Below are 72,089 nucleotides of genomic sequence, written 5' to 3'. Positions count from 1 at the left end.
TTCACGCCCCACCCGCTCAGCCCCGCCCTCGGTTTGTCCCCTCTATCTCCGGGCTCTGACCAGGGGTTTAGTTACCCTTTAAACTGCCGTCCAGTGACAGTCTTTCATTTTTTTTCCTGTCTATAAACCACTCTACATATCATTTATTTGGTTGGCGTGACAGCCTGGTGGTGGTAAACAGAGCAAATTTTGCAACAGACAACAGTTCCATATGAAAAAGTAAAAAAGGTCATGTTAAATGGAAACTAGCAAGATCTTGAAGTGGGGGCAGGGAGCAATGATTATCTTGAATAATTTTTCTTCTTCTTGTGGTCTAACATGTTAGCCAGCACTTTCATTCTTTATAAAAGTATCTATCAGGCTGGATGTTGAAGTGATGGAGAGACTGCGGCGAGTATGTCTGGACAGGAATGCCAATAGCCTCATTACTTGGCACGGCACATTGTAACTGGAAATTGCTTCTTTCAGGTTTTGTTTGCTCTGCCAATTACAATAAACTCTCTGCTTGACACGTTGTTTGCACAGATGTAGAGCATTAATAAACATGAGCGCTAATCTGAATTATTGAACTGCTCCCCATAATTCCGACAATGGATTTCTTGACTCCGTTGGACGTAGGAATGAGCGAAGGGAGATGGCTGACTCTCTGGGATGAACTGAGGTACAGGGCCTTATCACATGTGAAATCTTTTTATGGGATGTGCAGTCGTGGAACACAGCCCCCCTCAGGTATTTCCCAAGTTTCAGAGCCTTCGCTGCACTCTTTTCACTACCACACACATACACATTGCCAGACTCACTCAAGACAGTGACATTTGTTCTCCAGTTGCCTGTCAAAATAAGATAGCATTGTCTCTAAGATAACAAGGTAAAGGTTACAGAGCAGGTGAATTTAAGAAAGCATGGATTTCACTTCCAGAGGACATTTTATGAAGAACACCCAACATGTTCTTCACAGCCAGAAGTGACAGTTCTGGATTTGATTACTGATGTTGTGACCAGCGGTGAGAATCACCAAACAGGCTGGCTTCTAATCTCATTAAAACTGGTAACCCAAAGCACTTCTTAGATTTTAATCTGACACTCTATTTGTTCCAGACAGTTCATACTCAGTTGATTTCATTAACGTTTGATGTTAGCATTTTGCTAAGCTAATTCTCTGCTCTATTTCTGCTGAACTTTAAGTTAAATTAGCAAGGATGAGTGGAAAGTTTCAATACTCTTGATACTGATGTTATATAAAGATGACTGATTATTTTAATAATATTAAAGATGAATTTTATGCATTGACCATTAAAAGTAATGCATAAAATAAATTCTGAACTGGAAAACAATGAACAATGAAAAGTCATTTAAACAGAGTAATGCTGCTATATATATATATAATTATGGGTTTATGCAATAATTATTTTAATAATATTACAATTATTTTAATAATATTGATCCTGTTCGCTAAAGCCCCTTTTACACTGCGATTCTGGCAAATACACGGGTAATGTGTTCCGGCAATTGTTCCCGGGTCACTAGATTTTGCGCTTTTACACTGCCAATGATTACCCGGAATATGTGCGTGCATTCACTCTCAACTGAGCAGCAACCTCCTGCTCTCTCTCGTGAAGCCAACACAGAAGTGACTAAAACTGTAATTCATCGACTGGCCGCTTGAGGCTGGCTGCAAAAGGGAGTCAATTCCATAGACTCCCCATGTAAAAATGACCAACTTTGCAGTAGAAAAAAACATGTTTTCAACCTGGTGCAAAAAATGATTTTTGTCTATGTAGCTAATTTTACCCTTCGTGACAACTGTGCCCCCTCACAGTTGTCACGAAGGGTAAAATTAGCTACATAGACAAAAATCATTTTTTGCACCAGGTTGAAAACATGTTTTCATGTGCATTTTTTTATAACTCATCCGTTTTGTCTATAAATCCTTATTGACAATGTTCAGTGAGTCTATGTGAACACAAATAAACCGCTGCAGACGTGACTGAATATGAATCAGTGGTGAATTTCTATTCAAAATGTGGCATAATATGGATTTATTATTTTGCACTCCTGACATAAATTAATAAATACCTGTTACTGCAACAATGTTTTATCAAAATATTGGTCAAATATCGAAGCTAGAGTCTTTAAACTCTCAATGGATGCACAGTTTGTCCAGATCAAGTAAGAGAGTAATGTTTAACATGCTGTAAAAGTGAGACAATAATAAACTGGGGCCGTCGGCGATGCTTGCACGTAAAGAAGTTAAATTAAATTAAGCCTTAATGTTCTGCATAATTAAGGGCGTGGCCACTTGAGTGACAGGTGGATTGCCACTGCTGTCACCGCGCTAGGTGGGTGTGGTTTCAGCAACCAGCTTCCGCCCTTTTGCCTATTTTTGATTACCCCACAGTGACGCGTGGTGACACTCTCTTCGGAAACCTATGGGTGACGTCACGAACACTATGTCCATGTTTTATGCACACAACCCGTAAAGGTCCCATAAAGACACGTGACATCAGGGTGTGACGTGTAATGTACGAGTCGAAAACGCTGGGCACGTTAACTTTCACTGAAGCTAGCAAAAAATCTCATCTTCAGCGCGGAAAGAGAGGAACTAACTGATCTTGGCTTCATTACAGTTTGCACATATTTTTTCGCCGCGAATGTGGATCTGCCTTCAAAACACCTGGTAAAAGAGTCGCTTGATAACGTGCCTCATCACTGCGATATGGCTTTTGTTCACATAGCGCTCGTTACAGGACTGAACCAGGCAAAGTTACTAGGTCCCCGAATCCCGGAATCAATCCTGGGTCGTGTTTGCTTTCACATAGAAGGCGACCCGGCAATGTTCCGGCAATTTTCCGGGTCCGACGTGCAGTGTGAAAGGGGCTTAATTGTAGTTGAAGAGTGATAAACAAAAACAGCAGTCTTATTTTTTCTTTTTAAAAGTAAAAAATTATGACTTTCAATATCAGTACGGTACCTGACCTCTGAGATCATGTTTATATATACACCATGTTCTACTTTCAATTTATCTTTTCATTATTTTACAATATATTTTAAATTTTCCTTATATTTCCTTTTCATTTTATGTAATAATGCTGTGGGTTCCCTTTCAGTCAGTCACTCTCGATGTCACATAGGTGACCGCGAACTGGGACGTGATGTCTCCATTTCCTCCTTCAGGAAACGAGGGTTACCATACGTAACCAAGATGTTCCTTTTAGTGCATGACAGTGATAGAACAAATATCAATTGGAATGAAGAATTTTCTGCCAACTTTTGGATATTATTTGATTCTGTATTTCAGGATTTCTGACCTGGCATATTCTTTCAGACAAAGCGTTCTGTTCAGCTGTCATGTGACCCACATAGTGACACTAATCTGGAACACACTAAATAATATCCTTTCTAACTAGCCAGAATAGCCACAATATTGCATGTCTAATGACATGAGTTCAGCACAGCAGTCTTGCTCTCTCACTCTTTTTTTCACCATCTCACTATTCCTGTCTCTTTTTCCTGTTCTTCTGTTGTAGTCACAATGCCTAACAGTAATCAAAGTTCTGACAAAAGGCTTCTTTCATTCTTTGCCTGGTTTTGTGTATATTATTATATGTTTCCATTTCACCAGCATGTCTTAAAGTCGAGATGCGCCGTGCAGTAATTTCGCATTGAATAAGATACCACTGATCAAAGTCACCAGGAGTCTGTTTGATACCTTAGAATAGCCAGCCCTCCCTCTGTTATGCCTTTTGAACATCTTAGGCCTCTTAAGAAGAGAGAATGAAAGACAGACAGAGAAAGAGAAAGAGAAAGAGAAAGAGAAAGAGAAAGAGAACAGTCTTCTCCTGCATTTCTCTTATAGATATTCCCTTTGCTACTCATAGAGTAAGCTCAGTCCTCAGTCTTCCGTATATTTTGATGATCTTTAATTACATGAAATTATGGCTGTAAAATATGTAACTGAATGTATCTCCTAACAAAACCATATATGTCAGAACTTCCTGAGAAATGAACACAATCCAAAGGCAATAATTATAAAATAATTAGATTCTATTGAACTGGGCCCGGTTCCCCAAAACGTTCTTATGGCTAAGTAGTTCTTAACCTATTCCTTAACATCTCTCTTAACCATATGGCACGATTCCCGACACGTTCGTACGCTAAGTATATCTTCTGTAAGTCACACTTTCATAAGGTTGGTCTGGACCATTCATAAGCTCTTTCTTAGCATTGCTTGAGCTCAAGACGCTAGTCGCCACTACTGTGCAGCAGTCTTTAGAAATCAATGCAGCGCACACAAGTCAAACTGTGGTATGACAACAATGATTTTATGTTATGGACATTTAAAGACTACCGTATTTTCCAGACTATAAGTCACACTTTTTTTCATAGTTTGGCTGGTCCTGCGACTTATAGTCAGGTGTGACTTATTTATCAAAATGAATTTGACATGAACCTAGAGAAATGAACCAAGAGAAATTAACCAATAGAAAACATTACCGTCTACAGCTGCGAGAGGGTGCTCTATGCTGCTCAATGCTCCTGTAGTCTACACTGAAGGCATAGAGTGCCCTCTCGCGGCTGTAGACGGTAATGTTTTCTCTTGGTTCTAAATAAATGCGACTTATAGTCCAGTGCGACTTATATATGTTTTTTTCCTTATCATGATGTATTTTTGGACTGATGCGACTCATACTCAGGTGTGACTTATAGTCCGAAAAATACTGTAGTAATAAAATATGTTCACCATGGATACAGGCCTATTTATGAAGTTGACTTTATGTGGTATCAGAACTAATATGGTGGTAATTAGCCTAGGCTATTTCGTAATGTCATTAAAGTGTTTAAATTGGCTAAGATCTAAAAATGGGTAAGCATGGTGTCCTTGTATTGAATCAAAGATGGCACCGGCCGCAGAGACATTTAGTCCATGTCAGTTTTTTTATTAGCCAAAACTTAATCCCTTTTGACATTCTGCCTGACGTGGCTATATATAAAAAATAAAATAAAAATCGCCTCCCAAGACAACTCATTATGGAGCTGCTGGACCTTCTCAGACCTGAAGTCCAGCTGCTTGCAGCGCTACGTTTTTTTGCTACAGAGAGCTTCAACGAGGTCATGGGAGAGGGCTACGGACTAAGCAAGACCTCGGTGTGGATGTGCGTCCACACTGTCACCAACGCTCTTCTGCGCCATGCCGGGGATTACATCCGGCTGCCGGCAACACGTCAGGAGGTCCAGCAGGTGCACCAGGGCTGTCATGCCATTGCTGGTCTTGGGCCTGGGGGATGGCACACTCATCAGTATCGCCAGTCCATCAGGGATTGATCAGGCGTTCATATCGCGAAAGGGATACGTGGCCATAAACGTGCAGGTTATAGTGGACCATAGGTGTGATCTCCGACCTGGTGAAGTGGAAAATCGATTCCTGAGCAATCGATGCCAATTAATTCAGCACCCTCACTTTGTACAGTGCCTATGTGACGTAGGACGTAAGAGGCAGCGTGTTAAGAAGCTTCCTAAGGGACACTTCGGGGAACGCACTTAGGAACATATACAACTATGGTAAAATATATATTTTGAGTCTTCTTATCACACTAAGAGTGAGCGTTATCGGGGACCCGGGCCAAGATTCTAAAGATTATATAATAGCTCTTTTTTATTTTTCAAATATTTATTTATTCATATTTTATTGTTGGTTACCTATACAAGTGTGAGATTGACATCTTTGACCAATATGCTGTGTGTGTGTGTGTGTATGTGTGTGTGTATGTGTGTGACATCTGAAGTTCATTTTTTGTTGAAAAAAGTTAATTCATTGTTTTAGTTATCCCACACTGTCCTTTAACCACTTTCCGTCTGCTGGTACAACCTTTTGTAATCACAAAACAAGACAGTCCCCACATGCTCTTTCCATGACTATCATATTATGTTATTATTTAGTACCATTCATTTAAAGAAACAATTTTTAACTTGTAAACATGCATAATTGTGTGACATACATTATTAGGCTAAATGGGTATGTGGGTAGTGGTACTGGTCTAAACTTCAATTATAATTTCATTGTTACAGAGCACACGGAATGTGTATAACAATATAGCCCTACAAAATAAACCATAATTAATCAAAACTGGACAAAGAAATTGCATCTTGAGTCCTCTTTTGTATTTGCTAATGTTAAGTAATATTGATAAGACTGCAATCAAGCCATTAGTCTGGATTAGCCTCAACAGTCCTGTCTGACCTCTTTTAGAGTATACTGTCAGTGTGATCATGGGTACAGAGCATTATTATGGCTCTCTTTATTGAAGCAGACACTGGATTCAGTTTGTCAACAGTACCGGTGTTTACTCTGGTGCAGGCAGTACTGGCTCATTACTCTCATATGGATTTTTCTTCCTTTTTTGTTTACTGTGTAACTTAATACGTGCATTAGAAGTTAGTTGTATGCACCTGGCTCAGTCATTGCTTCACCATGTGACTCTGAAAGATTCTCATTACAGTAATGATAGACTTTCTGCTGATGTGCAAAACATGTCAAAATAGGCAAACAGAAGATTAAACAACTTGAGCAACAGTAAACAGAATGTCCATAGTTAAAAAGCAAATAATGGTTTCACCTGTTTCTAGAACAATTATATCGCAATTACTCAGTAATTGACACAGATGCAGTGTATAGTAAAAAAAAAATGTTTTATTATGATTGTTGTTATTTTGTTTCAGTTATGTAGGTAATCTATTTTTTATCTGTAGTTAATCTTGGTATAGTGAAAGATTAATGGCAGGATTGATTGCAGCAGGTGACACCATGCATTTCTCTGCACAATGACAAACTATTGTACCTTATTTCCATATGCATATCAGCTTAGGGGAAGTCGTGGCCTAATGGTTAGAGAGTCGGACTCCTAATCAAAAAGTTGTGAGTTCGAGTCCTGGGCCGGCAGGAATTGTGGGTGGGGGGAGTGCATGTACAGTTCTCTCTCCACCTTCAATACCACGACTTAGGTTCCCTTGAGCAAGGCATCGAATCCCCCAAGTGCTCCCCGGGCGCCGCAGCATAAATGGCTGCCCACTGCTCCGGGTGTGTGTTCACAGTGTGTGTTTGTGTGTGTTCACTGCTCTGTGTGTGTGCACTTCGGATGGGTTAAATGCAGAGCACAAATTCTGAGAATGGGTCACCATACTTGGCTGAATGTCACGTCACTTTATCTCTTAAAGACCAAGAGATGATTTGCAGACTCATTCAACACTCCAATGTCATATCAAAGCATTAGAATCACAGACACTCGACGGCCAAGTAGCACTTCCATTCTGAATTTTTTCTCATGCATTGGTTCGCCAGCTGAAGAGCCAATCAGAATGATCAGATAGCACATTTTCCAACAAGCTCCATCATGTTGAATCAGCCAAAAATAAGCAGACAAGGAGCAATTTCAGCCAACGGAAAACAGAGAAAAACTTAGTCGGTCGACGAACAAAAACTGCCTGACGGCCGACCGTCAGCTTGGTGTGTTCCAGGCTCAGAAATTATTATAAGATATAAATTCAGATTTGTGAGATGTTAACTCACAATTGCAAAATATAATCTCAGAACAGAACTCAGACTACAAGCCAACATTTGGTCACAGACTATGTTGCTTCTATCTTAAATTTGAAAGCCTGCCACATACAACCCTTTTATCCTTTCTAGCGTACTAGTTTTATTATTTATTTAAAGTAATGTAAAAAAAAAAAAGACATAAAAAAAGACCAACTCACACAAATTGTGGTTTAAACTCTTTTTAATCTCACATTTTTATAACAGGGTTGCAAAAATAGAAGAAAATAGAAAATAGAAAAGAGAATAGAAAAAAAAATGTATATAATATTTATGTAATACTCCTGGTTTTCTCAAGGTCAAGCTCCCCCCTTTCGCTGACAAATTATTCAATAAAGAAAAGCCCTGTTTGGAACCTTGTTCGTGTAACTGTTCCAAGTTAACTGCTGATAAAATAAATAAATAAATAAATAAATCACAGTTCAACCACTTCCAAAAAAAGGGAGATTTCCCCAATGAGCAGTTCAGTCTGAAGACACAGCACATAAGTCATCAGGGAGGAGGTAATTTATTTTCCCTGCGTTTAATATGTCACAGCCCAATGCGTGTGTGTCTGTAGTGTGCGAGCTGCTTGGCACAGGCCGCTATCGTAGCCGGCTGCCTCCTCCACCAATACCTGTGGTGTTCTTCATGGTTCAGGGGCTCCTAATTTAAATAGGAACTTGCACATATTTCACAGAAACACTGGGAGCTGAGGAGCGTGTTGAGGTAGGGGGTGCTTTAACACAGGATGGGGCAGATGATGTACTACTGCATGACGTTTGGAAGATTCCTCACGAATGTGCCACAGAGGGTCACGGATCAGAGCGGGCCGAGGTGTAGTGTGGCTACAAATGGCAAAACATGCTGGTAGCCGGCAGGAGCGTGCTGATGGTCCACAGCCTGCTCGGAGTGCTCATCGAAGCATTGGGAGACATGATGGTAATTCACTCACCATGCACCCAAACGAGTTCTTCGTCTAGTTATACTGGATTCACATCGTTCCACCGCAACCATCTATTAATATGCAAGATTTCACCATGATGCAACTTTCAAAATAAAGAAAATAATAATCAGCAATGAATGAATGTTTTTTCATCTATTTTTTATCACAGTGTTCTAGCAAAATATAAACATCCTTGTCACACAATAGAGTACATTTGTAAATTATTATTCTTTTTTTTTTTGGGGGGGGGGGGGGGGGGGGTAATCTTATCGACAATTTTCAATGTTAATACATTTCATAAATAATTACTAATGGAAAGTAACACATTGAACTGAATGTTACAAGGACTGAAATATTATTTTCTTGTAAATTTTACTTCAATCATTTTTATTTTTATTTATTTTTTTTTTACTTTAGAGTGAAGGCTTAATTTTAATTTTACAATTCTGTCATTTTACAATTATCTTGTTACACACACAACAGGCATAGTTTGTTTTTATTATCAGACAGGAACAATTATCTAAACAATAAAAGGGAAATAATACCATGTAAAACATATTCCCCAAAAAGTGTTTCTCAAATATCTTTGCAGGAATGTAGGCTACACGCTTCAAATTTTCTACACAAAGAGAGGATGCCGATGTGAATGTGCAAATGGATGATGACAGACAGCAGGTTCGAGCTTGAGAAGGGAAATATTCAGTGTTACAACTGTACTCTGTCTACACATGGTCAAAACAGGTTCAAAGTCTCCCTATCATTATACAGATATCATATAAAAACATTAAACTAAACTGTAATTTCATTATTAGCCCCCTCTTTTCTGAGATAATATTGCACTTTCAAGTTTAGCCATTTCATTTGAAGCAACTACACCTAAAATCATTTAAAGGTCCTTTACTCTAGGCTAAAATAGCACAGTAACCCAATCAATAGATTGCACCTTGCCTCATGTGGCACAGATAATCCATTCAGAGCTGTATCTCACTGGGCTCTCTTCTCAGACCAATATTTATCTGAGCTCAGAATCAGCATCATCTCTTGTACTGAACACACACACACACACACACACACACACACACACGCAAACATACAAGTACACCAACTAGGCTGGACCAAGCAATGACCTATGACACTTGACCTCTGACATTGTGACCTGCTGTCTGATGGCCTATCGATTATGTCTGGGCTTTACTTTGTAATTGCTGGATTGTAATTACATTACATTTTATTTAGCCTAAAATATGGGCATTTTTATAAGATGCTTTTAACTGGCATATTTTCTTTCTGTGATTTTTTTTTTTTTTTTTTTTTTTTTTTTACTGATTCAAAATCAGGCATGTCTCAGTCTTACCCTCAAGGACCCCTTTGGTGGGACTTAGAATTTTCCGTTAGGGACAGAGGGTTTGCTTCACGTTGCTATGTTTCCAGGCTCATTGGCTGCATAACCATGGGGAAATGAGAGACAAAGCGTCTTCTGAGGGGGTGGGGGAGGTTGAGGTTGTCATGAGACGCTCGGGGCTCAGGTCAATGATCAGCAGATTTGAAATGAAATTTGTAAACTGGAAATTGCATTAAGGAACCTGTGAAGCATGCTACACTTATTCATTATTAAGTTATTATTTTGAAGCAGTTTCAGAATGATTCAAATAGATTGCCTTTATGTTTTTGAATGCTGGGTGCATTCTGTGTATATTTCAGACACTTTTGGTGCATAAAGAGAGATTTGTATAATCTTTTATCTCTCTGGTATCACTGGAACATGAAATAACATAAAAATTAAAAACTAGCAGAAAACAGTTCCATTCCAATGGTAATAAGAATGAAAACAGAACTTCCAGAAGGAGCATTAGAAAAAATTACCTTCTGCTGAATCTCTCAACTTGACATGAAGATGCGAAACCTTTTTGCTGAAGTATTAAAACTGAAACAGCGGTTCTTTGATGTTGGCCACCGATGCTGCTGTGAAAGACTTCAAAACCTTAGCATAAATTGAGTTTGTTGTGTATACAAGCACCTGCCAGATTTAATATTGAACGGATGATGCAAAATTGATTTTGATCCCTGTAAAATGAGGAAAGATGTCTGAAACAACAAAAAAGGGAGGGGGGAATCCTATAGCCCACCAAAGCTGAGATTTCTGCTTCCAGGTGAAGAATGTATCTCTTCTCATCCTTCAGTGTTTCCTTTTGATGGGAGGGTTTCCATGTAAAGAAAAACCTATAGGTCTGATCTTCTTACTACGTTGCCTGTGGCTATTCACAGATTGCATGTTTTGTGTGTGTGTGTGTGTTTCATCCTTAGGGGGTAATCTGAATCAAACCGCCATAAATATTTCAGTGCAATTTTCCTGCTCCTCTGGACCTCTTGTTAATACACTTGCTGTGTGTGACAAGCAAAATTCTGTTTGTTTACATTAGCTTTTAAATTGTCCCTTTTATACTAAAATGTATAAATAATATTAGTATTAGTATAATGGTAGTATACTGAACTGTACTCAATAGTCAAAACCGATCTACATTTTTAAAAGTATATTTCTAATCCAAACACTTTTTTTTTCACAAATTATTATAAGGTTCTATGTGTTACTGAATATACAAAACCACATATTTTAATTACCTTCATCAGTTAATAAATATATGGTATCCACTGCTTGTTAAATATATATATATATATATATATATATATATATATATATATATATATATATATATATATATATATATATATATTAGCAGTGTTTATTTACATATAAATATTTTTTTTTAGTGTGAGGCAGAGATAAAATTTCATCCAAATGAAATAAAATATAGAAAGACTTTGGAGATGTGTCTGGACATCTGGTAACCATCTCAGAGTAACTGGAGCTATGCCAAGGTTACTCAAAAATGAAAATGATTTCATTATGAAAGTGTAATAAAAGTGAATATTACTCTTGAGTCTTACACGGCAAAGTTTAACCCTCCCCTGAATGTAACGGCAGTTTGTATTCCTTGAAATTCCAGAAATCAAAAGTTACTCACAGGAAACCGAAGACACCTCGAGCTAAATCCAGACACTTTGAATGGTAAAAAAATACATTTATCCTATGGTTGTCTTGTGTGTGTATTTATAGAAACGACACATTATTGGACATTAATTAAATCGCCACTTAGCGGAGATGAAACAGTACTCAAAAACTCTCTCCAGTGTGTCAAAATGGACAGTCCATTAGATAAACAGTATGAAACGACTGAAGAGCTACATGTGTTGATGAGAGGCCTGACAAAGAGATCATTTAGCACCGTTGGATCTGGACAAACACATTATGGGAACAAACTCTTGGACTGGATCCATTTTGTCAGTTCGACTGTTGAAACCGCTCACACAAACAAATGTTCAAGAGTAAAGGGAGGTCACGCAGGTGTCAGGTCAACTAGTTACTAGATAGGCAAAATCTCTAATTTTCGACAATTGTATTGGATTTAAAAAAGTCAGGACGCAGTGTATTATCATAATCATCCACTCTCCACTAGTCTCACAATTAAAATGCTGCTGTAGCTATGGTTATCTGCATACAAAATTATTGTTTTTATAAGACTTCAGATTATCTTCTGATGTGTTACATTCAAAGCATAGTCACTTATATTATATTATATTATATTATATTATATTATATTATATTATATTATATTATGTTACTTTTGGAAATACTAAACACAAAACAGATATAATACACCATGGCTGCATGTGGAAAAACATGTAATTATGTATACATACCATGAGGCAGAAGATGTTGTTTCAAGAAGTTGTTTATCTTTTGTTATTGTTGCTGTTCCAAGTACAAATTGCCAATTTAAAACAATGTCTTTTACTTAAGTACAGTGACTGAAATAGCAAACCTGACTGAGATACTGTATTGACAGGAAAACAGGCTGCTGGGATTAAATGGACCTGTGAGTTGATTTTCAGCGATTGTAAACAGGGTTACCATCGGCAGCTTACAAAGGAAAGAAGATACAGACACTGCCATGAACAGGCGGCACAAAGATTGAAATCTCCTTTAATGAACTGCTGTAGTTGAAATTGTCAGCTACAGCTGGGCTAAAGCAGGCATGAGCTGGACAAATAAAGAAGCTCAATGAAAGCAGAGTGTCTGTCAGTACACATTGCCACAATTCTGGTTGGATTTACATAATTATCAAGCTTAGTCGAGATATAAGACAAAGTATAGGAAGATTTACTCTTAAAGTTACAGCTAATAAAGAATATCCCTCCTGACGGCTGAAAGTAAACTCGACTGTCATGTCCAAACCCTGTAATTTTTCTCACACATCAACACCTTTGAACGCGGTGTAATTTTTCATGAGCTAGAATTGAGCTTCCTGATGACCTACAGCTGCAATCAGTTCAATCAAACACTTTGCCTTTATTAGGAGTCCAATGATGTCCTGAAAACAACCCTGAATGATGTGTTTAGAGGGCAATTAATGGCACCTGACTGTTTCAGTGAGGGACAAGCAATTCCTGCTGCAATCTATCTGAAGTAATTATGCCACTGGGCTGAAAGAGCCATTTCTTCTGTCCCCACCCCTCACGCAGACAGAGGAGGTTGCCGTGATGGAGCTGGGTAGGACAAAGCCAAGCGTCCTCTCCAAATGATCCACTACCGTGTTTAACAGCAGCTTTTCTACTTCGTAATATTAATTAAGTTCTCCACTTGGCATCCTCCACCTGTGCTCCTGAAGAGCTTCCTGAAGAGGATGAGAGGAAAAGCAAATGGCACAGAAGAAAAAACTACAAAACAACAACAACAAAAAACCTTGTGATACATTTTTCTTTCCAAAATATTTGGTGTCAGCTATTCATCAGGAGCAGCCAGTAAATCATTGATGTACGAGTGAAGATCGAAAGCAATTACCATTAGGGCAGTGGTGGTGTGCACAGGCTCCCTGTGCCCTGTGTCTGAATCTCAATGCTCTTAAGAGTGTGTGTGTGTGTGTGTGTGTGTGCATGCACTTTAAGCATGCGATCAATATTGCCAAGTGGTTAGTGTCCAAGAAGCGCTTTCGTAGAGCACAGGCCCGGACCTTTCCTCCACAAAAAAAAAGTCAATTCATTTCACCGTCGACTATTCTGGGGGAAAAACTTTATTGACATACTTTAACCCACATTTCCAACATCCAAGGCGAGGAAAGTCAATTCTCATTTGGAGACTTTTCCCTGAGTTGAGGTGAGGTGGGCAGCTGGGGTTATAAGGTCAGAGGTCAAAAGGCTAGTCCTGGCCCAAGGTCAAGGTGACAGTGGGATATCAGACTGGCCCTCATCTGCTTCAGTAGCCTTATAGCTAATCAATACAATTAAAAGGTCTGACTGATCTCTTGGTCTGCCCATCCTCTTCCTCCCTATCATTTGTGTCTCTGTTTCTATGTTCACTTGAAATAATTAATTTCTCCCTTTATATTCATCTGACTATGTAACAGGTCTCATCTAGATAAAGCTCCAGTGCAGATGGACAGCCGTGGCAAGATCGGTTCTGTATTGTTTGAACAATGTTTTATGAAGCCTCTGCTCTTTTAATATTTACATTGATGCATTTGAGAGTCTGAGGCAGCTTGAAGCAATTACACACATGACCAAGCCGATAGCCACAGAAATAGTGAAGGCCTTTATCATTGCGGCAAAAAGAATATTAGCAATTCTCTGGCACTGCCACAGATGTAGTTTGCATTTCAATTAAACCGGAGGAAAATACTGTTCTTTTCTTCAAAGTCTATGTCAATCGTTACAGAAGCATAAAGCATGGAGGGCAAGCTGGGTCTCAGTGCATTGTGGCAGCATATGCAATTAAACAAGCAGGAAACACAAAAACCTACACTAGTGTCCTTCATCTCCAGTTGTGTGGTACACATTAAGTACAGTTTCATCTGAGGCCTCACCTGCACTGTAGAATCACATCTTTTCAGGAATGACATCCTTTAACATAACTTTAAAATTATTATTTAAAGTTTATTTAATAAGGCGATTTCAAAGAGAATAAGATCTCTTTTCCAAGAGAGAACTGAGAACAACAATTATATATAAAAAAAGACATATCTGTGTGATTTTGTGTCCATTGCTCACCTCTAGCTCACTCTGTAACTTGTACAGACCATTGTTCCCGCCATCTCCATCTCCCTTTTCTTTATTATTATTTTTTTTTTTTTTTGTGAAAATCATTCCAGATACTATCATTGATATTTCTTCCCGCATATTGTCCACAATGCTTATTCTGACGTTTCCAGTGTTCACAGTCAAGACTCTGGTTGAAAATCTGTTCATGTGTGGTGTGCTGTCTTTGTCACATCATGGCACACCACACTATAGTAGCAAAACGGTTAAAGCTGGGATTTTTTATCCTCATGTTTGTGGTCTATCTCATTTTAAAAATCTTATAAGACATAAAAAATCTTTTGGTGTGTACCCAGCATAAGGAAAATCCCAAATTCAGTATCTCAGAAAATTTAAATATTGCTTAAGACCAATACAAAGAAAGGATTTTTAGATATCTTGGCCAACTGAAAAGTATGAACTTGAAAATTATGAGCATTTACCGCACTCAATACTTAGTTGGGGCTCCTTTTGCCTGAATTACTGCAGCAATTTGGCGTGGTATGGAGTCGATCAGTCTGTTGCACTGCTCAGGCATTATGAGAGCCCAGGATGCTCTGATAGTGGCCTTCAGCTCTTCTGCATTCATGGGTCTGGCATATCGCATCTTCCTCTTCACAATACCCCATAGGTTTTCTATGGGGTTAAGGTCAGGGAAGTTTGCTGGCCAATTAAGAACAGGGATACCATGGTGCTTAAACCAGATACCGGTAGCTTTGGCACTGTGTGCAGTTGCAAAGTCTTGTTGGAAAATGAAATCTGCATCTCCAAAAAGTTGGTCAGCAGCAGGAAGCATGAAGTGCTCGAAAAATTCCTGGTATACGGCTGTGTTGACCTTGGACCCCAGAAAACACAGTGGACCAACACCAGCAGATGACATGGCACTCCAAACCATCACTGACTGTGGAAACTTTACACTGGACCTCAAGCAACTTGGATTGTGTGCCTCTCCTATCTTCCTCCAAACTCTGGGACCCTGATTTCCAAAGGAAATGCAAAATTAACTTTCATCAGAGAACATAACTTTAAACCACTCAGCAGCAGTCCAGTCCTTTTTGTCTTTGTCGCTTCTGATGCTGTCTGTTATTCAAGAGTGGCTTGACATGACATTCAGCCAAGTATGGTGACCCATACTCAGAATTTGCACTCTGCATTTAACCCATGCAAAGTGCACGCACGTACACACACACACACACACACACACACACACACAGCAGAGGGCAGCCATTTATGCTGCGGCACCCTGGGAGCAGTTGGGGGACCCACAACCCTAGAGTTAAGAGTCAAACTCTCTAACCACTAGGCCACGACTTCCTTGACACAAGGAATGTGACAGCTGAAACCCATGTCTTGCATACGTCTGTGTGTAGTGGTTCTTGAAGCACTGAATCCAGCTGCAGTCCACTCTTTGTGAATCTCCCCCACATTTTTGAATGGGTTTTGTTTCACAATCCTCTTCAGGGTGCGGTTATCCCTATTGCTTATACACTTTTTTTCTACCACATATTTTCCTTTCCTTCGCCTCTCTATTAATGTCCTTGGACACAGAGCTCTGTGAAAAGCCAGCCTCTTTTGCAATGACCTTTTGGGTCTTGCCCTCCTTTTGCATGGTGTCAATGGTCGTCTCTTGGGCAACTGTCAAGTCAGCGGTCTTCCCCATGATTGTGTTGCCTACAAAACTAGACTGAGAGACCATTTCAAGGCCTTTTCAGGTGTTTTGAGTTAATTAGCTGATTAGAGTGTGACATGTTCACGATCATTAGCTGGAGTGCTCATGAACTTCAGTAGAGGGCACTCTACTCAGGACCATTCCACCCATCAACCACCAGATGTCACCACATCATCACTTGGACACTAGCACCTCTCATACTGTTGCAACACACCCGAACTACATCTCCCATGAGTCACTGTATCACTAATTACCTTGCCACACCTGCACCTCATTCGTCAGCTAATCTCCTTGCCACACCTGCACCTCATTTACACACACATATAAGCAGCACTCACACACAGACACTTTGCGAAGTCTTGTTTAGCCCCATCTAGCATTTACGAGTGGTTTCCCCTGTGTTTGTTCTTCCCGTGTCTGATCTTGGATTGTTTAAACCGACTATGATTCTCTGCTGCCTGCCCTGATCTCTGCTTGTTACTGTTAATGATTCTGGATATCACTGACATACCTTACGCCGTTCCTGATTTCTGCCTGTATGACCATTCTCTTAATAAAGTTCCGCACATGGATCCGAATGCCTTTCACTCCTCGTTACAGACACCAGGTGTTTTCAATATTGAACCTTTTCACAATATTCCACTTTTCTGAGATACTGAATTTTGGGATTTTCCTTAGTTGCCAGTTATAATCATCAAAATTAAAATAAATAAACATTTGACATATATTGGTCTGTGTGTAATTAATATAATATAATATACAAGTTTCACTTCAGTTTTGAATGGAATTAGTGAAATAAATCAGCTTTTTGATGATATTCTAATTATATGAGCAGCACCTGTAGATGTGTGCTACAGGTTTCCACCTTCTTTCACACCAAATTCTTTTTTGGCTCATTTAGTCTGTTGAGCCCATTGAGGCAAGATCTCCATTGGTGAAAACATGAACACACTGGAGAGCTGCTTTATAGTAGAAAATGAAATTGTGCTTCTGGTGACATGAGGCACTGACACTGTTTTTCATGTTTGTTATGGTACAGCTGCTTGCTTTTAAGTAATTTATTGAATAGAATGCCATATAAATAAACATTACATGACTTTACTGGAGTTTGGAGAGCAAACATACCCATGCTGCTATGATCAAATGCTTTTCTTATGCTTTATAAAAATGCTTGATTTTCTTTATTTTTTTGTTGTGTTTATTTTTGTCACTGAGAAGAGAGCGCGCAGCACATATTGACCTGTTCATCTAAATATCGCTTTTAGCATTGTGATCAGCATTGGAATCTTCATTAACAGTAAACCACTGTTTATGTAATTCGAATGAAAAAGAACATCGTTGTTAGTTTATCGGGGCCTTAAGACCTAAATTACTGTGTTTAAAAGGATACTTGCAAAAATGGACATTTTGACACATACAAGTGTGTGTTTTTTTTAACCATTCCAAGGCCTGTAAAGCAGCAAAAATAACTCCTTTCAATACTCCCGCACATGTGCAGGCCTCTCTGAAAGCACTCTTTTAGACAGCTGTGCAAACAGCGAAATGAGTTCTGTTTTGCTGCTAATTACATTTCAAAATCACCGAAATGCTTAAAAATGTGTGCAAACGATTCGCTTCTGTGACCAGAACGTCACATGAACATATAACCGTGATAGAGAGATCTCTACCAGTGGCAAATATCTACTGGTTAACTAACTTGATCCTGACTGTAATTTTTTAGCTATAAATGCCAAATCAAGACAAAATTAGAAATTAAAGTCTGTACTGTGTCAAGTGTAAGCATAGCTATATTTTCAATTTAGATGTAATTTTGTGGCAGTCTATCTCACGCTACAATTACTCCAGAGTACTCGCAGATCTGAGATGATTTTCAAGAGCTACTTCAGTTACGATGCTTTTGGGAAACAATCTGTAATTATAAGATGATCCGTACGATCATTTCTACCATTTATTTTGGCTTACAGTGCTTATGGGAAATGTGGCCCAAAAGATTTTGTTGGTTAAATAAGTGCTGAGCGACCTGGATTGATACTTCAGCTTCAACAAGAATTATGTGTCCATAACATATGACACATTTCCCAACAGAGAGTGAAATATTTAGCTCTCTCTTCTCCAGGACTTCAGGGAGTGTTGAGGCTTGAGTGTGTGTTGCTTTGATAATCAAATTTCTGTGCTCCTCCAAAACACATTACGGAAAGTAATTGCATGAGTTAGAGGTAGAGGTAGAAGTTAGTTTCTCCTGTGTGCTGACAGTGCTGCAAGCATGAACCGGAATTGGCCCGTGACGACAGATACGAGGTTGGTTGTGTGTTGGGGTGTGAGTGTACACGTGTGCGTGTGTTGTGAATTTGTTTGAAAGGGAATTTGAGACAGCAAGACATAGCTCTGAGGGATGAGACACCCTTTGTGACCCCCTCTTTTATCAGACGATAAACAGCAGGTCATGTGACCACAACCTTTGCGTTTCTATTGGCCTCTTAAGATGATTAGTATACAGGTGACAGTGCGTGGTCTCAGCCCCCCATGTTCACTCCATAGAGCCTCCATCACAATGAATTTTTGGCCTTAGCGGTGATCAATTAGAGCAGGCCGCTTCCTTAGCTCCGGACAGAGTGAAGAGGGATGAAGAGTGAGTGGAAAGATTCAAATTTTTAGACTAGCAAAATTTCCACAAAAACATCACAAAAATGGATGTATTCAGAGAGAGAGAGTGAGTAGGAGATGGAATGGGTGAGAAGATGGGGAGGGACACCAGATGTGCTCTGTTTCGGAACGACTCCTTGGATGGTGACAGCCAAGCGTGGGGTGTAGCCTGAGGTGCTAACAGTAAATATTACAACATCACAAGATTCTGCCTGCAAACACCATTTTGTGGTCTCTGAGTCAATTCCCTTTTCCCCCCTGGTGTTGAGCGTTGATGGAACTAACTCTGTGAGAAGGAAAATATATACACCATCCCCATATTTCAAATGTAAAATGTACAGAGAGCTTCTTTGATGCACATTAGAGTCAACTTAAGTCATGATGGAACTGAGAGTAAATCAACAAGCCACCATAAGTACAGAGATAGCACTTTTAAGGCTTTCTGAGGAATAATGGCAATGCCGGAATTTATGGGATTGCATTTGGCTTCCTGTGGTGTCAGACCTTTTTTTGTAATTTGGCAAAGAGCAGTGATGTCATCCCACCATGGGTGCCCGACAGATGGGCTTCTTTGTAGAGAAATGAGCCGGGAGCAACCTCTATCACTTCTGCTCTCTCTTTGACTTTTTCTCTCTCTCTGTCTATCTGGCTCTCTCCCTGAGCCCCCTCTCTTTTTCATGTCCTGGGGCTGCTGTATCTCTTCTCTGAGCTGTGACAGTGGGAGCTCTGTGGGAGGTGAGTTTGTCGAGCCAGCCCCAGATGCCGGAGCCCATCTCAGGCTTGTGCTACCGGAAAATCTGCCTCTTCATGCTCTGCCGAGTACACACGCTCGCTCTGATGAAAAAGCGCCACGGCTGAATCATCTGGTGGAAAAACATATACCTTGGGGTGCTGCCTAGAACTTGCCAGAGATCCTTTTACAGCAGTGTGTTGGTTCAGTCTCCAGTCTAGCCATAGGTGTGCTGCACACCTCTCACGGCTTTTCAGTTACGCATGTCTTTCTCAATTCTCTCTCAAATATCCACTGTGAGTCTACAACTCAACCATCTGTACCAGATTTCCACATGGATGCTTTAACCATAAAATCCATGAACTCATATTGGTGTTATTTGGACAACCCCATCACCAGTTTTTTGGATTAAAGAGCACTAGAGTTTCAAACATATAATGGAACATGGTGGCCATAAAGGTCTTATTTTTCGGTCCTTTGGCAACTCCGGTGGATTTCTAATGATTTCCAAGTACAAACAGTTACCATACACTATTTAAACATATATTTGGAATTAATTAGTACCATTCATAGGCTTGTCACCAAGTGATTTAAAATGTGAAAGTTTTATTTATTTATTTATTTATTTTTTTGTGGAAGCATCTTGTAAATCTGTTCCAATTTCTGTACGAATAGAACCAGATGTGTGTGAAAACCCTATTTTAAATGCAATTCTATTCCATTTAGTTTATCTGATACTCGCTACTGCTCCAATATGTATGTTTTTATTTGATCAAGTATTGGTCAGCATTTGAATAACTTTATTTGAGGAAAAGACAGTGTAAGGTTGTTAAAGTGTTAAAATGGGTTGTTGAACTGAAGTTCAGGGAAAGTCTTACCGCCACTGCTGCTTTTAGAGGACTTTATTTTCTTTGTATAATATAATATTGTGTGTATTTGTTTTATCTTTATTTATAATGAAGCAGTGTGTAGTTAGAAAATTAATGGTATCAGCATGGGAGATACTCAAGGTTAGGATATTAATATCAAACATGAAAATTTGGTGTTAAGCCACCCATAATTATTGTTTCGATATAGCAATAATGACTTGTGTGTGTGTGTGTGTGTGTGTGTGTATGTATATATATATATATATATATATATATATATATATATATATATATATATATATATATATATATATATATATATATATATATATATATATATATATATATATATATATATTACAGCCATTATGAAAAATTGTTTAAAAATTGAAATACAAATATTATTATTTTCAACAGAATTCTTTATTCATTTTGGAGTCATTATTAGTTGTTGCTTTCTGAACAAGGTATTTGGCTTTGTATTGGAGTATTTGCACTGTATATGACAGTTAAAGCAACTCTCCTCCAGTGATTTCAATAAATCATTATTTGACACCTCACAAATGTAGCTTTGGAGTGTTCAGTCTGACAGTCATGTATCATTACACTGTTCACAACAACTGCACAGTCACCTCAAGAGTACTTTGTAGAAAAGAGAGTGTCTCAAAGGTTTAATGCAAAGGCTTCTCACACAAACAACATTTCAGTCCTCCCTCTCTCATTCTTTCTCATACTCAAATTCACACACAAAAAAGTCATCTCTGATGAAGTTTTCTTTAAGCACAGTACCTGCTCTTTTTTCTATCTTTTGATATGTATTTTTGTTGTAGATAAAGGTAAGAGTTTACCAGCACATTTTGTTTCAAAGTCAAACCTGTTTTCAAATTCCCGGTTGAGCCCCCACATTTTTCCCTGTCCTTTCTTAATTGATGATTCATGGTGTTTTTAATGTGATCAGTGTCCAAAGCAATCGAGGAGATAAGTGGCTGGGGAAGGAGGGTCTTTGAAGATGAGACGCCCAGGGTCCTGAGGTCAACCCGTTAAAGTTTCATTTCAAGAATTAAGACCAGAGTCAGCAGTCTCTCTTCAGCAGTGTCAGGCGACTATGGCAGCTTATCAAATTCACACGCCTTCTGCTTTAAATTACAAATCACTCCCACTGCAGAAACCTTCTTTATTACTCCACAAAGTGCTTATGCTTCAATACAAATAATGGTTTGATTACTTTGTTGTAAATCAGTCTAATGAATCAAATTCCTGTTGACTTTTTGCACAAAGATCAAAATGAGTCCAAGTCAAATTTAACAGCCATACATTGAATGCTTTATTCCCGTCACCAACATCTCCTTGGTAGTATGCAATATTTAGCACTTAGCTTGTACATCGTATGCATACAGTACATATGTATACACGATTTCCTGACTTACTCTGCTTTGACAAAGATGAGGACAAAACAAGCATTGCTATGCAGATCCTGACTCTCATACCCATGACTTGGGACTCATTACTCAACATGCAAGCACTTTCTGGCTCTCGTGTCTAATTTATTGTCTTACACATATTCATGAGCGGTAATACGATGCTGTAAGCATTTACGCTACCATATGGTCATTTAAGTGTCATTACATGCTGGTTACATTGCAAAAGAAAATCCAGCCAGTGCGCAATCAGGTTAGTCTCAGTTTACACAGTTTGAGTACAGTTGTGCTAAAAAAGGTTTGTTTGTAAAGGATTGTTTGATATTCATACTCCTGGACTTGTCTGTGTGTGTGTGTGTGTGTGTGTGTGTGTGTGTGTGTGTGTGATGGATATACAGTATGTACGTTAACAGGCACCATGTCCCTCCCCAAGGACAGACTCTTTTACAGTGCCTCTATATATGAGCACACACTCCCTCTCGCTCTCTTTTTCTATCTCTCCTCTCTGAAAATGCCCTGGGAGATCCTATCAGCCCCACAATGGTGCAACAGCACCGAGGTGTGAAAAAGTAGCCAAAGCAGAACAATTGTGCTGCGATTAAGCCTCGGTTACAGTTCATTCCCGCCTCTCTGCCTCTATCTGGAAAATTCAATAGAGTAACCTTAAGAATTTAATTGATGCTGCCAACAGGATTACAAAGCTGGGGCTCGATGGAGGCCAGGGACAGCTGATTAGCAACAGGGTAATTGTTAATTGATTGATGTATCCCCTTACCTCTCTCCATGGGCCTTTTATAAAGTGTTTTGTTTGCAGCCAGGCGGCTCAGTACAGCTGGACAGCGCATTACCATACATCTTCCTTTCCCTGCTTTTCCAAACTCTGAGAGAGCAGAGCAGGACAAAAGACGGAAGAGAGACAGGAGTGGAGGTCAGTCGTCAAGGCTGTCCAGTGCTCCATGACTCAACAAACAAAGGCAACTGACAATCTACTGCGACAGGTTTACTAGCACCTTTCCTCTTCTCTGAAGCCCTACTTCTGTGAAAAGCAATTAATTAAACCAGTGTTTTCAGTCATCAATTTCCTTTTGAATTTGCTGAAGGTTCTGATTCAGATATCTGATGATAGTTTATAAGGATGCCAAACACTCCTGCATGTCTCATTTAATCTCATTTGACCAATTATTTCACTTCCATTGGCATGTTGGCATGTTTTCAAATTTTATGTCTCGGTATAGTATGTTCATCCAAGTTGCATGCTAACTTGGCAGCCTGCACCAAATAGTATAGCAGGGTATCTTTATATATATTATCAATTTGGACTTGTTATTTGTATTTGTTTATTTAACCTTTACAATACACTGGTTTCTGATAGGACAGACACTGTAAAACCCATCTGCACCATAAAAGAGAAAATACTTTTTTTTTTTTTTTTTGTTCTTGTATGTTTTTGCTTTCTCATTTCAATGTCATGTAGCCAAGCTTAGGTTAGTTAAGATCCGGACAGTATATCCCATCCAAGTCTAGTCTTGCCCTGTAAGGTCGAACCCACACTAACCAAGCAACATTTATTCCTGTGAGTCCTCCTAAACACCCTGATGCCTCAAGGGGATCAATGGATGCTAAATAATGAAGAATTTATTCTGGCTTCCTGCTGGAGTTCTGGCTTGATTAAAGGAGATGTTGCCAGAGAAGCAGTTTTTCAAATGAAAGGCTTGAAAACTTTATAACCTCATTGGGAAATAATTTTTCAAACTCAAGGTCCCTCCTAGTGGTGCTGCAGCTACTGTAGTTTGTTAGGGTCACCGTAATTTTGCCAAGTAAGACATCCTGGATCAACATCTCCTGATGATCCTGGATCAACATTATTGTCCAAAAATATTATTATTAAATATTATTGTCCCAATCCCTTCCCCTAAACCTAACCCTACCCATAATTTATTCCTAAAATCAATGGGAAATGATGGATGATTAACAAGGGTGTTGAAGCACCTAACCTTGATTGTAAGCCTAAAACAGATATTTCTTGAAAAGTTATATCTCAGTTCTGATTGGTTGATTTGAATGTTATTCCGGGATCAACAAGGATGAAATCACACTCTCCAATTTTTTTTTTCAATGAAAGTGGAAGTAAAACTAGATAAACAGACCTATAATCTGTTGTTATCTGTTAACTTTTTCAAACCTGTTTACAGTGAAACAAAACAAGTCAGGTTTGGACTAAAGAATGGCCTAATTTCACAATTACAATAATAAAATGCAGCTTGTACTGTAAAGTCATTGGTGGATTGGGGTGCTCTAATTGAAACAGTGGCCGCAGACAGATTGTTTCTGCACTTGCTTGCAATGAACCCTATCTGATTCATTATTAAGTAATTATAAATGCTAATGCAATAAAGCACCTTTCAAATGGAGCACCCCTTATGAGAAAATGAATCACAGGAGTGTCGACGAAGAAAGCCAGCGTTAAAGCTGGCAGCTCACGTACTGTCAGTCTTGCCTTTATGCTGATATAAAAGAGGAGACAGATCTTAATGATCTCTGGAGGATTCCACCATACAGGATTTTTTTTTTTTTTTTAAAGAGAGAGATTTTCTTGGTCTCCCTCTCTTTCAACCCCCAATCATTACATTAATAAGTGGATGAACTGTGGAGAAGTCTCTCTTCTAAAGAACAAGCAAAATAATTTGTAGCAATTACAGAACGATGGAGATTTAGATATTAGAAGCTGATGGCCCATTAAAGGGTAATTGCACACACATACACACACACACACATTTTCTCCTTCTGCTTTAGAACAATTCATACTAATATACATATATGTGTATATATATATATATATATATATATATATATATATATATATATATATATATATATATATATATATATCTACACTCACCTAACTAAAGGATTATTAGGCACACTATACTAACACTGTGTTTGACCCCCTTTCGCCTTCAGAACTGCCTTAATTCTATGTGGCATAGATTCAACAAGGTGCTGAAAGCATTCCTTAGAAATGTTGGTCCATATTGATAGGATAGCATCTTGCAGTTGATGGAGATTTGTGGGATGCACATCCAGGGCATGAAGCTCCCATTCCAGCACATCCTAAAGATGCACTATTTGGTTGAGATCTGATGACTGTGGGGGCCATTTTAGTAAAGTGAACTCATTGTCATGTTCAAGAAACCAATTTGAAATGATTCAAGCTTTGTGACATGGTGCATTATCCTGCTGGAAGTAGCCATTGGAGAAGGGGTACATGGTGGTCAAAAAGGGATGAACATGGTCAGAAACAATGCTCAGCTAGGCCGTGGCATTTAAAAGATGCCCAATTGGCACTAAGGGACCTAAAGTGTGGCAAGAAAACATCACCCACACTATTACACCACCACCACCGGCCTGCACAGTGGTAACAAGGCAAACAGAAATCGAGACTCATGAGACCAGGCAACATTTTTCCAGTCTTCAACTATCCAATTTTGGTAAGCTTGTGCAAATTGTAGACCTCTAGCGTCAACAAGGACCCACAGGACTGCGGCATACTGGATGTTTTTCCCTTTTCACACCATTCTTTGTAAACCCTAGAAATGGTTGTGTGTGAAAATCCCAGTAAATGAGCAGATTGTGAAATACCCAGACCGGCCCGTCTGGCACCAACAACCAAGCCATGCTCAAAATTGCTTAAATCACCTTTCTTTCTCATTCTGATATTCAGTTTGGAGTTCAGGAGATTGTCTTGACCGGGACCACACCCCTAAATGCATTGAAGCAACTGCCATGTGATTGGTTGATTAGATAATTGCATTAATGAGAAATTGAACAGGTGTTCCTAATAATCTTTAGGTGAGTGTATATATACGTACATAGAAATTCCAGCTTGACCAAAATCCATTTCTAATAGTTAAACTTACTATTTTGGTAGAATGCAAAAAACATAAAAATCATGTAACTTTTTCCAACACTTATGAAGCCAAAATGTTACCGCATACCAGGAATGAACCAGCTAAATTATTTATCTTTTCTTTTGGATTTCTGCTTTAAATATTAGTATGAATTGTTCTAAAGCAGAAGGAGAGAGTGTGGGGGGGGGGGCCTGCAATTACCCTTTAATGTACGTATATATACGTACATAGAAATGTATTTGCTATATACACTAAATACTATTTATTCTATTACAATTTACACCCTGTTAGTTGCACATTCAGAAAATTTGGAGCTAAATTAGGCATAGCACTTTGAGTGATCAACATTTAACTAGCTAACCTTTTACAGATTAACAGAACTGTTATAGCTATTTCAGATTTGTTTAAAAAAAAAATGATAGGACAAACATTTTCCATAATATAGCCTAACAGGGTGGAACTTTAGGGGTGGGACAAGCAGTATAACATTTTAAAAAATAATAATTAAATTAGGTTTGAGAGTTGAAGCATACCGCAATTTTGATAGATGTATTCCAGTGGGAAAAATAAATTGTCACTTCTATAAAATGGTCTCAATGGCATTGCAGTTGGTTTTGGAAGACGAGAAAGTATGTACTAACAGGGTGGAAAATGACTTCAGGGACACGGTAATTGAAGAAAATTGTAAAAAAAAACAACAACTATATTTTCACATAATTTATATGTGTGATTAGAGGCAGTTTAGCCTAGTCCATAACAAAATATAAACATATTTTGAGTTGTTGATTACTTTGCACTGAGGACATCATAAAACTGAATGCATATGTCAATGAAAAGTTGCGTAAAATACAAAATAGTATTTATAATTTATATTATCCCTGTTTAAGCGATAAAGAAGACCTAAATATACAATTAAAGCCATATATCATAAATATGTGACTCATTTTAGAAAAAATATGATTAAATAAATCATTGGGACATAAAAGTCACTGTATAACAGGAATGTTCCAGCCGCTTTAGCATGACAATACAGTCTAAATAAATATATGTAACGGAGGCCAGCGAGTAGTGCTGTGCAGGTAAACCTCACTCCCCGATATCAACACACGCACTAGCGACAGACACTAGCGGCTGTAGCCATTTAGCCTCCTTGTTAGTGCGTCCGCCTCCCATGCCGGAAGACCCGGGTTCAAGCCCTGCTCGTCGCAAGTGCGAGGAGCGTCAGAGTGGACCCGGGTGGACATCTCACACAAGAGGAATGGCTAACATTGCTAACTTTACAATATTATTTGATATTTGTTGTTCTAGTAATTTTCATAACAATGCATGTTTTAAGATGTATTGATTTATCTGGCACGTTTGTAAAAATAAATTAGATAAGTGAAATGCCCTGTGAAATGTATCATATTGCATTTCTCTAAATGAATTAATTTTGACATTTTCATCACAGCCCAAACTTTTCCAACATAGTAAACTCGGTAGCTCACCTGGTACCTCATTGCACTGTCCCATTACACAAATCACAGTAAAAGAGCAAAAAAAACTTGTGAAGCCAAGCTCAGATGATAAGTATGCTTCAGCAAATGCACATTGATCTCACATTTGCTTTTGTTAATATTATCAATATGGTTTAGAGTAGGTTTTAGTGTAGGTGTTACATTCACATTAGCATTATTATATAGCAAGGTCATGTTTTTCTTGTTTTTAATCTTTGATTGTGTTTACAGTGTGCAATATAACATGTGTTCATGTTTCGCGATTTAAAATAACACAGTATTTTGCACCCAATTCCCTTATCTTTATACCGTATACTGTATACCATTTATGACTGTTTTCATTGTCATAAAACAGGCTGATGACTTCCTTGCTCTATGAAGTCCCTCCTTCAGAAATACGTTATGAGTTCTGATTGTGCCAGTGGTTCCTGTGTTGTAATTCAACAGCAGCTTAGCGCACATTGCCTTCCTGGAAACGTGATTGGTCTAGTTTTGGAGTAGTTTTGAGAAGCAAGTGGGCAGGATTTGTTTTGAAAGCCTGGCAATCCTGATCTGAACGCACGTGCTGGAGATGTACTTATAATCACAGAACGCCTTTACTGACGAGATGCAGCAAGACCACGCCCGCTTTTTTGTGAATTCCTGTGGGCGGAGGTTAGTCAAAAAACTGTTCTAGTGATGTCATTAATGAAGGAAGTAGAGGGATGTAGTCCAAACTGGTCGTTCGATGTAGGCGATTTCTGTTAAATAAAATATCTCGCTTGGCATTGAACTTTGAACTTTAGAATTTTACAGATATTATTTATACTCCAACAACAACATTACACACAAACCGAAGTTTGAAGCATGGGATCACGAAGAACGGGACTTTTAACAATTAATTTTTTAGTGTCCCTCACCAGAAAATAAACATTAATGAAATGTTGCCTGGTTTACATTAATCAGTTTTGGATAAAACCAAACATGCTTTGAGTGCCAGTGAGTGTAATTGTTTTTTTTGTTTGTTTTTTTTTGGGGGGGGGGTTTCCTTAGTTGTCAGTTATAATCGTGAAAATTTAAAGAAATAAACATTTGAAATATATCAGTCTGTGTGTAATGAATGAATGTAATATACAAGTTTCACTTTTTGAATGAAATTAGTTAAATAAATCAACTTTTTTATGATATTCTAACTATATGAGCAGCACCTGTATATGTTCAATGTGTGGTGTACACATATAGACATGTACATACATTTAGGTGACAGAAACAAAACTGCACACACAAACACGTGTGTACACACACTAAGGCTGCATCGATCACACTGTATTATGACTCTAATTTTCAAGTCTAGAGCTATGAGCCCTCTCTCTCTCTCTCTCTCTCTCTCTCTCTCTCTCCCTCCCTCCCTCTCAATTTTCAATTCACACACATAAACACACATACATACTAAGGATCACTGTGGTGGACAGTAGGGTAACGCACTGAGGTCAGACACACTACACACATATTCACCTTCTGTCTTTCAGGCTGTGGCACATTCACACTTATCTTGCAGCCAGTGCTGCTGTCTGTTTGTTCTGTTTCACTAATGGCTGTAAAGCTCTTTATTAAGTTGGTGAATGTGTTAAAGTAGAGGTTTCTTATGGGTATTTATTGATGACAGTGAAGGAGGTGGTGCGTCTCTGTCTCAATCTCTCCTGTCTGACAGTGAGCACACACCTGTTGCTTTCTGGGTAAACAGCTCTTTCTGTGTCTTCCGGTCTCAATAGCTAGACTGTGCTCCCTGAGCCTGTACTTGGCCAGGATCTGTCTCTGCTTTGTGTCTCTGACACTCTGGAGATAATTCTTAATCTGATTTTAGAGCTTGACAGAATTGTCATTTACTTTGTGTTTTAGTTTCTTGATCCCAGTCTTCCAGATATGTATTTTTAGAATGCTTTTTTTATAATTTGATTAATTTAGATGTTTGGATGAGAAACAGCGCTGGTTTGAAACTGGATAGTGTTAATAGAGTTAGTCACGGCCGGGTTTCCCGATAACGATTGATCTTACCACTTACCCACCCCACCCCCCAGTCTTTGAAGCATATTTCCTACATTACATCTTTTAGATATATTTTTTGTTCAGTCATTTAATTTAGATGTGTATTTCATTTTATTTTTCTTTTTAATTATTCCATTTACAAATTAATTAAAAATTAAGAAACAAGTAATAAAGTGTACAATAAAGCACAATCAAATCCTTATATTATAATCAAATTGCACTTGAATAAAGTTAAAGGCGCAATCTGCCAATTGTCCTGCAGGTGACCGCATAAATCTGTCTTCCCACGATGCACTTAGGGTTTAGAGCTCTTGGCGATTACTCCAGACCACTCATAGATCTACGAAGATTTTTGAGCGCTACTTAAGTTACGATGCTTTTGGGAAACAGACCATAATATTAAGCTCAGCCGTACGATCGTTTTTATGAACTTCTTAGGCTTACGAAGCTTTTGGGAAACGCAGCCCAGGTTAGTAAGTCTCAAAACTAGCTGACTTAGTGGACTCTCTCTCTCTATGTGTGTTGCATGCTGGGAGCAGGTGAAGAGAGTTTGGCGTGAGTAAAATACTCTTTCCCTTTCTTGAATTGTATTTGGTAAAATATTATAGAGCTGAAGATCTTTGCCTGAACCCAACGGGACCCGGTTTGTGATTCCACTGCAGTTTAGCATCACTTTAGAATGGGCAGGATTATTCACATGTCGTTAGTGCTGTGCCGCCTCTACTGCCACGACCCCTAAAAAAAAAACAACGTTTTCATTTTGCGTCACCCCATCAAGCTCTCGCTGGGTCCACTCTTCTGCTATCAACAAGAGCGACGTCTATACTTCCCCTACAGAAAATGAAACCTTTGGTTGGTGAAAAAAAAAAAAGGTGTGCTCGTTCAAAACAGTTGCGCTCGTGCCTTAGCACCATTTGATGAACTTGATAGACCAAAAAACAGTAGCACCTTATCTGTAATGTATGAAGTATTTTGCTTTTGCAAGGCAAAAAGTGAAATCGCTTGGATGCATTTTTATGGTTATTTTCATCTTTTCATGAGATCTTTGAGATTTGGTACTTTAAATATCAATAGGAGTTGTGATACTGTTAAAAGGTTTAGTCTTTTTGATTATATTATGATAAAGAGGGCTAGTGTAGTTTTTCTTCAAGAAACTCATACAGATTCAAATAATCAAGTACAATGGTTGTGTGAATGGAAGGGGCAGGGTATACTAAGTCATGGTTCTAGTATAAGTGCAGGGGTTGCCATTATCTTTGGAGCAGAATATAAACAGCAGTTAGTGTTTTTGAATTGGTTCCTGGTTGAATGTTGATGTACTATTTTCATGTACTTCTTTGATGATGTTTTTATTACCTTTCTGGACATGGACAGTATACCGTACACACAGTTTCAATGGAGGGACTGAGAGCTCTCGGACTAAATCTTAAATATGTTAAATTGTGTTCCGAAGATGAACGGAGGTCTTATGGGTTTGAAACGACATGAGGGTGAGTCATTAATGACATAATTTTCATTTTTGGATGAACTAACCCTTTAATTAAGGGATTTAGATGAAAAAATGACCATTTTGGCCTGAACGAACCACTTTTTTATGTCACCTTTCTTAGTGGCAATGTTTGTACATTTAATATCATTATTAAAACATTTATAGAGAAGGATTTGACAAAAGTTGCGCACCTGATTGATATTGCTTCCAGAAAATGGAGACCAATAATTTAAATTTGTGAACAAGTGGGATTTAGGTATGTGATGATGGTGGAACATTTGATACACAGTCTGAAAGCTGCCTTTCCTTCTCAATTTCTACATTTTGTAAATTGTTTTCTGTCTGGTGAATCGATGCAATGTTCCTTTCATAAGTTATTTTTTTCCCCAAGGGTTTGCACAGAGGGTGACCAAGAGGGGAAGTTGTTAAAGTTCAAGGGGCTACAAGAGATTTTCAAGCAGTTGGGGAAAAAAAGAGTTTTATCAGATGTGTGTAAAGACTGATTATTTTGAAGATATTAATCACAGATGTAATACAAAATGGAAAGAATATCTAATGGTTTCTGATTAAATTTATCCTTCCTGGAGGCTATTGTGTAAAGGCCCGCTTCCAAAATGCTCTGGAGATTTGCAGTGGAGAATATTGCACTGTGTGTTATCCACAAATAGTTTTGTTTCTAAGTTCATTATGTCAGTGTGTTAACAGAATTGCAAAGAATACTTGGGAATTTAGGTTTTTGTTTTAATAAGACATTTTTATTTATTTATGGATGTAAATATTTGAAAACACACAAAGAACAGTGTACCTTGGCAAATGTTATAGTTGGACAAGCTAAATTAGCCATTTGGAAGACCTGTAGAATGGCTGCTGACGGAAAAAAAACATTAATGTACTGCCATTTTTTACTGCTTTGGTTGAATCGAGGATCAGGGTGCAACATAAATTTGAACAAATTACCAAGAATTTACTTGAATTTGAGTTTAAATGGTGTGCGAATGGTGCTTTATTGTCAATATGTGAAGATTAGATTATAGTGTTTAACTGATGTCTGTTGGTCAATTTTAAATGTATGTACTTAATATTTCATACATATATTTATGGCTTTGTGGTTTTTTTAAGCATATGCAAGTTGCAATAGTGTGACTGCATGGGTAGTTATATAAAACTTTAACTTCTTTTAGCTTGCGTATAAATCAAATATGTCCTTTTCTCTCCTTTCCTGTCCTTATAGGTTAGGTTACATCTCTCTGGATCTAGTGTGTCAGGGACCTGTACTTCAGAGCAACACAATGCAGTTAAGGCAGGATGTGGGAAGAAAAAAATATCAGTGATGTGTGTATGTGATGGTAGTTACATAGCATATGTGTAGTAAAAACTCAGACAGATAGACTTGGCACATATTCACCCTGACTGCCACTCATTGAGTCCTACCTGCCTACCTCATATTGAACTTGCTCTTAGGATGTGTCAGTCAGATGGTCGGGTCAAGGTGGTTAAGTAAACTTCACCTGTAGGACTGACCTGCCGTCCACTGGAGATCATGATCACTGTCTAGACTTAAGAGTAGAGAAGGGCAGCGATATGTTACCAAGGGAAAGACTCTTGACACACAAATACACATTGTTTTTGTATCCTTTTGAGGACTTTCCATTGATTTCTGTTGTTTTTATATGGATATGTTGTTCTCCTAATCTGTCACCCTGAGAAAGTGGTGGTGTAAGAACTACAAAAGCAGTTTTCACTTTTTGTGAAAAACTAATTTGTTTTTTTGTTTTTTGTACGTACATAGCATGTTTTTAATGTATCTAAAAACATGAGGTATCAGAATAAATTAAATGTATATACAGTATTCACCACCATTTTCCTCACTAACTGTCTAAGTTGTATTGATTTGTATTGATTGATTGTATTGGTTGTTGCATTTATTTATGAATATTGAGGACCCCTTTGTAAATTAGATGATTCATCTTAAGGAGCTTATCCTCTTAATAAATTTAGCTTTTATTGCATTTCTTATTCAAATCAATCATTTGAAGATGGGATTGTTTATTCTGAAAATTATAAAGACCACTTCTTAGAAACACCTATTTTCATTACTTAAAACAGATAGATATTTAAGATATAGCCTTAAAATATAGCCCTTAGAGCTTCAAAATATGAATCTCATTTAAGATATGCAATTTTTTTGCTCTCAATGTTTATTTAGTATTTCACAGGGGTTACTCATTAGTTGGGCTATCGTATGAAAGGGAGATGGATTTGGCAGTGAAATACAAACCCCTGCTGCTCCGGAAACATCGTTTGCTGGACACATCAATTTGTTCCTCTGCTACAGAGAGCTGGGAACAATTGGCAGTGTTCCAGCTCTCTTCTCCCCTTTTCTCTCGCTCTCTCTTCCCCGCTCTCTATCCCTTTCTCTCTCTCATCTACATATCTTTGTTATCAGGTTGGTTTTTGTGCGAGCGTTTGGTGGGGTTATCGTACCATCTGGACCGAGGCTCCTCGCCGCCTCTCACAAATTAAAACCCAACCTGTAAAATCAGCAAAAGAAACAATAAGCACCTTTAATCTCGCATTCCCTTCACCTGCTTTTCAAAAGGAAAAGAAAGGCCTTTTATTAATTAGACTGGCATCAAGCAGGCATACATAAAACAATGTCGCTCTCTTTTTATTCTCCTCTCCCATATAATGACTTCAGGACTGACGGAAAGGCCTCTTTGAAGATGACATTCAAATCCTGACATTTGAATTATTTTGTGTGTATCAGAGAGTCGGGCCTTTGTCAGGCCTGTCATGGTGGTGTGTGAATGCAATGGCAGGCTATCTCTTTGTAAACCACTGCTGACTGAGATTGTTTATACACCTGAGGGACGTGGGGTTGTTTTGTTTTTTTAAGCATTCATATCATGAGAAATGTTAAACTTTAACAACTGCTAATTTGGGAAAACAACAACAAAATATCCTGTTCAAGTGGGATATTTCAACTTGAAAGCTTTCGTCATAATAAATGAACACACACATACAGTATATATAATATATATATATATATATAGAGAGAGAGAGAGAGAGATTGATATATTGATATATAGATAAATTGACACAGCCACCAGCTACAGGGGCCTTGATGGCCACCAGAAGGCACTCCATCCCAGACTCCATCAAGTACTTAATTCCCCATAATCCTCTGCCCGGTATCATCAGCACTCATTGTTTGCACCTGTGCCTAATTAGCATTGTTAGCTCACCCTATATAACCCCAGTTCTCTCTGTCATTCATTGCTAAGTCAGCTTTTACTACACGGAGCCGTTGTTTACTGACAAGCTGTGCAAATCCAAGCTGATAATGAACATGGATTTTCGCAGCTTGTCAGTTAACAACGGCTCTGTGTAGTAAGTAACAGCTGCTCTATGTGAAATCACGCACCTGATGGAATTGACCCCTGATTAGATAACCGGCTTTACTGAGGAGATGTGCATTAATCATCGGCTGATATATATCGTGCACCCCTATTTCAGAGCTGTGTGATTCTCAAAACAGTGCCATTCGTTAATAAAAAAATAGCAGCAAAAAGCCTGTTAAAGACATGCCATAGAACGAAGCAGCAACCACAAATTCCATAGATCGACTCATGTTACGTGCACAAATAAAAGCCTAACTGTTTGTGTTTGTTGAATTTCTCTCTCTGATAAAATAATTGACCCATTAAACTGTGGCATTAAATATATGAACGTCAATATGATGTAATAGACGAATAACGTACACAATATGAATTGCATATGCCAATTTTTTTTTTTTTTTTTCAGAAATAATGTTTATTCTTAATTTCTTTTATGACTGGGTATTTAAAAATGTAATTCTGAAAGAAAACTCGTAAGGTAGGATCAGGGGTTTCGAACATTTTCCCGCACGTGACTGGACAGAAAGTGAGGCTTCCTTTTCCGTTGATCAAGTGATTCTCTGAAAACAATACGTGCTCTGGCACAGAGAGCTTTGTGAGAAATTGTGCCACTAACTCGACACACACTTTAAAAGCTTCAGAGTCATATGTAACATCACTACATCAACCTTTGTGTGTAAGTGCAGGTCATATGTGATATATTCTGTATCTAGAGATATGATATATACTTATACATTGACACATAGTTATATTTATTTTCTTTTAGATCATTTTGTAAGCCTGGACAAGAACTACACTGTGTTTTCACATCAAATTCGGACTCAAAATTATTTAACCTTCAGGAGTCAAAATATACTTATTCTCTGTAAAATATGCATTAGGAAAGATTTATTGTCTATCGGTAAGTGACTTGCAATGCCCAACATAGTTTTTGAGTCTCTTAGTCCATGAACTCTATAGACTGACAAAATCTGGATTAAAAACATACTAGAACAATTCGATTTAAAATGAGTTTTTTTAGTTTATCTTTTTGTATTTTTACTACTACTATTATTATTATTATTATTATTATTATTATCCAAGGGAGGTATAAATAATGATTAATTGTCTGCAAATTCTTCTAGAATAATTTGGTGCAAATAAGACCTGCAGTTAAGAATTATGTTGAATATATAGTAGTAATTCACTGTTGTAGATTAAAAATCTAATACATTTATTTTCCCATTTGATGTTTAGAACAGAGAAGCACAGATAAAGTCTTCCATAAATATAGATTAAATAAAACAAATGTGCTTGCAGGAGAGAATAAAGTTTTAGGGGAATAAGGAGGTTTATGAGAGCAACACGAGAGTAAAGAGCACTGTAAAAAGGGTCTTACTTTCAAAAGAGAGGGTTCACGCCCCTTGACCTCATAGGGAAGTGGAATCAGCATGCGCTAAGTGCAGCATCTTGTAGGTTTCAGCCAGGCTTTCAGCAGGAGCATGGGCCCATACTGTGCTGAGGGGACTCTGGTGTGTCCATCTGAATTTAAATTCTGTGGAGAAGAAAATATCAGGAACCCTGCAATGCTCTGTAACCATAGGATGGTTTCTGAACATGGTCAGTGGCTGTGCCACAAACTTGATTGATTCTTCATCTTGACCTATTTTTGTAGTCTAGTTACAATGTCTTATGTTAAAGACTTCCTGTATCTTGCTATATTTTTGGGAAAACTGACCCTAAAGTCCTAAAGATACACAAAACTGTTTAGAATGTCCTCTGCAATTATATCATAAATGATATTTTAGGAGAAACCAACATCCTGAGGCATTACCATGCTAAATTGTTCCTGGGAAAATGAGAGAAAGAGAAAGATGCAATTGTGTGCCTGATTTGGATGTCAGGGCAGGGGTCAAAGGTCAAGCCCTTGGCTATTAACTTCCTTGGTGACAGTTTCATAGTGATGTAAGCCTCCTCATATTGCTCTTTTGTCATTGCAACTGAACTCAATTGAACTGAATTTCCATTAACAGTGTAAAGTTGGCAGAGAGCCAATCATTTGAAAGCAGACTGACCTATCTGCCACTCTGGTTAACACCTTCAACAATTCATGTGAAATATAACTCTGGCAGACAGTGAGTTGTTTGTTTCTTTGTTCTGTCTGGACTGATGTCCTCCAAAAGAGCAGTCATCTGCTGTCATTGTGGTGTCATAGAAGACATCCATCCATGAGTATCCATCCTCAAGGTGCACCTAAACAGACAGCAGTAACTTGAAGTAAGCAACTAAACATGATGAGACAATTCATCAGTATTTGCCAACTCTTTACAATAAAAAAAATAAAATAATAATAATCCTGAATGACAGACATCCAGACTACTACTGGCCTTTTCGAATATCTTCATGCCATTTACATCATTCATCACAATAAGCCTATGAGATAAGAGTGAATGTTCTAAATCTCTAATTTCACGTCTAAGAATAAAAAATAAAAATGCAAAATATCATTCTCAAACTTACTCTAGCACAATGCAAATCGGAAGATTTTCTCTTTCAAGTGCTGTTATTATGAAAGTGATATATATTACTAAAATCCTATAATTTGCTAGTTCACATGGATTATTTTATGTACACACTGGCGCTCAAATGTTTGAAATAATCAAGACTTTTTATTAAGGCCTATTTAGTTTTTGAATGAAGGATTAATTTATTTGATCAAAAATACAATAAAAATAATAATATGAAATATTACACTTAAAATATTGGTTCTATTAAACATATTTTCATTTATTTATGTGATCAAAATCATTGCTACAGTCTTCAGTGTCACATGTTCCTTCAGAAATCATTCTAATGTTGTTTTGCTGCCTATTATTATCAGTAATTATTTGTGATCAGCTATTACTAATGATTTTCATTATTATCAATAGGCCTACTGAAAATTGTTTTCCCTTAATATTTTTGTGGAAACTGATACTTTTTTTCATCTTTTTTTCAATGCATACAAAGTTAAATAACAGCTTTTTAAATATAATTAATTTGCGAAAAGTACAGTATAAATAACTTTACTGTTACTTAGATCAATTTAATGCAACCTTGCTGAGTAAAATTATTCATTTATAATATTTAATATAACCCTAAATTAAATGGTAATTTATTTCCATAAAAATATAAAGCAGAACAACTGTCTTCAACATTGATAAAAATCTAAACATTTATTTAGCAAAAAAATCTGCATATTGAATTGATGTCACGATCATGGACTTCCTGTTCCTTTTGTGTTTCCCTATTTTGGTCCTGTTCCATTCCTCGTTTTTGTTAATTGATTAATCCCCACCCGTTTCCATTCCCCTGATTACTTTCCATGGCTTTTTAAACCCTGTCTGTTCAGTTCCCTTTTGTCTGCTATTGATGTGATGTTAAGTTCTTATGTTTGAAGATTTGTGTTGGATGTGCCCTTATTCTCCCATGAGCATTAAAAGAACTCTTTTGATATATATATCTCCTTCATCGTGCACGTTACTCTACATACCTACACGTATTACAATTGATTTCTAAAGGACTATTAAAAGGCACCATAAAAAACAGTCCACATTCTGCACTACATTCCTAATATCAAAAGCAGAGCATTGTGTCATATGGACTGATATTATGGTTGGTATTTAACGTTAGTGATATTAAACTGTTCCTTCGAAAAGAGATAAAGATAAAAAGAGATGTTTTTGCCCCCATTTTTCATGAGCTGAACTCAAAGTTCTAAGAGTTTTTCTCACAATATCCTTCACATAGAGTTGATCAGGTTGTTGAATGTGGACTGTGGAATGCTGGTCCACTCTGCTGTGTGAAGTTGCTGGATATTGGCAGGAACTGGAACACGCTGTCATATATTGTGTACAGATCCTTGCAACATGAGGTGATGGTCGTAGATGAATGGCACAACAATGTGCCTCAGGATCTCATCACGGTATCTCTGACCATTCAAAATGGCATCAATAAAGTGTTCGTTGTCCATAACATACGTCTGCCAATGCCATAACCCCACCACCACTATGGGCCACTCGATCCACAATGTTGACATCGGCAAACCGCTCACCCACACGACGCCATACACGCTGTCTGTCATCTGCCCTATACAGTGAAAACCAGGATTAATCTGTGAAGAGAACACCTCTCCAATGTGCCAGACACCACCAAATGTGAGCATTTGCCCACTCAAGCCAGTTATGATGACGAACTACAATCAAGTCGAGACCCCGTGGAGGACGACGAGCATGCAGATGAGCTTCCCTGAGATGGTTTCTGACAGTTTGTGCAGAAATTCTTTGGTTATGCAAACCGATTGTTGCAGCAGCTGTTCGGGTGGCTGGTCTCAGAAGCTCTTGGAGGTGAAGATGCTGGATGTGCAGGTCCTGGGCTGGTGTGGTTACAAGTGGTCTGCGGTTGTGAGGCCAGTTGAATGTACTGCCAAATTCTCGGAAAAGCCTTTGGAGATGGCTTATGCTAGAGAAATTAACATTTAATTCACAGGCAACAGCTCTGGTGGACATTCCTGCAGTCAGCATGCCAATTGCATGCTCCCTAAAACTTGCAACATCTGTGGAATTGTGCTGTGTGATAAAACTGCAGAATGAAAAATTTTAGAATGGCTTTTTATTGTGGCCAGCCTAAGGCACGCCTGTGCAATAATCATGCTATCTAATCATCATCTTGATATGCCACACCTGTGAGGTGGATGGATTATCTCAGCAAAGGAAAAGTGCTCACTAACGCAGATTTAGACAGATTTGTGAACAATATTTGAGCGAAATAGGCCTTTTGTGTACACTGAAAAAATCTTAGATCTTTGAGAGCAGCTCATGAAAAATTGGGGCAAAAACAAAAGTGTTGCGTTTATAATTTTTGTTCAATGTGTATCTACTGTAACTACTAATAATAATGTAAAATGTATGCCAGTCATCCATTAATGTTAATTATAATAATTTCAATAATAAACAATAGATAGCATTTTTATTTCTGAATTGTGTTATATGTTAGCTGGTTGGTTTATGGTGACAGGGTGTGGTGCGAAGCTCTATGCCAGAATGTCCAGGGCCACTTTTTAGCCCAGTCCACCCTGGCCATGATGAAATCTTATAAAGCAGGGTTCCTCCGATCTTGTCCTGGAGGGCCAATGCGCTGCAGAGTTTAGCTCCAACCTTGTTCAATCTCACCTACCTGTGATTTTCAAATGATCCTGAAGACATTGATTAGCACACTCAGGTGTGTTTGATTATGGTTAGAGCTAAACTCTGCAGGAAAGTGGATCTCGCAGGCCAGATTTGAGGATCACTGTTATAAAGTGTTAGCATCTGTCATTCATAAAACACACAATTATTGGACTTAAAGTCATCAAAACTTCACAACAGCAGAAGAAAAAATGCTTTCCCCAAAATATTTTAATATCAAAATATTTTTTGAGATGGTCTCTTCTTTTGCATGAAGCATGTGCAAATTGCAAGGGACATCATCACAGAATCATCTAGCACATCTAGCACGTCTCACTAAATGTTTTCCTCGTTATGAGCAAAAGTGAGCATGGCTGTGGTAAACAGCAGCTAGAGTTTTAATGTGTGACATTGTCAGGCAATGAATACCTATATTGTGTGTATTATCCTCTAGTATTATATTATCAAAATTAATCATTGCCAGAACAGTTCAGTTACGATGATTTATGAAACAATCAAAATGCAATATACAATAATATAAAATTGGAGTGGTAAATAACAATGTGTTATATACTGGTGTGAGGGAAAACAATGTGATCAGAATGGATTATCTTTGTATTTATTTTACCTGTAATTAAATCTGTAAGGTGATGCAGATGTACATGTTTAAATGTATGATTCCCAAGACTTGTCTTGTCTTGTCTTGTCACTGAACTACTTGTATTAACAGCAGTGTGCTTTTACACATTTTATTTAGCTGTTCTAGAACATCTTTTTAGCATGTTTTTCTTTCTAAAAATTCCCAAACCTAATTGGGAAGTTGGTTCACCCAATGGATAAATAGGTAACTTCAGTAACTGGGATTTGTTTTACCTCATACTAAACCACATCCCCAGGATACTGTATCTATTGTTTGTATCACATGACTTTATTAACCAGTCAAACAAAAGAAAGTAGAGGTATTCCCTTGTGAGATCTCTGATGCAGTTAGATTATGTGCTGTGCAGGGCAAGAAAAAAAATGCAAATGCAAAAATACAAATAATGTTGAAAGTGTTGATGACATTTGACATTTTACAAATGCCAAAGTAGGTATGGGCATGGCCCAAATTGACATATTGGTTTTACAGCCTAAGGTCAACACTCTACTCTTGCCCCATACATTTCCTTCTGTGAACTCTTTGAGGGATCATGGTAAAATTCATACATTTAGTAGTAAAGAAGACAAACAAGTATTCAAAAATGTGTCACAGGTAAAGCTGCACACATTTTAGCATACTTGACTGTTGTTGTTGTTGTTTTTTTTTTTTTTTTTTTTTTTTTTTTTTTTTTTTTTTTTTGCTTTGCTCTGTCTTTAGAAAAAAAAATAATAATAATAAATGGTAGAGGACTGCCAGATGTGGCTGCTTGTAACACACCGCAACATGATTGTTCCAGCATGTTTCTGCTTGCTCACACACATGCTCATACTCACTCACTAATGCCTGAAGACCCCTTTCCAACCTCCCATGTGTGAGACAAATTTAACATGTTAGATTGAATTTTCATGTTTTTAAATGGCCAGACATGTCTGTGTTACCATCCAGATGAGCACCTACTGCAAATCACTGTAAGAAACTGTATTTTTTTATTTTTTTATTTTAGCCTACAATTAAAGCTCTAAGATCCCACAAGGGTAAACAGTCTGTCTTTTCAAAAGCTGAGCTGTTATGCTACATTTATAGCACCTTCGACCCCTCATTAAAAGTCATTATAGGATAAAAGGCTCTTGTGTAGTTTTACAATGTAATGCTTTATGAATGACTAGTGGTCTCATACAGAGCTGACCACTGGGATCATTACAGGCTTAGAGTTTCAGCACTTAAATCTCATTTTCCATCCCTGTTGCTGCACTAACAGGATAATTTGCCATAACGCTGAAACATAAGTTTTGGCGGTATAACTTCATGAGGCAGGTTAATCAGATAAAGATTTAAACCTGAGCTCAGTTAATCAGAAACAGCACTAACCTTGTTGCCGCCACTGTGTTTGCTTTGCAATGTGACGTGGGAATCAAAAGGCAAGTCAAAGGGTAAGTTTGAAATTAGCATGGTTTTATCTGATGTCACTGACCTACACAGGTGCTCCCAACTTCCTCCCTTCAGCCTACTTCCTGTTTCAAACCTGACCCTTCCCTTTAGTCAACATACTAACTCCAGCAGAATGCCTTTAGCTAATACCACCAGTAAAAAAAAAAACAGAAAAGAAAACCAATTCCCATGTTCGGGGTGATAGTATAAGTGGAGGTCTGAGGAGAGCTGGGTGTTGTTTTGTAGGCCAGTACGCCATGGCCCCCCACTGCTGTGCCTGTCACATGTAATTAAACATTTGGCCTCCACAATTACTCAGCAGAGTACACATGCCAGCGTTCAGCAGCCCTGAATATGCATTTCAAAGCTTCAGCGTTCCCCTAAAGTGCTGAACTGACAGGAGCAGAGAGGAGATGCCTGAAGGGAGGGACAGAAGCAGAAAGAGAGAGAGAGAGAAAAAGAGAGAGCGAGACCATAGGAAAGGAGAACAGAGGGCATATCCTGGCAGGTTTAGAAGGAATGATTAAAAGAGGGCTGAGATTGGGAGGGCATGATTTTTGTGATGTCAGCAGGGTCTAGAGCGAAGCCACATGGTGAAGGAGGGAAGGGGGATCGAAACATCAAAACAATCTTTAAACTGTCACTGGGCCTTACGCACCCACCCACACATACACACGTCAACACCTTTCTATGCGCTTGAGTGCATCAACTCACTTATAACTTAACCACTTATACCACATACATAAAGATACACACTCCCGCTCTAATGAGATCCACAGACATGCTGTCTTGCCTCGCTGGAAAGACGTGCGTGCATAAACATTCGGTGCTGTGTGTCCGTGGGTTATAAGGTCTTTAATTGGATGCTGCCAACGACTCACTTCTCCTCTACGAAGAGTTTTACTGTCCTAAATCGGGGAGAATCTTGTAGACGATTGTAGATTTATCTACTCGCTTATTTATTTTCCACCAAAATTTACAGGGGTTTGACGCCCTCCATTCGACAGTTTTTCCAGTTTAGCTTTACAAATGAAAAACTGCCATTTTCGTCCACCGTATGAGACCAAACAGGAGGAGAGTTTTTGCCACTTCCTGGGAGATGCACATACTTGACTGTCCTTACTGAATGACTTTATGTATAGGAAGAATTGGGGGTGTTTGGGACATGACATTAGTACCTTATACATACATATTAGTACTTAAAATATAAGGGGTATAACAATATATTGTGTCACAATATACTGCAAAAATGCAACAATATTCATAATTGATATGCATCACCCAAGATGAAAGTTTGGAAAGATTTAATGTTAATAGTGCATGAGAAAATGTAAACCCAAAAGGTTACACATTTTACCTTCGGTGTTCAATAATTATGATTAATAAATTAAAAATAAATTACACTATTTGATACAGGAATGTCCAAACCTGTGGCTGGAGGGCTACTGTTCTGTAGAGTTGAGCTCCTATCCTAATTATACACACCTGAATCCGCTAATCAAGGTCTTCAGGATTACTTTCTCAGGCTGCATTTACACTGCAGGTCTTGATGCCCAAATCCGATTTTCTGACTATATCCAATTTTTTTGATGACCCGCTTATATCATCTTTAAAAGTGACCTGTATCCGATTTTTGCATTTACACTATACACTGCTGAAACTACTAAACGTACTGTAGACATTCTGACTCGAAAAAGGAAGTAAAACAGCATGAAATATAATGGATGCAGATGCAAATAAAATTATACAGTGTTTTGCTTTTTTTGAAAAGTCAACAAAAAAAATCAGCAAAACATTGGTCTCGTATGGCAGAGAAAAAAATGAGAGCCCTTTATTTCTGTAACAACCCTGCATTTTTGCATGCACTGTCTCTTCGCCCCAAAGACTTAAAATACATGAAACCTCCGCATTGCTCCACTGTGTGTATCCTTCCTCCTCCATCGCTATAATAAGTCATGTGATCTCAGTTGGTGGTGTCCACCTGAGTTGACGTCACTTTTTTAATGACGTACGACTCGCATTTACTGGGGAATATCCGATTTTTCTGCTTACATGGCACATGCAAATGCACGTATCCGATTTATTACCACATATGAATGAGGCCTGAATCCGATCTGAGAAAATCAGAATCCATGCGTTTTTTTCCTGCTTACACGTTCACCGGTCATATCTGATCTGTGCCACATGAGAGGGAAAAATCGGATTTGGGTCACTTCAACCATGCAGTGTAAATGGGTCCTTAGTCTTCCAGGCAAGTACTGTATCTGCAGGGCATTGGGCCTCCAGGAGCAGGATTGGATACTGCTGCATTACAATATTTCCAATATATGTATTGAAATATAGGTAGTCATGGACAGTGCACGCATACAGTATGTGTCTAATATAATTATGTATTTTTTACCTCAGCAAATTATGAATTCATCATTGCCCTGAAAAAGGGGGAGAAAGACCAAGCTTAAGCCTATCAAAGTCCTCCCCTGATATAAAAAATAAATAAATAGTATTTTTGGTTGTGTGAATGGTTTATCATATGTCTTAGAGCTGAAAAATTAAAAGCTTTAATTTTTTTACTCTACTTTGGCTTTTATTAAAGTATTGTTTGAGCATCATTCCATATCAATATTGGATCTTGTTATACCCCTATAATCTTTACATATTAATACCTAAATGGTACGTATTACTACTTGTTGAAGGGTAATGCCCCAATTAAATTTTTTTTGTTTTGTTTTTTTTGACAGCAACTTCTAAATCCTCATTCATTCTCTGATGCATTCTTGTTGTGCCGCCGAAAGCACCTGCCGTTTATATGTACTGGGCCGCTTCTATGCCACTGGGGCTCCTGGTACTTTAGTGACAATGTCATGCCAGCTGGCATGCGGAAGAAACCAACAATGCCATGCTCTGAGCACAACAGCCCACTTGGGACAACTTGTGTTGTTAGGTGACATCAATGCCATATAGCCAATACTGGTTTATGTGCTCACGAAAACTGATATATGGGACACTGAAATCATAATTATTCTCAAAAAGGCATTTATACATAAATACTTTATAATTTTAATTTCTAGATACAATTATATGGAATATTTCATGTTTTGTAAATTATATACAACAAAATAATAATTAAAACATTTTAAATGTTGTTCGCATGACTCGTGTCAGTATTGATATGGTTAACTAAAACTATTAAAAAGTGTTTTTGTTACCTGAAATGAAGCTGAATATCAATGTCCTGTCATGTGGTTAGTACACATCTAGCATAGCTTACGAACCTCCTTGATCGTTTTCTTCTCATCATGCTCTCATCACTCTTCATCTTCTTCAGTGTCTTCCTCCCTTGGCTTCATTTCTGCAGGCTCAGCATCTGTCCACGGCTTTGAAGTTCTGTAACACTGCAACAAAATGAATTATTCCTACAATCAAATCTGGGTTAATTAGATAACAGTAGAGTGCCTGCTCAGAAGCAAAGGGAATGAATAAAGGCCATAGAGTGTGTGTGTGTGTGTGTGTGTGTGTGTGTGTGTGTGTGTGTGTGTGTGTGTGTGTGTGTGTGTGTGTGCGCGCATGCATCTGGCGCGTGTGTCCTTGTCAAAAAATAAATAAACAGAAATTTTAAAATAAAAATAATTATTTTAAACTAATGTTGTATATTAATACTGTAAACAGTCTTTTGCTGTTAAGCCTTACAGTAAATTGTTGTTTATTTAGAAATCATTTATATTAATTGCTTTTTTAATAAGATGAACACAAATACAACAAAAACATTACATAACATTATTAAGATTATACTTTTATAATGTAAGAATCTCAGTGCTGAGAAGGTCTGTTAATTAAAGAGGCCAAATAATCCATGTAATCTAATGATGTGATTTTAACAGAGGAGGAAACCTGCCAAAATGTGAGGGCACTTCCTGATCCTTAGCAGAAGCGGCAGTTTGATAAATTACACACACTGGCAGAATTAGCACTCAAGTAATCAGGCCGTCCAAACAGAAGAGGAATATTAACTTTTTAAAGTGTTTGTTTGTCTTGTCCTCATGGCCGCCCATCTGAAGTGGGAAGTTTGTTAATGGTTCATAAGACCTTCCCATGGGACCACATTACCCAGAAGGAATCTCTCTGTATGCAAAGTGCCAGCACTCATTCCTCTACACCGTTCAAATAAATAGATGTTTCCCAGAGCATTTGACCGTGAGTAATCCACATTTTTTGTAGCAGCTCCAATTTTATTGGTTAGAAAAACAGCAAGTTTTGTTACAAAACAGGATAATGAAAGCGTACTAACTACGGTTTCTGACCACACACTGGACAGGAAAAGGAAATCACTCTTAATCAGGTGTTGCCATTAATCTTGTTTGCTTTAGACTTTCACCCTTCATTTACCTTGACCCAGGGCACAGGGAGAAAATGAGCGCTCCAACCTGACTGGTGACACCAGCTTGATGAATGATAGAAAAACACAGACTGCCATGTGCAGCACGGCTAACAGCGCTAGCTATCAGCAGACCAGTCAGGCAAGCGTGCTCTTGTCCTGACAGACATCTGGCCATTTTGGGGGTGAATGGTGCTCTTTAGGGGTCAGCGCTCAGGGCCTGTGAATGCCCCTGTGTGTCCCAGTAGCTGAATATTTCGCTTTTTCTTTTCCTGTGTGGAGTTTTTGGGGTGCTTGGGGCAGAGGCCTTCACACCTGTCATTGTTTTGTGACTGGTTATTAGCAGTGAAAAGACTCAGCTAACACCCACCGCCCTTAGCTTTGACCTCTCACGTAAACTATCACGCCATTTTCTAGGGTCAGGTCTATTCAGAAGTACAACATGTTGGCTTCATTCATCTTTAAAAACTAATTCCATATGAATTGGTTTAATCCAAGTCTTCTGAAAAATCTTCTAAAGAGACACAATCACAATGAACAAACAGATCTAATTTAGGCTTTTATTCAAATATAAATGATAATCAGTGCACATACACACAGTGCATATCAAATACATTAAAAGGCACCTAAAAGGTTCTCGAACATCATGCAAGTGTTCCTGTGGCTCAGTGGTAGAGCATTGCATTAGCAGTGCAAAAAGGTTGTGGGTTCAATTCCCAGGCAACATACATACTGATAAAAAAAAGAATAATTATAGCCTGAATGTCCCCCGTAAGTCGCTTTGAATAAAAGCTACTGCTAAATGCATTAATGTAAGTTTATTCAAACTTCTGCGAAAACCAGTGAATCTCACACGTCGAACACAGCTGAGTTGCCGTTGACCATATTTTATATGCTGTACATTATGTATGTATCTTAGTACTTTGTTAAATTTGTATATGTGAATAAAAGCCTAAAATAAATCTTTAAATAGGTTTGTTTAGAAACAGGTTCAAATCTATTACTTTTATGATACATTTTGTAGTGTCAAACATTTGGTGGAATGCACTTTCAATGGACGGATAGAAATATTACAAGTTTCTTTAAAAATGTAATAATTTGCATTCCAAAGATGGGCGAAATACTTCTGAAAATCCTTACAATGTCCAAAAAATCAGCCTAGTGACAAGACGACCACTGCTATTATATTAATGTTTTTTTTTTTTTTTTTTTTTTTAGTATAATTGAGATACAAGATCATGGCAATTGCATAGTCCACAGTGTGATTCAATAGACATTCAAGCAGTGCCAGCTTCATTTACCCACATTAGCACTGCCATAGATGATTGGATGGCACAAAAATCAGATTGCTGGGTGACAGGATTGATCAGAATCAGCTATTTCAGAGAGCCGTGTAATAATCTGGACCAGTATTTATCAGTGCTTTGTATTTACATTTTCGATTGAAGAATGTCTTCTAAAATAATTCTGTTTCTCAACAGAGAAACAACAACAATGCTGTCCCGCTGTCAGGAAGTACATCCAGTTGGCTGGAATAACTCGGAATGCTTCAGTTTGTCGTATGATGTTCGTTCCAAGGAAAGCAATGGACAGCATGATATGGATATCAATGAACCGCCAACACAAATAAAGTACTTTTGAATTAACTATTGGCTCACTGCCTGAATAAAAGGCTTCAATCGCTTTGCTTCTCCCTGCATCTCTTCATCATTCCTGCTTTCTTCTCCCCCCATTTCCGTACCTACCTCCTCTCTTTCACATTTCCCCTCTCTTCGCGCCTTTGCAACCATCACTCTCATTGAGAAAAAGCTCTTTTTTTCTCGTACGGAGCGAGAGTACCGCATTGGAGAAGTGCGTCCACCGACAGCCACCCAGGCCTCTCAGTTCCCCTCACATTCTCTTCAACTGCTTTTGGAGTTTAAGATTTTTCTTTCTTTTGGCAGGTAAGATTAGTAAAGAGCTCTTGGCAACAAAGCATTCAATCACTTCCAAGTAGCATGGTATCAAATGTGCCCTCCTTAGTTTTGGGAGAGCGAGTCTTTCTTCTCGCCTGTGCTCCTCTTCTTTCCAGACTCTTTTCCTGGTTAAGCCGAGTGGCCTTTGAAAAGAATCTCCTCTGTTCCTGCGTCTCTTGTCAATCGGAGAGAGGCAGGAAATGAGCCTGCTTTGTAGGATTAATTAATAACAGAGGTTGGTCAATGCATGAGAGGGGATGTAATTGCTAGTCTGTGGAAGGAGAGGAACGGAAAAGTTTGGGTTGCAGTTTTTTGAGGAGGGGGCTTCTGAGAAGGGGAAGGAGCTTTGAACTGAAGGGCCTGTGTGCTCCTGGATTAAAGCGAGATGCGAGTGGGGGGGCCTTTGAAGTCTGAAGAGAGGTCTAGGAGAAGAAATAAAGTTGGGAGGTATAAATTCTGGCTGGCAACATCAAAAGCTCTTATCACCCACTCTCACCTGTTGACACCCAGGGGTGAAGACTCTAGATACTGCACCGCAGCTGCAGGAAGCTGCACGTGGGCTACTTATGTACACCTCTCGCTCTCACCCTCTGTCTCTATCTGCCTTTTTCTTTTCATCTACCACTTGCACTTCCTCTATCTCTCATGGCTTTTCTGTCTGTCCATCATGGTCATCTAATTTTAATACAAAACAAATGCATTTGAGCTCAAAAACATATTTTTAAATATAATCACTTATTATTATTCAATTAGAATTGATATTCTGAGTTAAGAATAGCACATGATATAAACAACTTTGCATTTTGGGTAATAAAAAAAAAGTAGAATTCTCTGGCCTGTAAACCCATCTAATTTGGGTCAATGGCTGGTATATATATTATTTTACTCTTGTGTAGCTATGACAATAGAAGAAAATTGCATTTAATTACACAATATTCTGTGTCAGACCTTCTGAATAAACTCCTATAACATCAATTAATATCTTTTAGTTTTGAATAGTACAACTCAATTATACAGCTGTACGGTGTTTTACTTTGCCATTGAGGTTGCAATGTGCTGCTGTAGTGTGTAATTACAATATGCTAAGGTTAAATGAAGGCTGAAGGAAAAGATTAGCATTTCTAACTACAGTCGAATTACAGTTTACCATTGCCTGGTATACAGGGGTCAAATAATTTGTCATATGCAGATGAATTGTTTCTAATTGGATTCAAAAACGTCTTATAATTGGATGAGTAAGTGAAATATATTTTCAATGAAGAAAAACAGCAGGTTAGGCTTAAGGTGTAACTGTGGTCACCAAAATTATAATAATACAAAAATGTAAAGTACCTTTTGAAGATCAAGTGTTTTGAAAGTATTGTAAATGTTTTGTTTTTAAAATGTTTTAAAACATTATTATGTACTTATTTGTTTGCCTGTTTTAATGTTTCTTCTTGAAAAGTTTTTGTTTTCACTGACAAGAGTTATTTTGTGAATCTTGACTCGTTTCCATTTCTATGGATAAACGTGGTATTGTACAGAATCAATAGCTTGCAATTCTTGCAATGAGCATTATACACAAAATCTACAAGTTGAAGAGTTTATATCAAATACAGAATTTTGATGTTTTCACGTTTGCTCCTCTTTGAAGCACTGCTCTGAGTATGTTGTTTAATGGAATCGCATTTCTGATGCCACAGGCAGCCTATAGATTGCTCACATCCCAGGTTAAGCGCAAATAACACATTTAATTTACATTTTTTATGACTATATGAAATCTCTGAAGTCCTCAGCTGATATATCCTGTAGTTTTCTCCTCACAAACTCTTAGCTCATAGCTGTGGGACAAAAGGGTCTCGGCTCTGTTATTTGTAAATGTCAGTGAGTTGTTCTCTTGCTCAGAGCAGTCATTATCCCCCTGAGCTCAGTGTAGTTTTTCCCCACGTTCTCTATTTCTCAGTTCCTCTATCCTTCTCCTGGAGGATTTACTCTACACTGTGTCATACTGCTTTCAATACTGGTATATAGAGGTGCATAACCCATGTTCTGATTTATCCCTTATGGACATGCAGTGCCACTACACAGCGCTGTCATATCAAAACGCTGATGTGTTGGTGCGCTTGAGGTACGTCTCTTGACATATTTACAGTTACTGTGGCACTACAGGATGTGGAAAAGACACCAAGCATCTAGCAAACGTTGTTAGCAGCATCAGAGGTGAAGTTCGTCTCTACTGTTTGTTTCAAAGCATGAATACCCTCCAATTTCCTAGATGATGGTCCCCTCTTGGGACATCCAGGCAAATAAACTCTGGGAAAAGCAGCTAGCGAGAAAATCAAATGAACACCCCAGATAAAAACCCAGGACTAAATTAGTGCCGCAAACATGCGCAGGCTAATGAATTGTAAGTGAACGAGAGTTAAAAAAAAATCCAAATGGAGCGAAGACACAGTCTCATGCATAACTATCCGAGCGAGGTGCTCGCTCATGGAGATCAGCCAGATTTCTTATACAACACACCCCCGGAACGCAGAAAACCTTGATTTTATGCAACGGCAGATAAAATTCAACAATCCTTGAGGCGCTCTTGTGCAACACTTTGCCCATGTCTGGAGGCCTGTAATTGTGCACACACATCAATTATGGATCGGCCTTAGCTTTCAGCCACTCTGCCCTCCAATCAGACGCCCACCCTGCCGGTTTCCCTTGGCGCTTTTTGGAGCGGTTTGATTACAGGTGTTGTACAGACGGCCTTGTTAGGCCTCTTTTTCGCTGGTTGAGGGAATCCTCTCTCCTGTCCGGATGAGGAACGCAGGGGGAGGGGGTCGTCTGTGGCTGACGGAGTCGGCCATCACATCCAGCTAACAATTTCTGTCAGGTCCCGAGAGGCCGGCTAATGAGGCCCGCCGACACGGCCGGAGGCAAGAGCCCCGCGCCAAGCCACTGGAGTGAGAAGCGAGATCGGCACCTAGCAGCCTTGCAATAATTAATCAGACCCTTCTCTCTCCCTTTCACCCTCACTTGCTTTTTTCTCCCCCTTTTCTCTCCGTCTTTTACTCATGTCTATTCATTGGCACTCAAACAGCTCCCTCTTTTCTATAACTGTCAGCCCTTCCCATTGTCGGCGGCTCTTTCCTTTCAAGCCCTGGGCCTGTCTCATCCCCTGATCGCCATACAGATGTGCTAATGAAGGCGGGAGAGTCTGGAGGTATGTCTGAATCTGAGCCATTCATACAGCTTTTTAGAGAGACGAGATGGAGGAACAGAGGCCATGACAATGGCCGTGTGCTCTCGTGCTCACCTATCACAGCCTGTTAGAGAGAGGGATGGGAGAGACACAAATGGGCCGACCTGACTGACTCGCAGTGGCTCATGAAGAAGCCTCCCGAGTCCTTTAGCGCACAACTGTTAAGGATTTCTCTGTTCGTATCTCTGTTTCTCTCTCTCCTAATAAGTGTCTCCCAGATGCTGAGTCAGCCTGAGGCAGTGTGTGACCTGTACACCGCAAAGGTGAGACACTGTTTTCTCATTGGTTTAAGACAAATATGTCCAGAAGCAATATGTTGTTCCCCTGTTCCCGTCTTTTTTTTTTTTCTTGTTACGGTTTTTCTCTCTCTCTCTTCATCCATCTTTCTCTGTCTCATCGTTTTTTTTTTTTTTTTTTTTTATGGGTCTGACATCAGTTCCATCACATACATATGGTTAATATATAGAGAAAGAGAGCTACTGGGTCCTTGGGAGCCAAAAGGTCAGAGTTTAAAGTCAAGTGTGTAATCTAGACACAGCAGATGGGCCTGACCTCAAGCAAATGTATTTTCTGTGAGGTCTTTACACCAGATTAATATATCATTTTATTCTGACATGCCTCTACTTTCAAAACGCTATAAATCTGAGCTAAGGAAAAGAAACAAGCTGACAACAAGTTTAATACACATATCAACACTATAACTGAGTGATGGGATCTACCATATTTGTCATGCTCTTACACTTTTTTTTTTTTTTTTTTTTTTTGGAAGAAATAAACACAGCGTTTTGCTTTGGAATAAATTCTAAAACAGTTTTCAGATAATTGTAATACAATTCTCAAATGACCATTATGACATTTTTTATTTATTTATCTATTTATTTTTTTATTACAAATTACATTGAGTGTATGCCGAGTGGGTGACATTGGTGGGCAATGGGCAGTCCCGCTCGTTGGCCATACGCTCCTCTGTCTCGGAATTTCAGCCTGATTGGACAGGGCTCATTTGCATCTGCCAGTGATTTGGTTGGAGGCCTGCGTGTCCTGCCGGGGCATGAGGGACACCAGAGAAGGGTGCTGAGATAGGTAATTTTCCAGAGAGGACAAGTCATATTCACAAAACACCACTAATCAGCCAGTTCCCCACACACACGGACAAGTCAGCATGTAGCCTGTTTGGGCTACAAATTAGGATCCTTTATACTACGAACATTTTCGGTGTATGTGTGTATTTGCCTTGTCTAAAAATTGTCCTGCCATGTAAATATTTTACATTTTGATGAGGTACTACTGACCCCTATGGGCAAGATTTACTCTACAGGTTGGATTTTATTTCAGGTGCTAATGTTTGACAATTAATTAAAAACTAAAATTCTTTGATCATTTTAATTTTTCTTTCTTTGAAAAAAAAAAAATACTTTAAAGAATCACTCTAAAAATCCTGGGTTGTTTCAACGCAACTTTTCATGGGTCAAATATGGACTAACCCAACTTTTGGGGTAAATTTAATGAAAAAATTTAACCCGAACAGCTAGGTTAGTCCATTTTTGATCCAAGGTTGGGTTGAAACAACCCAGAATTTTTTAGAGTGATGTTTTGGTTGTTTTTGTCCCAGAGCCACAGAGGTCTTATTATTAATAATCAAGCTATTATTTCTGCATGGTTACTTGTAGAATACTGTTATGACTTCAAAAAAAATTTATAACAGGATTTGAATGCATTTTTACATTTGCATCACATAACCACTTCCATATTTGTGGCTTTTCGGGTGTAGTAAACTTGCTCGGTAGCTCACCTAGTACACCACTGTACTTATAATTCAAATTACTGAATATGGTCCAGTTCAGTGTTGGTAAGTTGGTAAAGCCATTTGATTGAACGCTAGTAAATGCGAAATAATTGCAATGCTTAAGGAAACTTTTGGACAGGGCTCATTTGCATCTGCCAGTGATTTGGTTGGAGGCCTGCGTGTGGATATATATCTTTGGGGTTAGTTACAAAAGTTACCTTCGTGCATACGATCCCACAATTACAGCTGGTATCAGTGTTTAGATATATAGAAATATACCGCTGCACTTTCCTCTCAAAAACAAAATAAACACACAACAAACAGTCCATCAAAAATTGGTTAGAAAATAGCAGTTCAGAAAGGATCTGATAATAGCAAGGTGCATTTATTTGCACAAGCTCTGCAATTCAACACTACAGTCAAGTCCTGTCAAATTTATTTACTGTAAATAGCAATTTGAACAATAGATAGCTTTAAAGCAAGCAGCTTTACAGTACTAAACATGAAAATAGTTTGTCTACTATAAAACGGAACTATGAACCAGAAAGTTCACTTTGGCAAGCTGTTTTGAAAAACTTTTTTCTTCCTGAAACAGACTCCAAATTAATTTTGTTTAGGATAATTTTGTTCCAAATGATGGCACACTAGTTTGTTACTCGTCTGTGGCCTTTAACACACCCAATGGAAATTCCTATTAAAAAACTAACACAATACTTACAACTTAATAAAATGTTGGCAGGTCAAGTATCGTGAAGCAATGTAATACAATTTTGCAGAAATGTCACCACAGGCACATTATATCCAATGAGGCTAGATTGAAAAAATATTTGAAAATGCATGAGGATGAGTACATAAATTATATATATATATATATATATATATATATATATATATATATATATATATATATATATATATATATATATATAAAATATCATTTTTTTTACAGTATGCCTTTAAACAACAATTCTGCCAGTAAGGATAATCAGTAGTGTCAACTCAGTCCACTATAGTACGACTACCAGCTTGAGAGACACAACGGCAGCCCAGACCCAGTTGTGCTACAGAGAAGTGTCATCAGCTGCTTTCAAAAGGCCACTGACAGACAGACTCACTGTCAGTTTTCCCAACTCTCCTTCCTCCTTTATTCTCAGAGCAGTATTTTAGCACATTCTCATGGTGGGTGAAAAGGGTACAGAGAGAAAGAAAGAGTGTGTGTGAGAGAGAGAGAGAGAGAGAGAGAAGGAGTGACAGCAATAGCATCTTTGCAACACAGCCAAGCTCCTCACTCCATCCACACAGAGGTCCCCAAAGGAGCTTCAACCTGGCAACATAATCCATTTTACTGTCCACAAACAAAAGAGAGGGGGAGCCAGGACAGATTCTGTAACTCTCTTTCTCTGACTGCAGAAATCCCAGAGGGTTTGCGTGACAGGTGCTGTTGTCAGGTCTGTGGTGACAGCTGGTGAGGGTTCTCTGTGAAAGAGAGTGGCCTGCACTCTTGTCCTCTTCACTGGGTGCCACAACGAGGGGCACTGTGCCAGCTGGGCTTCACCAGCCTAAACAGGTAGCATCTCAACAAAGCGTACTACTGTATATATGATCATCTGTTTGTTTTCAAATGTATTTGAACACGTTAAAAGTTACACTGTTTGTGTTGTTTTTTTTTTTTACACAAAATTAACTTAATGTGAGTGAATATATCACAAAAAAATTTTGAATCTGTTTTTTGCCTAACCCTAAATCACTATATAATATGATTAATATTTAGATTTTAGGGTTTTCAGACTGGATTCCAATGAAACTTTATACTTTTGATATTTGGCTGTGCGTGTTTATGTCATATCTGTAAAAAGTGTCCATAATAAAATGCAAATTAACAGTTTGCATAGCATCTCAGTTTCTGTGCATTTAATACGATCACAAAAAAAAAATTATGCTGCCAACAATGTCTTTAAACTAGTGACTACTTTGGTCTTTTTGCCTTTAAATAGCCAAGTTGTAGTTTACAGCAACTTTTACCCCATTACAGCATCTGATATGAATAGCAGCAGTTATGTCGAACATTAGTGTTGCAAAACTTTTATAAAGTTCTTTTAAAATAATTGATTTCAAGAAATCACATATTAGCTACTCACCTGCCAAGACATATTTTTCAGATAACCATTTTTCATTACTGGGAGAGATTTGACGATGCTAGTCACATTTGCACTGTTAACTGATTAGCTGTAACCATTGGCACTGTGGCGCGCTTCAAACAATTAGATTTGCGCAATTCATGTGAACAATGTTCCTCCACAAGTAACTTGTAGTTAGTCTTTTCTCCTCCTCTTACTCATTGATGCATCCACTCCTTCACCTTAGTTTTCTGATCTTTTTCTTCCTCCTCCTACTCCATTTGACCCGCATTGGCTAAATGCTAATTCTTCAGATGTTTGTTTTTTTCTCATTATCTCTTGCCCATCCTATTATTTTCTTCTATTGTTGACACAGCAGCATTTTATCAGCACTACTGCCTGTGCAGCTGACCAGCCAACAGCAGCAGCACTAGCACCGTGGGCCATTATTAATGCCAGGGCCCATCTGTTTTGTACCAGTGACTGGAGGAAAAGGAGGGGAGATGGTGATCAAGCCTTTATTTGAAAGGGTTTGTGCTGACAGTATCATGAGTGTGTATGTGTGTGTGATAGTACTGGGTGGTAATGAGGGGCACAAATGGGAGAGAGAGCTGGCCCTCGTTAACCAGTCTGAAAGAGGAAACATCCTGTCATGGGCACCAGGCACCGGGAGCACCAGACGGGGCATAAAACACACACATTTGGGCATGCATACACACACTCACTTGACATTGTCAACAATATTTCTTAAAGAACATTCACGAACAAAGACGAAAAATATGTTTGTTGGTTTAAAAGTCTTTGGTTTAAGTTACATCTACACCATGCAACTTTTGCCAATCTAGCCGTTGAGGCATAAAACAATTTGTCATCTGTGTAAGTTCACTCATCGATTTCATGTCAGAAACCTGTAGTAATCAACATGATTACATTTTATTCCTATAACCCTTTCCCTAAAAGAAAACCTTTTGCATTTTAGAACAAACTAACAACTGAATGAACAAACAAACATACATGCAGTTCATACATCAATAATGTTTATTTTCAATTATTGTCAATTATTTTTCAATTATTTCCTGACAAAAATGGACTAAAGAAATTATTCAAATTGTAAAGCTTGTTCTACATTTTTGGATTCATGATTTTCCGATTTTTATTATAGATCGCTGTTAATCGGAGCAACAGTAGAATTTGTCCGCAAGCTTAACACCTTAATTGAATTTTTCAAAGGTTATCTCAAATAGTCTCTTTTGCATTTGTGAATGAGGAATTTTTCCATGAAGCTCCTTTATTGTGTGCAAAATACTCCAAATTCCTTTATATATTTATAAAGGTTTTATAAATGAGTAAAACAATCCTGTTTAACCAAATACAAGTTAGCTACCTCCTATCTACATCCTTTGTTAGTCCTGGAATGGCATTTTTATCAAATAATCATGGATCAAATGTTATCCTTAATTTTTTTTTAAAGTTCTTTTACAGTTAAAAAACAAAAGCTTGTGAGAACACCTGCAAAGATTGATCCAAGATCTGCCATTACACTTCTTTATCAGACTGGCCAAAAGCTACAACAACCTGGATCTCTTTAATAAATGCAAAGGTTCTTGCCTCCAAACACCTTAAATCCCACTAAAACTCATTTGTTACCAATTTGCCAGTCAGAAACAATCCACTTTTTACTTAAAAATCATTAATTTATCATTTTTAATCTGTAGTCCTCTGGTCTGCTCACTCAACCCCGAAAAAACGACACCCGTTGATCTGCACCCTTGGCAAAAAAGCAGTTTTGCATTTCTGAGCCAGCCAAACAGTTGAGTAAAGCGAGATTTACCAGATTATTTAGAACATTTAGTGATTACTTATTTGCATTCAAATAAAAGTCTGTTTCTCAATGCATTGTTTGAAATAAATGTTCCGTCTTAATTTTTTAAGTCCTAAATCGTCTTTTCAATCTAAATCTCTACATATATAAAACATCTAAATGTGTATATTAAATTTCAAAAACAGAGTTCAAGAGTACTTGTTTAATTAAAGAACCTAGTTTGATCGGCACACATGCATTAATAAACAGCATCAGATGCCTGTGTATGGTACTGAGCAAGCGTTTGCAGCGCAAACAAATAGCTGGTTCTAGTTTGCAGTGTATAGGGTTCAGATTGATCCTGACAGCTCTTCAGGTTTCTGGGCATTAATTAGAGTGCCTGGGGCTGTGCTGAGTGAGAGAGAAAGAGAGAGAGAGAGGCCATGGCTACTCGGCTCTACACCACACATTTCTTCTCTGCTATAGTAATTGCTAGCAGGTGAGTTGCCACCATATGTAAGAGAGAATTCTGCCTCTCGCTCTTTTTGTGATCAGCACGTGGAAATACATATTGTTGCTATTACTGACAGATTCCAAACACTTTCCGACTGGACTGACGCTCACACATAGCATCTCCAGAAACAATCCCCTCTCTGTGACAGTACCAAAGAACTAGGGCTATTCAGTGTGTTGCTCCGAAACATTCATACACACACACGCACACACCTTTACTAACTATAGCAGGTGGTCCATGTAAAAAAAAAAACTAATAATTTACACAGTTTTTACAGATCATTAAAACGATTTCATTTAATTGTGAAATTAATCACAAATTAATTTATTCTACTGACAGACAAGAAGAGATAGACAGGTAAGAAGTGTTGCCTTGTTTCCATTATCCATAATGTTTCCATTATTTACACATATTTGCAATATTTAATAATTTGGAACAACAACAAAAAGAATATTTTATAATAATTTATAAAAAATTTTTTTTATATATTTGTCAATATATCTTTATACAATATATATAGAGAGAACATATATAATTGTCTTTATATTTTAAGAAGGGGGTCCATAAATGCTAGCTAGATAACTGCCATTTTTGCAAACTGCCATAGAATACTGTGTTCATAAAAACTCATTTTAAATACCCTGACTCATAAATAAACAAATACACAAGCAAACAAAACTTTATATAGCTGCATTATTATAATTTTATTTATATATATATATATATATATACTGTATACATATATGATTTTTCTTTTTTTTTTAATCAGGAACATCTTTGGACCTCTCCGAAAATTGGTTATCATATTTACTGTTTCTTACATATGTGGACAAATTTATCCTCAAATAAATAGTGAAGTAAACCCATCCACACTTTCTTATGGATACTGTACAAATTTTACACCATTTAGTAAAGACACACATAGCATGATATTATTAAGACTGAATGAGCAGCCCTGTTAAACAGTCCTCAGGGTTTTCCCACTTGAAAAAGACAAATTAATTGCACAGTTTCATTACAGAGTGAGAGATCATCCAAAACTTCCTTTCTGACTTGAAGACCCCATAAATGCTTTGGTCACAAAGCAGAAAAGCCCTTGCTGGTCTCTCCCCTATTTAAACTGAATGGAGTGCCACTGCCATTTTAATTAGCATTATATTCTCTCTTTAATATTAGTGTCTATGAGAGCAGGCTCTGAGCTTGCATTTACAGGGACAAAGTACAGAGGAAATCGCTGTGCAAGTCTGTCAGTGAGAGAAAGAGAGAGTGTAGAGAGAGACAAGCCTAGATGAACATGACTGTAATTACAGGCAACAATGGCAGTCAGGCACATGTCTATAGATTCATTACCTTTAACAACCCTTCCTTCACTTTCCTGCCTCTGTTCATCACGTTTCTACACTTCTCTACACATCTTAGACCTCCCTCAAACTGTTCCTCAAGACTGATGGCAGATGGTGGGGAAAAAAAAGTAACAAATTAATCTAGTTGTAGCTCAAATGCTCAAAAGTTACAGCTAAAAATGTAACACAACACTCTTATTCAGACAGCACAAGGACAACATATGGGGTTAGTAAAGTATATTTTTTAATTTAAGGTAAATTATTCAAATTAGCTAACATTCATGCTAATGCTAACTCAATTGTTGTTCAATTTTTCTATCAAAAAATTTCACTGTGTAAAATCCACTTAAATTTGTAATAACTTAAGTGCAGTAGCGTAGCCAGAAAAGAGACTCTGGGTGTGCATATGAAAATCTGGGTGTGCCGCATTTATTGTCAGATTACTGTGCAAAATTATGGGATAGTATTTTTGTCGCACTGCTTTCGTCCAACCATACTCCTAGTGGTAATTTGCAGGTCGTGTCAAAATGTAGTTAATTGTTAAATGTAATAATTTTCTAACAAATACGATAATTTTGAACTTCTGGTACGATACTTGGACATTTCCAATCTGGCAACACTGTCTGTTGCTGTTGGGCCCGGGGAGGGAGAAACATCCTCATCAGGTATAACGTTAGGCCTTGTGTCCGGCTGTCCATCAAGCCAAGGTTTTTTGCTAAAAAAATTAAGAAAGGAGCTCTGCGACATATTGCTAGCTAGCAATGTGCAATCAAAAATGATCTGTTTATATCATAGACTGCTGGGGTCACAGTCAGCTGCTGTTTGCTGATTGGTTGGCAGTCCAAATGTCAGCAGATATATTTTAACAAAAATAAATGTAAAATGTAAATTACATTTTAACATTTTTAGTATTATTGCACCATATATTGGATTCTTATTTCTGTGCCCCTGAGAATATGATTTAGAATGTTCAGTGACGTCACAGAACTGCCAGATTCAAACAGCTTTCGCTCGTTGGCTGCACTGAGCCAGAGACGGACGCGCTCAGCGCTTGTCATATATCACAATTAAAATGCAGTGTTTTCAACCACATAATGTTTATTTTAGGTTTCATACATTTAAATATAGCTACATAATCACTAGTAAAACAATACATTGGTAGTTTGTAAAATACACACTGATGTCTATGGAAGCAGCAAAAACTATCGAATCAAATGTAATTTGCAGACGTGTTTAATTCATATATCAGACACACATAGCAGAACAATAAAGTTTACTCTATTCTTCGTCCAGTTCAATAGCCACTTACTTTCATGTATTTCGGGAGAAACTGGGGAATTCAAGAGCTGTACGTTAAATCCGGCTGACAGAACTGCAGCGCTCATTTCGTTTTAGATCAAAATAATTTATAAAGGTTTTTAAACGAAGAATCTGAATATCAGATAGGTGACATGGTAAGCAAGTTTGTGTATATATTTTAATAAAAAATGAAAAACTAAGTAAAACGAATACTGATACATCAATTTGTGGCTGCGGTGTGTCACGTGACAATCATGATGCATCGCCATGGAAACAAGGGGTCGGTTAAAATATTTGTAATTTACACGTGAAAGGGTTGATTTAAAAATATATATATTTTCTAAGTAAACAACAATAGCCCAAGTTTAGTAAACATTTTTTATTGAGACTATAAAAAATAATTCTGCATGTATTTTTGGGTGTGCCAGCTGCCACTGTGGGTGGAACAGGCACACCCTGGCACACCCGTGGCTACGCCACTGCTTAAGTGTACTTAGTACATTTGTATGGGAACTAAATTAATTATGTTTGCTTTTAATAACTGAAACTTTTATTATGTAGTTACATTTACACTACAAACAATATTTGAGCTTAGTTTACAAGGCATAGTTCACCCAAAAATGAAACTTCTCTCACATTTTCCTTCACCCTCAGGTTTTTCAGAAAAATGAATGAATTTCTTTCTTTTGTTGAACATAAAAGAATAACTTGAGGGTGAGTAGATGATGACAGAATTTTCAATTGTGGGTGAAATACCCCGTTAAGAAAACCCATTATGAACATGTCTGCAACTGAATTACATTTAGCCAAAGAATACTTTTTTTTTTTTTTTTTGAGTGATAGGCCACATATAAATTAAAGGGGTCACATGATGTTTCCATAATCTTGAGCTTCATAAAGACGGTTAATAATCTACTTAGTTTTATCATCAGTTCAAGCCTGAAAAGGGAACAGAATGGTGTGACAGGCACAGTGATGAAGCTCGTATGTGTTTGCAGTGCACAAGCCACGGACGATTAAGACAGCTGATTCCACTGTAATGTGACCAGTCTCTCTCTCTCTCTCTCTCTCTCTGCACTCATCCACACACACGATGCTCAAAACTCCGCATTTGAACAGTCAATAGCAACTATTTAAACTAATAACAAAACATACTTACAGTAGCAGAAGCACCAGTTTGTTGTGGCTAAGTCAGAATTACCTCCTTTCCTAAGTTCACTAAATGGTCGTCCATAAAATGTGTTGCTCTCATGATATAACTTGTAAGTAATCTTTAAGATTCCTAAATGCATCTACAGTACTTTCGGAAGGCCAACTAAAATACTTTTCATTTCGCCTAAGCCCCTTTCACACTGCACGTCGTACCCGGCATATTGCCAGAACATTGCCGAGTCACCTTCTGTGTGAAAGCAAACACGTCCCGGGATTGATCCCGGCATTGAACCCGGGTCGGGGACCTAGTAACATTGCCGGGTTCAACCCGGGTGAGTGCTGTGTGAACAAAAGCCAGATCTAATGCCATGTCGAAGTGATGATGCGCGTTAAAGGCACGACTCTTTTACAAGCTGTTTTGAAGGTAGATCAACGTTCGCAAAAAAAAAAAATAAATAATGTGCAAACTGTAATGAAGCAGAGATCACTTCTTTCCTCACTTTCCACTCTGAAGCTGAGTTCGTTCGCCAGCTTCATTGAAAGTATAATGTGCCTAACGTTTTTGACTCGTACATTACACGTCACGCCCTGATGTCACGTGTCGTTACGGGATCTTTACGGGTTGTGTGTGAAAGCATGCACATATCCCGGGTTATCACTGGCAGTTTGAAAGTGCAAAATCTAGCGACCCGGGAACAATTGCCGGAACACTTTACCCGTGTATTTGCCGGAATGGCAGTGTGAAAGGGGCTCTAGAAGCATACAGCATCTCCCTGACATGGCTGCTTCAACACTAACTGTGGTTACTGAAACAACACATTATTTCTTTGCATGAACATTTGGGCAGCAGTACGCAAACTATTTCCACATAGTGACGTAGACATGTGAGGGAATGTTTAAATGGACCGTTTAAGGGGGGGGGCGTGGCGGAGTCTTGACTTTGATAAAGAATATCTCTTTGGTTTTGAGATTCTAGTCTTTGCAATCTCAGGGATCTTATCTATGAAAAATCAGCTTGTAACACTCCAAAGAGAAAGGAAAACCTGAAATCGCATCATACGACCCATTTAAAGTTTCTGAACAAGTATATTAGTTGTAATAACATGGGAAACCTATTGGCCTGATAGATGTTATGATGCAAATAAGTGTCGTTTTTTTGTTTTGTTTTTAAGAACTCATTATGCGAATAAGGCTGTTAGTGGTTGTTCTTCAGTACATAACTCATGTTTACCATGCAATTTTTCTAAATCCCATTTGTCATTATATTAACTATTCATGCATGCCAAATTAAGGTAAATCTTACCTGAATATTTACACTCAAAAATGAGACAAAACCATGTGGAACAATATTCTGTGTTTACCAGAAATGAATACTGATAGCTGTGTGGATTAAAGGTAAAAATTAGGAGAACATTTGCAACTTAAACAGATGTTAATACGAGCTGTAAACAGGGCGTCTGTGTCACCTGTGTGGGAAGACTTGAATGCCTTGTAACTGCTAAATGACAAAGAACATGTACCTAGTGCACAGAAACACTTTTAATCCAAGGCTTATGTTTACATTGCAAACAGTCAACTTGTGTCTCTAATGTTATGGTACAGATATTCAACAGTATAATGTGAGTGTGAATGAGGTCAGATGTGATTTACTTCATGTTTCCAGCCGCCTCCCTATGCTAATATATCGATCACCTCCCACTCCCATCCCTTCAGGGTCTTTTAGCCAGCTCATCTACACCAGCTACAGGTCTGCACTGACCACATTAGCTGTCCTGACACTCTGTCTTGAAATCCATGTGCTGTTAAATAGAGATTTATATCTTAAAGCATTTATAGGTTGATCTGAGATGCATGTGCATGTACTCTGGAGCATGAAAGCAAGCTTATAAAAAAATTTCCCAGGCCTAACATGATTTACCGAAGTAGGACATGTTCCTGGATCATCATCCTTGTTGGGAAACAACATTTCTATTAGCCAGTCAGATTTTAAGGTTAGACTTGTCTTCTTCAGGCTTCTTAGAAATCTGGTTAATTTTGCAGCTTAATCTGGTCAAGAATCACAAGGGTTGCACAACAATTTCTACCAGGTGGAATACTGTGTGGTAGTCCAAGTATGTCTTAAAATTTTAGGAATATTTCAGGTTCAGTACATGTTAAGCTTGAACAACAGCATTTTGTGGCATAATTTTGATATACCCTAAACATAATTTCTATTTGTCCTTCCTTTTCCACAAAAGATTGAAGTAAATGGTACTAAGGTGTAAACGCTACAATATTGGTTTAATAGTATTGTATCGAATGGATTTCACCTGCAAAATTTCACTGAGAAATGTTACATGCAACTTAAAACCCCATAAAACAACCATAAAAAAAAAACAATAAACAAAAAAAATTACAATTACATTTCTTATTTAGTCCTTAAGTAATGGCTACCTTTACTTCCATTATATCTCACCGTAACCTCCAAAATGTTGTTTTAAGTTGCCATAAATTCATAAATACATCAATATTTTGTCACATGAATCATAAATACACCTTTGAAGCTGTATTAATGAGGACCTCAAAGGCAGTTCTCATAATAAGTAAATGGCGTTTGCATTAGCCTATTCTAAACATAAAACTCTGTATTAAAACTGCATGAAAGATTATGAGATTTTAAGTACAACATGATCTGGTCTATTTGTAAGTCTTTAAAATATTAATAACATGGTTGTTTGATTCTGTGAATAATTTTCACATGAAGTAATCATATCCACATATTATGGTATGATATGTTTAACCATGTAATGTGTGAGCTATTTATATATATATATATAGTACAGATCAAAAGTTTGGACACACCTTCTCATTCAAAGAGTTTTCTTTATTTTCATGACTATGAAAATTGTAGAGTCACACTGAAGGCTTCAAGGGCTATTTGAGCAAGAAGGAGAGTGATGGGATGCTGCGCCAGATGACCTGCCCTCCACAGTCACTGGACCTGAACCCAATCGAGATGGTTTAGGGGTGAGCTGGACCGCAGACAGAAGGCAAAAGGGCCAACAAGTGCTAAGCATCTCTCGGGGAACTCCTTCAAGACTGTTGAAGACCATTTCAGGAGACTACCTCTTGAAGCTCATTAAGAGAATGCCAAGAGTGTGCAAAGCAGTAATTAAAGTAAAAGGTGGCTACTTTGAAGAACCTAGAATATGACGTATTTTCAGTTGTTTCACACTTTTTTGTTATGTATGTAATTCCATATATAATTCCACATGTGTTAATTCATAGTTTTGATGCCTTCAGTGTGAATCTACAATTTTCATAGTCATGAAAATAAAGAAAACTCTTTGAATGAGAAGGTGTTTCCAAACTTTTGGTCTGTACTGTGTATATATATATATATATATATATATATATATATATATATATATATATATATATATATATATATATATATATATAATATCTCTATTAATTATTGAATGGTATTGCATTACTACTGCATTAATTACTTACTGTAGCTTCAGTATTTCTGACTGTCTATAGGCTGAGGCTCTAATTTCCAGTGGTGTATCATGAAACTTTTTATTAGTGCATTTACATTTTATTCACTTGTTAAAGTAGATTTACAGACTTTTCATTGTGGTGCAGCAGCAGTATAAAATCATGATCCCAGGAAACAATGAACTGCATTGCCTAATGTGACATTTTCTTTTTCTGACCCTCTATGCAAGACATGTACTGAGTGTCATGACAGCAGCAATTTCAGGCAGGATTTCTTTCACAAACGTTTAGATACATGCCTAAATTGTTCTGGACAAAAAAAATAAGGATTTCCCAGGTAAACCTATGGTTTGTGACCCTAAGAACCACCCACTTAGGCATGAAGGCTCGATCTGCTTTGGTCTGCTTGTACATAGCATTTAGGGAGAGTTAAATCAGACAGACAGACAGCAACTCAGCTTTATTGTCCCATTTAGGGAAACTAAGTTTGTTGTAATACTAATCACATCCATGTACATATCAAATAGTATATTCAAATACTTGCTACTACTTAGTGTTGAGTGCCTCAAACTACATTCTGAAACTCTATCAATACCTTATAAACTTTTTCAGGTGGCTTCCGAAAGATGCATAAAGTCAAACAGGTCAGTGAAAAACCTACTAATCAAAAGTCTATCCAGGATTAAGTTTTCTGTTCTTTCTAGAACTGTATACGTTCAATCGTATGTGGACAGTCATAATAAGCCACCAAAACAACAATTTAAGAAACAAAATCTTGATGTCTCTTTACATTTTTGTGACCAGTGCTTTGCTGTTGTATAAACTGAATGTAATAATTCAATTTTCATAGGGAACAAAAATACTGCAATAAGCCATATACAGTTTCATGATGAGAAGTATTTATGCCGTCCAAATTTTCCTGCCATTGGCTGGTGTAACAAAAGAGTACTATTTTGGACCCTGTATAACTGGAACATCAGTTCCTTGGTATGCTCAGCATACACACACACACACATTCTTTTGCCTATAATCACACACATTAATATTTTACATCTCAGACATGTCAGTCCTTCCTCTGTCTTTATCTTCACACACACCCCTCGTTCCTCATCCTCCACCCATCTTTCCATCTGCCAGTCTGTCACTCTCTTTGGGTTTATATTATGTTATTCCCACTCGGAGATGGCTGTTACTGTGATTGTTTCCAGTGTCATGTCACCTGACTCTCTGAGGTAATTTAGCCACATCTGGTGTGACACGCTCGGTATTCCACTGAAGCATTCTTATGCTACAATACACATATAAACACACGACACGACAACGCACACAAACACGCACTGCCACCACATGTGTCAAACCCAACTGTCAAACAGCTGTAATTGAAACACTATTCCATGAAATAATTAATTACCCACACCAGGCTCATTTGAAAGCTTCTGAAACATAGGGCATTCTGAGCACACGGGCATTAGGATGAGGATACACACAGTAGAAAAAAGAAGGCTCACACAGAGGCGGGAATATATGCCCATTGATTTTGTGTCTGGTTGGCTCTTGCATGTGTCTGTGTGGGAGTGCTATTGAAATGCAGTACGTATGTAAAGTAATTGCATTAGACACCTCCTAACACGACATTATACACATAATGAGTGTGTAATCAGCCTCCATGGCAGTGAGGCCGAAGTGCTGAGTTATGATTATCGCGTATGAAGTCATGTCTGGAGGAGGAAGGGACCACAGAGGCTTGTGAAAGGTGTTAACGCTAAATGGCACAGTGTGTGCGCAAGCTTCATATTTGGAACATTTCTGAAGTTATAGTCACAACATGTATATGCACATTCTATTTAAATATATAATCAAGGAATAAATGTTTGATTAAAAAAAAATGCAAATTAGATTTTTAAAGTTATCGTTTTCTCACTGTCATGTCAATCCAAACTTCAGATATATTTTGAGAAATATTTCAGCATCATACGGGCTTGTAACAACTTGAGGATTGTGACACAATTTTACATTTTTTTATCTTTTAACATGACATCAAAATTCATCCTGTTTTGCAGATGTTCTTTGTTTTATTGTGAACTGTTTATTAGTGAATGTTAGTGCATGTCTTTTATTAAAATGTAATAACATGATCTTGATTTCTGAAACAACTTTCCTTTTATACTGATGTCACTGAGATCACATAATGTAAATGAATAACCAAAAAATAAAAAATATGTGACCATTCAAGATGGTTTGGCACTTCCATGATCCAACCATTTCCTAAAAGATCAAATCAAATTGTACATATACATTATATAAATAATAACTGGTTGAGCAGACAAAGATCATATGAATCTAAAATTACCTGAAGTGGTAATGTAAAACTAAAAGTGAAAGTTTATTAATTATTCAATAATGACATGCATGGTAGCACAACTCTTTTTGTTTCCAGATTTTATTTTTTATGATTTAGCAGTGGGATAGTTGAAAGTTGCCTAATTCAGATGTCAGTCAGCATCCCATGGATCTTAAAAATGACTTTGGAAAAATGTTCATTTTATTAGGTTTACTTTGCTTCAAAGAGTTATACGCCTCTTTGAAGTTAGAATAATTTGGTGAAGTGCTATGGAACTTTAATGTGGTCAACAAACCTGGAACTACTTCATAATCAAAATCAGAAGCTTTCAAAAGTGCCGATATTTCAGACTTGGAGTGAGTCTAAGTTAATATGCAAAGCCACATTTCAAAATCTCGTCGCACGTATTGTCCATGCTAAAATTCGCATATGTTGTGAACGGGTCTTTAACCTTGTCTTAATGTCAAAGATCAGTTCATTCTTCAGCCTGTCTTTGTTTCAGCTTTGAGTCTGTGTCTAAAATCCACAGGGAAGAGTGTAAAGCAAAGTGAAGGATGCCCTCATCGTCCTCTAAAGTAAATCAGTCAGCAAATCCTCCTGTTGAAGCCTCAAGACTGAATAAAGTGTGGAAGTATGTGTGCAACTAAGTGCAGTGGAGCTGAGCTGACCCCCTTCCCTAGGCTGGACTGGGCTGATGGGGGTCTGAACCGATGCCAAGTGTGATGGGACGGCCCCCTGCAGAGCAACAGGGGTCAGCGATCCGCAGTATGGGGCAAAAGCTCAGGAGCCAAACTGGGCATAAGATATAGAAAGAAAAATATGTGAATGTGTGTGTTTGGTTGATTGCATGAATCGTGTGCAACCAGATTCAGTAGTGTGGGACATTAAAGGAGAGGTTGGGGCCAGTGAACCTTTAAACACAAGCCCTTAAATAAAGGCTTTCAACTTCCACTTCACCAAACACAAACCCTGCATTCAGGGACCAGAGAAATGACGAGATATTGCCGCTGTTTTAATGTGATCCCTGTGGTAGCCAGAACCGAGAGGTCTTTCGCCGTCAGACAAAAAAAAAAAAAAAGGCTCCTTTTAAAAAAAGCTCAACAGAATTTAAATAAATGACATTCACATAATGCAATGAATCCCCTATTTTATGCATGTTCATTCAATAAATAAGTAATAAAGGTGTAATTGAGAGACAAAGAATGGCTGTACCACAGGAGGTAACAAAGTTAGTTATAATCACTTAGAAATTAGGTTCAGGGATGAAATAAAAATCTTACATGACTACCATTTTGAGGTATACATTGGACTAAAAAAATAAATTAATTTTTAAAGCAAAAAGTGATACAATTATCCCCACAAGCTCTGTTTAATACATGTTTTAATTCATCCCTCATAATTCTGAGTTAAAAATCAGCATAGAAACTGGAAAAGAAATATGTAGATTTCTTCTGTGCCTGGTGGAAACATCGTCAGTATCATCAAATTATATTTTGTGCATGTGATGGGTCAAAAAGGGTTTAAAAATTCCAGTTGAGCTTTGAATTCATTTTTATTAGATGTATTCAAAACCTTGACGACTGACAGTAGTTCCTTTACAAGAGAGAAGATCTGATTCTGCTGAACTGGCCGCTGCCAGCATCCAGCTGTCACTGCTGGTGACATCACCACATCATGAGCGTTTGAATCATCCGCATCTACTCATTAATCACTGGCTCAGGTACAGAAGGAGAGAGAAAAGCGAGGATTAGAGGTGACTTCATCTCTGAAATATGCAAGCATTTTTACAGGGAAATGCTTGAGCTGCTCAAATATTGTGGCGACAGAGTATGGTGATCTGTGGACACGATGTGCAATTGTGATTTTTGATTTCCTTTGATGGTTGTCATGATTTTTCCTTTGGGCAATCATACACTCACACACACTCTTTCACACACTCTCAGGGTGGAATTAATCAAAACTGCATCCTACCTGTTTGCCTTGATGAGAGATGACAACGTAAAGATTTGGCAGCTTTAATCAAGGTTGTAATAATGCACGCTCTCTGATTAAAAGGACAGTCTCCTCGCCTTTTAATCACAAAGACAAACAACCGTGTCTCTATCACTCAGAACTAAATGTTGCTGGTGGGGGGAAAAAAAGAAAGAAAATAATTAACACTTAAAAAACTGGTTTGTGACAAATTTTCTGTACGCATTAATAGATTACACAAGACTGTGACAGTGATAATGGAGGTCAATTCAGAAAAGCAGGAGGACAAATCAGGTGCCAAAATCTTTCTCAGATTCCTTTTTGTATCCTCTCACAATGTTTCCTCAATTCTCTTAACAGCATTTATAATAATCAATAAACAAGTTAGATTATTTCATATCGAGAACGAGTCAGTCTGTTGTTCATTATCTGTGTTCATCTCCAGTTGTCTCTTCACAGCAGTTCAGTCAGTGTACTGTTTAAGTACATTAATTACTCCGGGATATTGGTTTGTTTGAACTTAGAGGGAGTGTCAGCCACATTAAAAAAGTTAACAGCTTAAGTCATTTGTGGATTAATGCGTATTGGAGACGCGAACCGTTTAAAACAATTCAGTTTGATTTGGTGAACTGGTTCAAAAAGATCCGATTACATTGAATGATTCGTTCGCGAACCGGATATCACAAACTGCTTTGTTTTGAACTCTCTCTCACAATAGACATGGAAGAGAAGACAATGCTGAATAAAGTCATAGTTTTTGCTATTTTTGGACCAAAATGTATTTTCGATGCTTCAAAAAATTCTAACTGACCCTCTGATGTCACATGAACGACTTTGATTATGTTTTTCTTACCATTCTGGACATGGACAGTATATCGTTCACACAGCTTCAATGGAGGGACAGAAAGCTCTCGGACTAAATCTAAAATATCTTAAACTGTGTTCCAAAGATAAACGGAGGTCTTACGGGTTTGGAACAACATGAGGGTAAGTTATTAATGACATAATTTTGCTATTTGGGTGAACTATCCCTTTAAGTAAACAGATTGAAATGAAGCAAAAAAAAATTATATAAGTGAATATAAAATATAACCAATAATAATAGTTTAATAATACTAATAGCAATGAAAATAAGGGATTTTATATTATGCACTTTATGTAACATTTATTTGTGATAAACTTTAAACATTTGAATGCTAAATATTGCACATAATAAAGTCCAGTAGCCAAGGCATATGGTTAATATCTATTATAGATACAAAAATAAATGTTATGTATAAGGGGCAACCTCCCGCTGTTACATTCATGGACTTTGAGTTTCCTTATTTGGTAATTTTCCTGTTCTTGTTTGGTTAATTGATTAATCCCCACGTGTCTCCATTCCCCTGATTACTTCCTTCGTGTTTAAATACCTTGTCTTTTGAGTTCCTCCTGGTCCGTGATTGATGTCATGTATTATCTTATTGTATGGTTATGTTGGATGTGCCCTTATTCTCCCGTGATCATTAAAAGATCCCGTTTATATATCTTCTTCCTCACACACCAGCAGCCTTAACAGAATCACGGACCCAACAGTTTATTTAGCTGCGTTTTTGTTTCTTTTTGTTTTGTTTTCCTCCCTCTCCCGGAATGGCGATCCCAGCAGTCCAACTCCTTTGCCTGGAGCAACTGGACCGTTTGGTGGAGGACCATACCAGGGACTTTCTCGATTTGGCGTGCCTTACCCACTTCCCCCACCGCTTGCTCAGTAACTTTTATTATACCGGCCTGAGCGAGCGGTGTAAGGCACGCCTGCCAGCAAACAGTCCCAGAGAAGATTTCGCCGCTTTCGTGGAGTGGGTGCTGGAGAAAAATGGATCTTCGTTCACCATCTGCACCGCTGAAGAGAATATCTCCAGACCCACTCCCGAACCAGAGACCAGCCAGCCACCATCCCGCTGCACGGAGAGTAAGCCAGAGCCCACTGCAGCCGCAGAGCCCGAGCCTATCACTGTCGGGGAGCAACGACTCGAGAGCGCGACTGACCAGGTGTGTGAGCCGGCAACACCGTGCGTCGTGGGATTAATGGTGGAGATCAAGGGCGTGGAGGAAAGCCCTGCCCACACTCCTGCGACTGAGGGTGAGCTGCACTTGGTTTCTGGAAATTATATGGAGGAATTAATGGACATTATAGATTGGTTTGTGGAGGTAAATCCTGAATCTCCTATTTCTCTGCTGGTTCCACCCAGCCCTGAATCTCCTGTTTCTCCGGTGGTTCCGTCCAGCCCTGATGCCCCTGTATTCCCTCCCAGCCTCCCTCTCCCACCTCCTCCTAGACCAGTCAGTTACTCTGCTCCATTTCCGCTGGTTCAGGCCAGCCTTGAATCTCCTGTGTCTCCGCTGGTTCCGCCCAGCCCTGAATCTCCTGTTTCTCCACTGGTTCCGCCCAGCCCTGAATCTCCTGTTTCTCCGCTGGTTCCATTCAGCCCTGATCCTCCTGTGTTCCCTCCCAGCCTCCCTCTCCTGCCTCCTAGACCTGTCAGTTCCTCTGCTCCATTTCCGCTGGTTCAGTCCAGCCCTGAATCTCCTGTGTCTCCGCTGGTTCCGCCCAGCCCTGAATCTCCTGTTTCTCTACAGGTTCACGATTCAAGATTCAAGATTTTTTTATTCGTCACATACAAAATTATATATAGCATATATAACCAGCAGTGAAATGTGAGTCAGGTCAGCTCCATGGACAGTGCAATTATTAAAGAAAACAACACAGATGAAAATATACATAAATATAGCTATGTAAGAATGAAATAAAAGTAAACAATAAAAATATAAGAATAAATTTAAAAAAATTATATTGTAGAATTAAATATAGAACGCAAAATAATGTGCATGAATGTAAACTGTAGTCTTAAATATTAAGATGTACAGGGATGTACAATGTGCATATATGCATTTTACTGTAGTCTTAAATATTAAGATACACAGGAATGTACAAGAAGCAAATGTGCAAAACAGGGTGACACTGTCAGTGTGTCTATGTGAGGTAGTGAATAAAGTAAAAAGATAAAGTGAACATTAAGTGGAGGCATGAGGATGTTAAGAAGCTGGTTTAGAGTTTAAGAGCCTGATGGCCTGGGGGAAGAAACTCCTCCTGAGTCTCTCCTGAGGCTACGGTAGCGCTTACCAGATGGCAGCAAAGTGAAAATATG

This window comes from Carassius gibelio, chromosome A6 (genome assembly GCF_023724105.1).
Source record: "Carassius gibelio isolate Cgi1373 ecotype wild population from Czech Republic chromosome A6, carGib1.2-hapl.c, whole genome shotgun sequence".
Lineage (NCBI taxonomy): Eukaryota > Metazoa > Chordata > Actinopteri > Cypriniformes > Cyprinidae > Carassius > Carassius gibelio.
Note: the sequence above shows the minus strand (reverse complement) of the source record.